A 72,089-nucleotide genomic window follows, 5' to 3' on the forward strand; every position below is an offset into this window, starting at 1 on the left:
TTCCAGCCGAAGGGTGTCACATGGCGCGCAGGCGGCGGGCGGCCGGCCCACAGCCCGACGCGCACGCCAGCTGGTTCCCGCCTTCGGGCTTCAAAACCCTTCCAAGATGGCGCATCTGATCAAAGCCGGCTCCTAGCTGCTGGATCTTCAAGATAGGAAGCTGCTCGAGCTTCTCGTCCTCCTTTCAGCCGCAAAGCCCAACCAGCTTCGGGACTACTGTTGCAGTAAATGACCACGGGTAGCCTAACCAGCTCCCCCTGATCTTCAAAAAATATCGGGCCGGTCAAGCCCTCAAACGTCCAAGGCACAGGGCCGCCTTCTCCTGGCCGGCTATCCCACTAGCCGGCTTCTGGAAGGCGGCAAGGCTCCGAAAGCTCTCGCGAAGAGGGCCGACTCCTAGAAGCCGGCCACCAGAAGGCCGGCTCCTAGCAGGCGGCCAAGATCGCACCCTCAAAGTCTGCACCCACATAACGGTGATGAGACAGGGCGTGGCTACAGTGAAGCCTGCCACCCCCGAATCCCGGAGCACACATGGTCACAGTGCGCCGTACGGGGCGGCCATCCCTCGTCCCGCGCAGCACTATTGCCATGTTGACCATGACGCCACCCACGACAGGCTGTCAGTATGGCCCGCAGGCGGCAGGCCCCTCCAGTCAGAGAGACATCAGAAGGCGGCCGAGCCTCCCCAAGCCGGCCTGGGCGGTAGCGGGCTCCCAATAGTCGGCTACCCCCCTCCCTCGAAGTTCGTGTACCATTAAGCCGAAGAGACGGGGTAAGGCTACAGTGAAAGCCCGCCAGGCGGCAGCACTATAGCCATGTTTACCCCGACAAAGCCCTCGTCATCAAGAGCGAGGCCACAGTAACCAGCCGCCGACAAGACCCCGGGCGGTGGGGCCAGCCTGTCGGTCAAGAGGCCGGCAGCCGGCGGGACCCACCAGTCGGCGGGCCCCAGCGGCCGGCGGAGAAGCCGGCGATTACAGACACTGACGGCCTAGACCCACGTCCAGGCGGATTATCATTGTACCACCAGGCGGTAGGCCTATATAAACCCCCCAGGGCACCCATGCAAAGGGTTGATCTCTTAGAGTTTGACACACGACATAGAGAGAAGAGGAGAGCTAGCCTTGCCCTTCTTCTTCCTCTAGCCAAACAGTTCAAGGAGCCTCTTGTAGCCACTTGTGTTGATCTAGTGATCATGCGGAGACCCTGCAGAGCAGGACTAGGGGTGTTATCTCCAAGGAGAGCCCCAAACCTGGGTAAGATTCGCCGACGTGCATGTCTTCGCCTTATCCCGTTTCCAGGCACCGGCGATGTCTTACTGGCTCCCACAATGATAAGCCACCCGTTGGCATATGTCGCACCTACCACCCGACACACCTTCCGCCAATGATGAACATCAGTGTACAGCGGTAGTACAAGGAGGGGCCTTGAGACATTCCAAACTCTATTTTTGTGCAGATCAACTAAAATTAAGCACCCCAGATTGCAGAAACACTTAAACATTAACAATGGGACTAGTTGATGAAACATATACTAACAAAGAGAAGCACTTTCTTTATCTACATTGGAAATGAAATGATAGAGAGGACACTCTCTCTATTTTAACTATATTATTACTTCACTTTATCAGTGGCACTAGGGTTGAGCAGGTTGCAAGCGAGGTGTACTGTGCGTCGCAAGGATGGAGGCCAGGGGTGCTTAGACTGGATGCTGAAGCTAGCTCTTTCAGTCCCTATCTTCCCCCCTGATGTTTCTGTGGTAGCATTTGGGTTGTAATCCAAACTTGGTCGAGCTGGTGCTGCGTCCCCCTACCTGCCTCGCTTATGTGGCAAACTTGTCTCCTGCTAGTACTCAGTCCGTTCTAGTAGTAGGTTCATAACTGCCCGTTTACACTAGATCTCGGATAATGGTTGGGTTTCTTTAATGAAATCGGAGGGAACCCCCTCTTTCAATATATAAAAAAATCAGTGGCACTAGCGGTGCCAAAATATTGCCTCAAATTAATAGTTCCACTAGATTAAGGTGCAAAATAATAACATTACTGCTTTATCATGGCAGTGCCAAAACAATAGCACAAGAGCAGACTCAACATGCAGGATCTTTGGCAAACGGTCGGACCAAAAAGGAACATACACTGGTGCACGTCGGTCCTAAACAAACGGTTTTTTACCCCTTTCCGTGATGGCATTTGGAACCGTCGCCAAGTGAGTGTGTGCGATAGGGTGTCCTTCCCACACGACCCAGAAATCATCAGGGATAGGCCCTCCTGGGACCCAGGCTGGGGCCGTGTGCGATCGGGCGAGGCATCGAAACCCAATCATTTCCGTAGGTATGTACATCTCACATGGTAATCCGAGAAAATCATTTCCGTAGGTATGTACATCCCACACGGTAATCCGAGAAAACCATTTCCGTAGGTATGTACATCCCACACGAAGAATCCCAGAAAACCATTTCCGTTCGTATGTATATCACAGACAGTCAATCCAAGGAATACGTTTCCGTTCTTATGTACATCCCACACAGTCAATCCAGGGAAAACGTTTCCGTTCGGATGTACATCCCACACGGTTTATGTATACGCTCGTGTGTGAAAGGTGTAACTATCACACACGCTCTGCCTTGGTTAACTGTTTTGCTTTCATTAACTACATCACACACGATTTGATGTAGAAAACTATGTGGCATTGGGCTATCCATCGCAAGCGCTTTTACTGCTAGAACCGTTTGCAAAGGTCCATGACCATCTGTTCTATTTTCATTTTTTCCTGTAATTTATTATTCTAATTCGAAATTTTGAAATACGAAACGTGCAATTCAAATTCTCAGCACAATGGTTCAACAACGAATCCATAAATAAAATTGCCAGTACAATATGTTCAGTAATTACAGGATTAGGCAGCAATTAACTATGATGAACCGCAGTATTTAAAGGCGGTAAAGGTGAAGAGACAAGTGTAAATCATTTTGACTGCCGACAGTGTTGAAGAAGCGGAATGCCCATAATGTGCCTTCCTGCATGCCATAGGCACGAACCACTTTTGTCCAACCCCTTGTGACGATCGCCCGCCCATCCTTCACCGCCTTCAGGAAGACTTCTAGAGCATTATCATGGTAGAATGAATTATATACTTTAACCTTAGTTGCCTCCACTCCGGTCATGTAGTTTGCAAGGTAATCATCAGTAAATAGCTTCGGAAACAACTGAAAAGAGAAAAATACCAGATAATGAGGTCTAATAGAGTAACTTGTTGTGGGCAGGGGGAAAAGACAACACATTACTTACCATCCTAAAGTTCACTATTGTCTTCGACAAAGTGTAAATAAAGAGCTTAATTCCAATCACCCGTTTCTTTCGCCTAACAATCTTTCTTAGTTTCCTCACTTGACGCTTGTTCATGAATATCTCATTGCCCCATACGCAAAAGGGATCGAAGCGTGGATCAGTACCCCTCATATATGTACCTACAAGCAACCAGTAAATGTTAGAAGCTAAATTGAGATTGCACAAATGATGTAAAATACAACTACCTATGTTCCTAAGTACAAGTATTTTTTTTGAGATTTTAATATGAACTACATACGGATGTACATAGAATTGTAGATATAGTTTAGATTAGAATCTAGATTCACTCACTTTGCTCCTTATGTAGTCTATATTGGAATCTCTAAAAATACTTATATTTAGGAATAGATGGTGTATAAGACTTGGGATGCAGCTACTAACCTCGACGGCAAACAACAGCATCGCCCATTGTAGACATGTGTAAGTACATCGAAAGCCAATGTTAAGTACAACAGGGTTAGCATCCACCAAAAAAAGCAAATGGGGCAGCATCTCTAGTATATCTTCATTGCGGAGAGTAGCATGGTAGCAAATGGATAGATTAAAAAATGGATACAACTGTTAATTGCAACAGGCTTAACAACATCCTAAGTCATGTTTTGTAAGTTTGTAGCCATTGAAATGAAACTATTTAAAAATGGATTAAACTGTTAATTGCAACAGGCTTAATAGACATTGAAACCGGTACTGATAAAAATGCAATTGGCATAGTCAAACATCACAAGGCAGGTGCTGCCAGAGCAGAGAATGGCCCAAATGTCTATAAAAAGGTAGGGAAAGTAGCAAAAACGTGTTAGGCATGTTTACTAGAACATGCTTAATACATTGACCATACAGAACATAGCCATTAATTGCAACTGGTATTGGTAAGATTGAACTGGTGAGTACATACTGGTAAGTCCTGAGAGGTAATTGCTGGGGCACTTCATCTTGGCCAGAGCTCGCCCAAAGTCAGCGACGGCGGAGGCGAGCTGTTCCTCCGGGTCGAAGCGTGGATCAGTGCAACTGACATGTGTACCTACAGGCAACCAGTAAATGTGTAGAAGTTAAACTGCAATTGCACAAATTATGTGAAATACTGTAAGACATGGGATGCAGCTCACCTCGACGGCAAACAAAAGCATCGGCCGGTATGACCCTGCGTAAGTGCATGGACAGGCATGTTAAGTGCTACAGGGTTAGCATCCACTAAAAATAGCAAATGGACAGCATCTCTAGTGATATCCTGAGTCATGTATTGTAAGTTTGTTGCTGGTATTGGTGAAATTGAGCTGGACACGGTAATATTTGAACATCACACAGTGTGTAGTATTGAAATAAACAAGGCGCAAACATGCTTAATACATCAACCGTACAAATCATAGCCGTTGCAAGTGGTATTGGTAAGATTTAGCTGGTCAGATCTTACCTGTTAAGTCCTGGGGGTAGTCCCTGGGGGACTTCATCTGGGCCAGAGCCTGCACCATGTCGGCGGCATCGGCGGAGGCGAGGTGTTCCTCCGGGTCAACACGCACAGCGGGCATCGCGCCATGGACCGCCATCAGCTCCTGGCGGAGGGGATTTGGAGGCATGAGGATGTTTCGCAGGCGCCATTTAAGCAATCCGGTCGGGGACGTGATAGAGATCGGTGGGTTACCTGACTGGATCCGAGCAGAACGTAGATGTGGTTGAAGTTGTGGTTGCGGCGGCGGCGGTTTCAGATGCCGGTAGGGGAAGGCGCGTGGGAGGGGGGATACTGAGGGGAAGGGGATGTGGTTGGACGAATAAATTCTAAAATCACACACCTAATGAAAATTTCGGTGCGAAATTTGAAACTTGGGCGGGGGAAACACACAACACAGATGAAGCGCGTAAAAATACTCGTGTGCGAGAAAAAAGAATGTTGGCAGATCCCGTCTCCAAAAAAATGTACATGTGTACTTGATTTTTTTCGGTCAATGGTACGCCTGGTTTATTAGGAAATATCGCACAGGTAACTGACTTATGGGTCATTAATGCAAAAAACGCAGACGGGTACGGCATAGAAACCGTGTGTTTTGTGATCTTCTAATGATTAACGCCAAAAAATGCACACGGGCACACATGCTAATCAACGCTCAAAGCCCTCAAAGGATGCTCTTACCGACATTGTACGTTAATACTACAAACTTAAAGTGCTACTGTTAATTTGCTCTAATACTACAAACTTAAACTACTTCTCACATGCTGCCATCAGGGCATGCTGGCCAGACGCCGACGTTCTCCTTCCCGGCCTTGTAGGCGGCAGCCCACCGTGCTTCGATCTCCGCCAAGCTCTCCTCACCATGGCGTGCGGCCCCTTTTTTCTTGCGGCGGCAGGACTCTCTTTTCTTGACAGCTCTGCCTTTTTTGCTCCTTCTGTGCGGCTTTGGCCGCCTCTAGATCCACCACCCATTCGGCCATGGCAGCCTCAAATTCTGCACATGTAACTGTCTGGCCGCCGGCGGCGATGAACTTGGCGCGACGAGATGCCATCGCTTCCTTACCATGTGTGTGGTTGCGGGCGGCGAGGAACGTGGCGCGGCGGGATGCCATCACTTCCTTACCAGTTACTGTGCGCCACGGTGCCATGGACGACGCCTGGAGAGAGCTCTGGGACGGAGGGGCCGGGCAGCCGTACAGTGCGGTGGTATTCAAGAGCTCAACCACAAACGACAACAGAAATTTGGCTTCCCTTCCAATTTTGTTCGTTCATTATTGCACACGGTTCATCTCCGTCGCTTCCGGAAACAGTGTGTGCCGAGCCTATTGTGTGTTGCGTTATGATTGGCCGGAACCCCAGCCACGCGGATCGCGCGTGTGCACTGTTGGATGTGCCGCGATCGAACGGCAATCCACGTCCCTCACATCACACCCGTGCACCTGTAGCTGGATTGGATTTATATGCGCTAAATGCCTAGAAAATGCACATAATCCCCTAAATATGGTAGATGAGCCCAGAAAAATGCCAAATTTGAACACGGTGATTTGCAGAGTGTATGTTCGTCGTAGAAAAAAACTCCAGGGCAAAGAACGAAGAAAATTTGGATTCCCCTTCAATCTTCAGGATTTCCCTTTCGAAAGCATGGAACTTCCTCGGTAATGGTTCGATTTATGAAAGGCGTGCATGACAACATAAGCCAAACCTTCTCAAATTTTTACAAAGGCATGGTGAGGTCATACCATGGCACCACGCCAGGCGTCAAGTTTTTTAAGCATTTTTTTCATTTTTTTCTATAGTTGAAAACCCAACAAACAGATATTTGTGGTTGACTATTGCCACACATTTCATCGAAATATCTGTCCATTCCATGTAAAAGGCATGAGAATTTACTAAATGGCACGAGCATGGTTTTCTAGGACGTTCTTGTGGGCCCTTTCATGCATCGATTGTTTGAGCTTGAATTTTATGCGCATTAATGCCTAGGAAATGCAAATAATCCCCTAAATATGGCAAATGAACCCCGAAAAGTGCCAAATTTGAACACGGTGATTTGCAGGTTGTATGCTCATCATAGAAAAAAACTCATGGACAAAGGAAATTTGGATCCCCCTTCAATCTTGGTGATTTCCCCCTCGAAATCATGAAACTTCCTCGGTGATGGTTCGATTTATGAAAGGCGCGCATCACGACATAAGGAAAACATTCTCCAATTTTTACCAGGGCATGGTGAGGCCGTACCATGGCACCACGCCAGGCGTCATGTTTTCCAACCATGTGTTTCATTTTTTGTATAGTTGTTAACCGAGTAAACGACGCGTTTATGGTTGACTATTGCCACACATTTCCTTGAAATATCCGCCCATTCCTTGTAAAAGGCATGAGAATGTGCTAAATAACACGAGCATGGTTTTCCAGACCGTTCTTGTGCACCTTTTCATGCACCGATTGTTCGAATTTGAATTGTGTCCATTAATGCCTAGAAAATGCACATAATCCCCTAAATATGGTAAATGAGCCCAGGAAAATGTAAAATTTGAACATGTTGCATTTGAGGCGGTATGTTGATCATTGGAAAAAACTGAATGACAAACTAGGACGGAAATTAGGATTCCCCTGCAATCTTGGGGATTTTCCCTCTCGAAATCATGGAACTTCCGCGGTGATGGTTCGATTTATGAAGGGCGTGCATGACCACATAAGCCAAACCTTCTCAAATTTTTACCAGGGCACGGTGAGGTCATACCATGGCACCATGCCAGGCGTCATGTTTTTTAAGCATTTATTTCATTTTTTTCTATAGTTGAAAACACAACAAACAGACATTTGTGGTTGACTATTGCCACACATTTCATCGAAATATCTATCCATTCCTTGTAAAAGGCATGAGAATTTACTAAATGGCACGAGCATGGTTTTCTAGGCTGTTCTTGTGGACCCTTTCATCCATCGATTGTTTGAACTTGAATTATGAGCATTAATGCCTAGGAAATGCACATACTCCCCTAAATATGGCAAATGAACCCGGAAAAGTGGCAAATTTGAGCACGGTGATTTGCAGGTTGTATGCTCGTCATAGAAAAAACGCGTGGACAAAGGACAAAGGAAATTTGGATCCCCCTTTAATCTTGGTGATTTCAACCTCGAAACCATGAAACTTCCTCGGTGATGGTTCGATTTATGAAAGGAGCGCATCACGACATACGGAAAACATTCTCCAATTTTTACCAGGGCATGGTGAGGCTATACCATGGCACCACGCCAAGCGTCATGTTTTCCAACCATGTGTTTCATTTTTCGTATGGTTGTTAACCGAGTAAACGACGCGTTTATGGTTGACTATTACCACACATTTCTTTGAAATATCTGCCCATTCCTTGTAAAAGGCATGAGAATGTGCTAAGTAACACGAGCATGGTTTTCCAGACCGTTCTTGTGCACCTTTTCATGCACCGATTGTTCGAATTTTAATTATGTCCATTTATGCCTAGAAAATGCACAAAATCCCCTAAATATGGTAAATGAGCCCGGGAAAATGTCAAATTTGAACACTTTGCATTTGAGCGGTATGTTGATCATTGGAAAAAAACTGAATGACAAACTAGGACGGAAATTAGGATTCCCCTTCAATCTTGGGGATTTTCCCTCTCGAAAGCATGGAACTTCCTCGGTGATGGTTCGATTTATGAAGGGCGTGCATGACGACATAAGCCAAACCTTCTCAAATTTTTACCAGGGCATGGTGAGGCCATACCATGGCACCATGCCAGGCGTCATGTTTTTAAGCATTTATTTCATTTTCTCTATAGTTGAAAACCCAACAAACAGAAATTTGTGGTTTACTATTGCCACACATTTCATTGAAATATCTGTCCATCCCTTGTAAAAGGCATGAGAATTTACTAAATAGCACGAGCATGGTTTTCTAGGCCGTTCTTGTGGACCCTTTCATGCATCGATTGTTTAAACTTGAATTATGCGCATTAATGCCTAGGAAATGCACATAATCCCCTAAATATGGCAAATGAACCCGGAAAACTGCCAAATTTGAACACGGTGATTTGCATGTTGTATGCTCATCATAGAAAAAAAACTCGTGGACAAAGGACAAAGGAAATTTGGATCCCCCTTCAATCTTGGTGATTTCCCCCTCGAAACCATGAAACTTCCTCGGATGATGGTTCGTTTTATGAAAGGCACGCATCATGACATAAGGAAAACATTCTCCAATTTTTACCAGGGCATGGTGAGGCCATACCATGGCACCACACCAGGCGTCATGTTTCCCAACCATGTGTTTCATTTTTTGTATAGCACGAGCATGGTTTTCCAGACCGTTCTTGTGCACCTTTTCATGCACCGATTGTTTGATTTTGAATTATGTGCATAATTAATGCCTAGAAAATGCACACAATCCCCTAAATATGGTAAATGAGTTCGGAAAAATGTCAAATTTGAACACGTTTCATTTGAGGCGATATGTTGATCGTTGGAAAAAAATTAAATGACAAACTAGGACGGAAATTTGGATTCCCCTTAAATCTTGCTGATTTCCCTCTCGAAATCATTGAACTTCCTCGGTGATGGTTCGATTTATGAAGGGCGTGCATGACGACATAAATCAAAACTTCTCAGCTTTTAACCTGGGCACGGTGAGGCCGTACCATGGCACCATGCCAGCCGTCATTTTTTTCAAGCACATATTTCATTGTTCTATAGTTGATAACCAAGTAAATGACGCGTTTGTGGTTGACTATTGCCACGCATTCCATTGAAATCTCTACCCATTCCTTGTAAAAGGCTTGAGAAATTACTAAATACCACGAGTATGGTTTTTCCAGACCGTTCTTGTGCACCCTTTCGTGCAACAATTGTTTGAATTTGAATTGCGTGCATTAATGCCTACAAAATGCACATAATCCCCTAAATATTATAAATGGACCCGGAAAAGTGTAAAATTTGAACACGGTGATTAGCAGGGTTTATGTTCATCATAGAAAAAAAACTCATGGATGAAGGACAAAGGAAATTTGGATTCCCATTCAATCTCGGTGATTTACTATCGCACACGATTCATCTTCGTCGCCTCTGCGAACCGTGTGTGTTCACTAACACATGCAAAAGGAAAAGAAAACCCTCACCCACTTCGCCCCCACTCACTCGCCGCGGACTCCTCCGCAACTCTGCACCCTAAGCTCGGCGGCTGTTGGCGGCGGGCGTAGGTCGCGCTCCAAACGGCACCGGATTTCGCCTCCACCGCCTATCTGCACCGACATTCTAGACTCTTGTCGGCTGGGGTTTTCTGCGGGATTGGGCCGGGGATTTTTCTCATGGAGAAGGTAATCAACTTAATTAGCGAAATATTCACTCATCTCTTATCGCAGTCCGTCCGACGCTGTTAATCAACCGGCGGAAACCGTCGTGGAATCATTTTTGTTCTAGCTGATTCGTGGGTGTTCATTCATGTGTGCACAGTACGAGCACAAATCGGGCAACTGTGGTCATGGCCAGTCGGAAACGAAGTTCTATCTCACCATTCCAGATGACTTTAGGGAGCGCTCGGTATGTTCAATCTCAACCTACCACGGTCGGCATGGCCTATTGTGAACATATACCGTCTGTTGCTACATTATCTATATATTTGCATCAAATCTTTGTTACATTATCTATTTTTAATTCCATATTTTTATACTTTGCTTGCATCTATATATGGATATGTTCTATCAGCTACTCCCATATTTGCATCTTGCTCGATTATTTCAATATATCTAATTTACGATCTTAATTTTCATTTCAAGTAGTACATCCCTTGCTTTGCAAGAACAGGAGTAGAAGGAAATCTTGGACATAAGCCAAACCTTCTCAAATTTTTAGCAGGGAATGGTGAGGTCATACCATGGCACCATGCCAGGCGTCATGTTTTTTAAGCATTTATTTAATTTTTTCTATAGTTGAAAACCCAACAAACAGACATTTGTGGTTGACTATTGCCACACATTTCATCGAAATATCTGTCCATTCCTTGTAAAAGGTATGAGAATTTACTAAATGGCACGAGCATGGTTTTCTAGGCCGTTCTTGTCGACCCTTTCATGCATCGATTGTTTGAACTTGAATTATGCGCATTAATGCCTAGGAAATGCACATAAACCCCTAAATATGGCAAATGAACCCAGAAAAGTGCCAAATTTGAACACGGTGATTTGCAGGTTGTATGCTCACCATAGAAAAAAAACTCGTGGACAAAGGACAAAGGAAATTTGGATCCCTCTTCAATCTTGGTGATTCCCCCTTGAAACCATGAAACTTCCTCGGATTATGGTTCGCTTTATGAAAGGCGCGCATCACGACATAAGGAAAACATTCTCCAATTTTTACCAGGGCATGGTCAGGCATACCATGGCACCACACCAGGCGTCATGTTTTCCAACCATGTGTTTCATTTTTTGTATAGCACGAGCATGGTTTTCCAGACCGTTCTTGTGCACCTTTTCATGCACTGATTGTTCGAATTTGAATTTTGTGCATAATTAATGCCTAGAAAATGCACACAATCCCCTATATATGGTAAATGAGTTCGGAAAAATGTCAAATTTGAACACGTTTCATTTGAGGCGGTATGTTGATCGTTGGAAAAAAATTGAATGACAAACTAGGACGGAAATTTGGATTCCCCTTCAATCTTGGTGATTTCCTCTCAAAAGCATTTATGAAGGGCGTGCATGACGACATAAATCGAACCTTCTCAGCTTTTAACCAGGGCACGGTGAGGCCATACCATGGCACCATGCCAGCCGTCATGTTTTTCAAGCACATATTTCATTGTTCTATAGTTGATAACCAAGTATATGACGCGTTTATGGTTGACTATTGCCACGCATTCCATTGAAATCTCTGCCCATTCCTTGTAAAAGGCTTGAGAAATTACTAAATACCACGAGTATGGTTTTTCCAGACCGTTCTTGTGCACCCTTTCATGCACCAATTGTTTGAATTTGAATTACATGCATTAATGCCTACAAAATGCACATAATCCCCTAAATATTGTAAATGAACCCGAAAAAGTGTCAAATTTGAACACGGTGATTAGCAGGGTTTATGTTCATCGTAGAAAAAAACTCATGGATGAAGGACAAAGGAAATTTGGATTCCCGTTCAATCTCGGTGATTTACTATCGCACACGATTCATCTCCGTCGCCTCTGCGAACCGTGTGTGTTCAGTCACACATGCAAAAGGAAAAGAAAACCCTCGCCCACTTCGTCCCCACTCACTAGCCGTGGACTCCTCCGCAACTCTGCACCCTAAGCTCGATGGCTGTTGGCGGCGGGAATAGGTCGCGCTCCAAACGGCACCAGATTTCGCCTCCACCGCCTATCTGAACTGACATTCTAGACTCTGGTCGACTGGGGTTTTCTGCGGGATTGGGCGGGTGATTTTTCTCATGGAGAAGGTAATCAACTTAATTAGCGAAATATTCACTCATCTCTTATCGCAGTCCGTCCGATTCTATTAATCAACCGGCAGAAATCGTCGTGGAATCATTTTTGTTCTAGCTGATTCGTGGGTGTTCATTCATGTGTGCACAGTGCAAGCACAAATCGGGCAACTGTGGTCGTGGCTAGTCAGAAACGAAGTTCTATCTCACCATTCCGGATGACTTCAGGGAGCGCTCGGTATGTTCAATCTCAACCTACCACGGTCGGCATGGCCTAAATTTGTGAACATATACCGTCTGTTGCTACATTATCTATATATTTGCATCAAATATTTGTTACATTATCTATTTTTAATTCCATATTTTTGTACTTTGCTTGCATCTATATATGGATATGTTCTATCAGTTACTCCCATATTTGCATCTTGCTCGGTTATTTCAATATATCTAATTTACGATCTTAATTTTCATTTCAAGCAGTACATCCCTTGCTTTGCAAGTACAGGAGTAGAAGGAAATCTGGGACATAAGCCAAACCTTCTCAAATTTTTACCAGCGCATGGTGAGGTCATACCATGGCACCATGCCAGGCGTCATGTTTTTTAAGCATTTATTTCATTTTTTCTACAGTTGAAAACCCAACGAACAGACATTTGTGGTTGACTATTGCCACACATTTCATCGGAATATCTGTCCATTCCTTGTAAAAGGCATGAGAATTTACTAAATGGCACGAGCATGATTTTCTAGGCCGTTCTTGTGGACCCTTACATGCATCGATTGTTTGAACTAGAATTATGTGCATTAATGCCTAGGAAATGCAAATAAACCCCTAAATATGGCAAATGAACCCGGAAAAGTGCCAAATTTGAACACGGTGATTTGCAGGTTGTATGCTCGTCATAGAAAAAAACTCGTGGGGAAAGGACAAAGGAAATTTCGATCAATCTTGGTGATTTCCCCCTCGAAACCATGAAACTTCCTCGGATGATGGTTCGTGTTATGAGAGGCGCACATCGCGACATAAGGAAAACATTCTCCAATTTTTACCATGGCACCACACCAGGCGTCATGTTTTCCAACCATGTGTTTCATTTTTTGTATAGCACGAGCATGGTTTTCTAGACCGTTCTTGTGCACCTTTTCATGCACCGATTGTTCGAATTTGAATTATGTGCATAATTAATGCCTAGAGAATGCACACAATCCCCTAAATATGGAAAATGAGTTCGGAAAAATGTCAAATTTGAACACGTTTCATTTGAGGTGGTATGTTGATTGTTGGAAAAAAATTGAATGACAAACTAGGACGAAAATTTGGATTCCCCTTCAATCTAGGTGATTTCCTTCTCAAAAGCATTGAACTTCCTCGGTGATGGTTCGATTTATGAAGGGCGTGCATGACGACGTAAATCAAACCTTCTCAGCTTTTAACCAGGGCACGGTGAGGCCATACCATGGCACCATGCCAGCCGTCATGTTTTTCAAGCACATATTTCATTGTTCTACAGTTGATAACCAAGTTAATGACGCGTTTGTGGTTGACTATTGCCACGCATTCCATTGAAATCTCTGCCCAGTCCTTGTAAAAGGCTCGAGAAATTACTAAATACCACGAGTATGGTTTTTCCAGACCGTTCTTGTGCACCCTTTCATGCACCAATTGTTTGAATTTGATTACGTGCATTAATGCCTACAAAATGCACATAATCCCCTAAATATTGTAAATGAACACGGAAAAGTGTAAAATTTGAACACGGTGATTAGCAGGGTTTATGTTCATCGTAGAAAAAAAACTCATGGATGAAGGACAAAGGAAATTTGGATTCCCATTCAATCTCGGTGATTTACTATCGCACATGATTCATCTCCGTCGCCTCTGCGAACCATGTGTGTTCACTCACACATGGAAAAGGAAAAGAAAACCCTCGCCCACTTCGTCCCCACTCACTCGCCGCGGACTCCTCCGCAACTCTGCACCCTAAGCTCGACGGCTGTTGGCGGCGGGCATAGGTCGCGCTCCAAACGGCACCGGATTTCGCCTCCACCGGCTATCTGCACCGACATTCTAGACTCTGGTCGACTCGGGTTTTCTGTGGGATTGGGCCGGGGATTTTTCTCATGGAGAAGGTAATCAACTTAATTAGCGAAATATTCACTCATCTCTTATCGCAGTCCGTCCGATTCTATTAATCAACCGGCAGAAATCGTCGTGGAATCATTTTTGTTCTAGCTGATTCGTGGGTGTTCATTCATGTGTGCACAGTGCAAGCACAAATCGGGCAACTGTGGTCGTGGCTAGTCAGAAACGAAGTTCTATCTCACCATTCCGGATGACTTCAGGGAGCGCTCGGTATGTTCAATCTCAACCTACCACGGTCGGCATGGCCTAAATTTGTGAACATATACCGTCTGTTGCTACATTATCTATATATTTGCATCAAATATTTGTTACATTATCTATTTTTAATTCCATATTTTTGTACTTTGCGTGCATCTATCTATGGATATGTTCTATCAGTTACTCCCATATTTGCATGTTGCTCGGTTATTTCAATATATCTAATTTACGATCTTAATTTTCATTTCAAGCAGTACATCCCTTGCTTTGCAAGAACAGGAGTAGAAGGAAATCTTGGACATAAGCCAAACCTTCTCAAATTTTTACCAGGGCATGGTGAGGTCATACCATGGCACCATGCCAGTCGTCATGTTTTTTAAGCATTTATTTAATTTTTTCTATAGTTGAAAACCCAACAAACAGACATTTGTGGTTGACTATTGCCACACATTTCATCAAAATATCTGTCCATTCCTTGTAAAAGGCATGAGAATTTACTAAATGGCACGAGCATGGTTTTCTAGGCCATTCTTGTGGATCCTTTCATGCATCGATTGTTTGAACTTGAATTATGCGCATTAATGCCTAGGAAATGCACATAATCCCCTAAATATGGCAAATGAACCCGGAAAAGTGCCAAATTTGAACACGGTGATTTGTAGGTTGTATGCTCGTCATAGAAAATAACTCATGGACAAAGGACAAAGGAAATTTGGATCCCCCTTTAATCTTGGTGATTTCCCCATCAAAACCATGAAACTTCCTCGGATGATGGTTCGTTTTATGAAAGGCGACATCACGACATAAGGAAAACATTCTCCAATTTTTACCATGGCACCACACCAGGCGTCATGTTTTCCAACCATGTGTTTCATTTTTTGTATAGCATGAGCATGGTCTTCGAGACCATTCTTGTGCACCTTTTCATGCACCGATTGTTTGAATTTGAATTATGTGCATAATTAATGCCTAGAAAATGCACACAATCCCCTAAATATGGTAAATGAGTTCGGAAAAATGTCAAATTTGAACACGTTCCATTTGAGGTGGTATATTGATCGTTGCAAAAAATTAATGACAAACTAGGACGGAAATTTGGATTCCACTCCAATCTTGGTGATTTCCCTCTCAAAAGCATTGAACTTAATCGGTGATGGTTCGATTTATGTAGGACGTGCATGACGACATAAATCAAACCTTCTCAGCTTTTAACCAGGGCACGGTGAGGCCATACCATGGCACCATGCCAGCCGTCATGTTTTTCAAGCACATATTTCATTGTTCTATAGTTGATAACCAAGTAAATGACGCGTTTGTGGTTGACTATTTCCACGCATTCCATTGAAATCTCTACCCATTCCTTGTAAAAGGCTTGAGAAATTACTAAATACCACGAGTATGGTTTTTCCAGATCGTTCTTGTGCACCCTTTCATGCACCAATTGTTTGAATTTGAATTACGTGCATTAATGCCTACAAAATGCACATAATCCCCTAAATATTTTAAATGAACCCGGAAAAGTGTCAAATTTGAACACGGTGATTAGCAGGGTTTATGTTCATCGTAGAAAAAAACTCATGGATGAAGGACAAAGGAAATTTGGATTCCCATTCAATCTCGGTGATTTACTATCGCACACGGTTCATCTCCGTCGCCTCTGCGAACCGTGTGTGTTCACTCACACATGCAAAAGGAAAATAAAACCCTCACCCACTTCGTCCCCACTCACTCGCCGTGGACTCCTCCGCAACTCTGCACCCTAAGCTCGACGGTTGTTGGCGGCGGGCATAGGTCGCGCTCCAATCGGCACCGGATTTTGCCTCCACCGGCTATCTGCACCGACATTCTAGACTCTGGTCGACTGGGGTTTTCTGCGGGATTGGGCTGGGGATTTTTCTCATGGAGAAGGTAATCAACTTAATTAGCGAAATATTCACTCATCTCTTATCGCAGTCCATCCGACGCTATTAATCAACCAGCAGGAATCGCCGTGGAATCATTTTTGTTCTAGCTGATTCGTGGGTGTTCATTCATGTGTGCAAAGTGCGAGCACTAATCGGGCAATTGTGGTCGTGGCAAGTCGGAAACGAAGTTCTATCTCACCATTCCGGATGACTTCAGGGAGCGCTCGGTATGTTCAATCTCAACCTACCACGGTCGGCATGGCCTAAATTTGTGAACATATACCGTCTGTTGCTACATTATCTATATATTTGCATCAAATCTTTGTTACATTATCTATTTTTAATTCCATATTTTTTTACTTTGCTTGCATCTATATATGGATATGTTCTAGCAGTTACTCCCATATTTGCATGTTGCTCGGTTATTTCAATATATCTATTTTATGATCTTAATTTTCATTTCAAGCAGTACATCCCTTGCTTTGTAAGAACAGGAGTAGAAGGAAATCTTGGACATAAGCCAAACCTTCTCAAATTTTTACCAGGGCATGGTGAGGTCATACCATGGCACCATGGCAGGCGTCATGTTTTTAAGCATTTATTTCATTTTTTCTATAGTTGAAAACCCAACAAACAGACATTTGTGGTTGACTATTGCCACACATTGCATCGAAATATCTGTCCATTCCTTGTAAAAGGCATGAGAATTTACGAAATGGCACGAGCATGGTTTTCTAGGCCGTTCTTGTGGACCCTTTCATGCATCGATTGTTTGAACTTGAATTATGCGCATTAATGCCTAGGAAATGCACATAATCCCCTAAATATGGCAAATGAACCCGGAAAAGTGCCAAATTTGAACACGGAGATTTGAAGGTTTGTAACATCCCAAAATCCTAAATTTTGGAAAGTTATAATAAATATATAGATTTGATTGATTGTTTTATTGATTGAGTGAAATTGAGTGAAATTCGAAACTTTTTGAAAGTTAAATGAGAGGGAATAAAAGGACTTTCCCAAACTTTTATTTTTGCTTCTATGATCTCCGTGAATTCAAATTCTTTTCACCACAAAACCCTGGAGAGAAGATGACATGACTTCTTCCATTTATTTAAATGACAAGGGGTGTTGAAAATATTTCAATTTCACTTGGGAAAATATTTCCAAATTCTGAAACTTTATGCAACTCAATGATTTTCACGAGAGAAGATAAAATGACTTCTTCAAATTTTATGAAATATGAGTTGGGAGTTTAAAAGGATCAAATTCAAAGTCCTTTTGGAAATTATTTCAATTTGGAGTTATTTGGGTTTTATTCAAATTATTTTTCTCCAAAAATAAAATATACGGAAAATAGGGTGACATGATTCCCTACAATAGAAAATTGGAGAGAAATTAATTTGAATCATTTTGGTATTTTTTAAAATGATTTTTAGTGGGTTTTATTGTATCAGTAGCATTGTTTGATTTATTCGAATTTATGTGGATTTTATTTGACGTTAAAAAATGTTCACGCTGTAGGAAATCTTTTTCTGAAACTTTTGATATATTATATGCCTATATAGTATTTTCATTTATTTTGTTTTTTGTTTTTAATTGTCTGTGTTAAAAAAAGTGTGTTTAAAAAAAAGACTTAGCCGACTGGGCCAACCCAGCACCAGCCAGGCCGCGGCCCAGCCAGCCCGGCAGCATCGCCCCCGTCCTCAGACTCCCGAGCACGCACGCGCCCGCCGCCGTGCCTGGTTTGGTTTCCGCCGCCGCCTCGCCGTGCCCCTTCCCCACGCATCGCGCTGCCTCCCCTCGTCCTATAAATCCGCCACCCCGGGCCCCGCCTTCCCTCCTCGCTACGCCCCGCCGCCGCGCACTCGCAGCCACCGCCGCCGCCGCCCTCTTCGCCACCGCCGGCGAGATCCGCCGCGCTCGGCGGCCGCCTCCACCGCCACCAGACGCGCCACTCCGCCCCGCCCCTCCCCGTCCACTCCGCCCTCGCCGCACGCCACCAGAGCCGCTGCTCCGGTCGAGCCTGAGCCGCCCGTCGCCGTCTTCTCCGACGCCGACGAACCAGGCCGCCGTCGTCGGGTTTTCTTCCGTTGAACCGGTATAAATCTCCCCGGTCCGATTTATTATTATTTTTTAGGTTTTCCTCGGTTTTTCTTTTAAAACCGGTTTTATATTTTAGTTAGGTTAATTAAGTGGACGTTCGTCCGTTAGTATTCGGTAGCGAACGATTTCGTTCTGTTGGGCTCTGTAGCGAACGTTCGTTCGATAGGATTTTTATTTTTATTTAAATTTTCGGCCAGGGACCCGTCCGTGAATATCTAATTTACAGATTAATCCCTGTTTTTCAAATGATCACTACTTTTCACTCGTTTATCCAAATCCAACGAAACCAACGCCCACTTCTTCGTTATGATCCCCTCTATCCAGTAATCCAACTCAAACATGTTTTTGAAAGTTTAAAAATTTGAATTAGACCAGATTTGAAATCAAACTTCGTTTGATCGTAACTTGAGTTTCGTAACTCCGATTTAGTTGATTCTTTTTGCAAATTGAAGCTCTTGACCTAAACTTTCTGATAAGGCCAAATTCACATAATTTTGGTACTGTTAGAAATTGTTTTGTGTTGCAAGAGTTATTTGCTTGGTTTTGATGTTTTCCGACTCGTCTTCTTCGATCTTTCTGATCTTTTGAGTGATTGCTTATGTGTGGTTACTATTGCTTGCTTACAATAGATTGACCGGAGTGTGACGAGTAGAACTATCAGGAGTTATGAGTGCGAGTCATCTTCATCGACAGTACAGGCAAGTTCACACTTTGATCATATCCCTTTAATACCCAGTTTTTATGCATTAGTTTCACCCTCAAACATTGCATGAGTAGGATTGATAACATGTGGGTATTGGGAAGTAGTTGATGAGGTAGGAACCTATTGCCCTGCATTCAAACCTCGGGAGTTACTATTACGTTATGCGTATATTGCCATGCCATGCTCGTAGACGTGGATTGGGTTTGAGTGAATCCATGACAGATGTGAGATTATTATTTAAAGGTTAACTTAAGGTGGCTACTTTAATTCACATCTGGGTGGATTGAGGCACCTGGAGAACCCAGTGTTGCCTGTATTTTTGGATATCCCGGAGTACCCGTGTGATCATCCTATGGACCGCCACCTAGACTCAAAGGGATCATAAGATTATTCATGCTAGAAACTTTCGTGTGCAGCCACAAGCCATTATGGGCTCTGGCATAGTTGAGTAAGTTGTGTGAGCTCTTGAAGAGGTGGACTAGCAGATGTAAGGGGATTGTAGGTGTAACGGTATGTCCGGAGTAGAGAGTAAATGCTTTTGAAAGACTGTGTCTCGATCATCCGTTTCTCAAACACCAAGTAGTGCGAGAAATCCAACGGAGGAGATCGAGTCTTGTGGGGAAAAGTGCGCAAACCTCTGCAGAGTGTACAAACTAATCATGATTAGCCGTGTCCCCGGTTATGGACATCTTGAGTATCTAGTTTATGGATTATCATGTGTATCTCATCATGTTACTTTAATTTAAATTTGATTGGGTTTAATCACGTTCTTAATTGGGATTGAGTTGGAGGTACCTTCTCAATGTTTAACAACCACCATGATAGTTAAATAAAATTTATTCCTTTGTTGTAGCGAAAAATTGGCTTTTCGCAAAAACATTATAACCATAGAGCTTTTCCACCAGCCAAATATGCATGTAGTGATAGCCTTTATTCATCATTGCTCTATGGTGTGAATTTGCCAGTACATTCAATGTACTAACCCTTTGTGGCTGCAACGTCTCATGTTGCAGGATCTTACGACGAGTAAGTGATACGTTAGGGTTACGATTTCTACACTCAACTTTGCCGTTGGTGTTGATGGGAATCCACAACCTTGTTACTTCCGCTATTTGGATTGAGGTAATAGTATTTACGTTACTTTATACATGTGATTTACCTCTGTTATAAATCCTCGAGTACTATGTGTGTCAGCATACCGATCCAGGGATGACACTTCAGCACAGAGACTTGACCGTCTGAGGTCGGGTCGCTACAAGGTTGTATGCTCGTCATAGAAAAAAACTCGTGGACAAAGGACAAAGGAAATTTGGATCCCCCTTCAATCTTGGTGATTTCCCCCTCGAAACCATGAAACTTCATCGAATGATGGTTCGTTTAATGAAAGGCGCGCATCACGACATAAGGAAAACATTCTCCAATTTTTACCAGGGCATGGTGAGGCCATACCATGGCACCACACCAGGCGTCATGTTTTCCAACCATGTGTTTCATTTTTTTGTATAGCACGAGCATGGTTTTCCAGACCGTTCTTGTGCACCTTTTCATGCACCGATTGTTCGAATTTGAATTGTGTGCATAATTAATTCCTAGAAAATGCACACAATTCCCTAAATATGGTAAATGAGTTTGGAAAAATGTCAAATTTGAACACGTTTCATTTGAGGCAGTATCTTTATCGTTGGAAAAAAATTGAATGACAAATTAGGACGGAAATTTGGATTCCCCTTCAATCTTGGTGATTTCCCTCTCGAAAGCATTGAACTTCCTCGGTGATGGTTTGATTTATGAAGGGTGTGCATGACAACATAAATCAAACCTTCTCAGCTTTTAACCAGGGCACGGTGAGGCCATACCATGGCACCATGCCAGCCGTCATGTTTTTCAAGAACATATTTCATTGTTCTATAGTTGATAATCAAGTAAATGACGCGTTTGTGGTTGACTATTGCCACGCATTCCATTGAAATCTCTGCCCATTCCTTGTAAAAGGCTTGAGAAATTACTAAATACCACGAGTATGGTTTTTCCAGACCATTCTTGTGCACCCTTTCATGCACCAATTGTTTGAATTTGAATTACGTGCATTAATGCCTACAAAATGCACATAATCCCCTAAATATTGTAAATGAACCCGGAAAAGTGTCAAATTTGAACACGGTGATTAGCAGGGTTTATGTTCATCGTAGAAAAAAACTCATGGATGAAGGACAAAGGAAATTTGGATTCCCATTCAATCTTGGTGATTTACTATCGCACACGATTCATCTCCGTCGCCTCTGCGAACCATGCGTGTTCACTCACACATGCAGTAGGAAAATAAAACCCTCGCCCACTTCGTCCCCACTCACTCGTCGCGGACTCCTCCGCAACTCTGCACCCTAAGATCGACGGATGTTGGCGGCGGGCGTAGGTCACGCTCCAAACGGCACCGGATTTCGCTTCCACCACCTATCTGCACCGACATTCTAGACTCTGGTCGACTGGGGTTTTCTGCGGGATTGGGCCGGGGATTTTTCTCATGGAGAAGGTAATCAACCGGCGGAAATCGCCGTGGAATCGTTTTTGTTCTAGCTGATTCGTGGGTGTACATTCATGTGTGCACAGTGCGAGCACAAATCGGGCAACTGTGGTCGTGGCCAGTCGGAAACGAAGTTCTATCTCACCATTCCAGATGACTTCAAGGAGCGCTCGAAATGTTCAATCTCAACCTACCATGGTCGGCATGGCCTAAATTTGTGAACTTATACCGTTTGTTGCTACAGTATCTATATATTTGCATCAAATCTTTGTTACATTATCTATTTTTAATTCCATATTTTGTACTTTGGTTGCATCTATATACGGATATGTTCTATCAGTTACTCTCATATTTGCATCTTGCTCGGTTATTTCAATATATCTAATTTACGATCTTAATTTTCATTTCAAGCAGTACATCCCTTGCTTTGGAAGAACGGGAGTAGAAGGAAATCTTGGGCTTTACTTTGTTGATGACTCCCAGGATGTCATATTGACAACGCAACATGGATTTACAATGACGGTTAGTGTAAAACTTGATAAAGATGGCCACTCCTATTTTAATGCGGACCTTTGGAGAAAAATGTCTAAGTGTTATGAACTGAAAGCTGGCAATAAAATTCTAGTGCGTGCACCACAGCCTGGTCTAATTAACATGGATGTTTACTTCCCCAACGTCATCAGTCAATCAAAGTCTGATTGAGGTTAGTGTCCTTTCAACTTTCTCCATGCTGTCATATTACTATTTAAGCAACCAATTAATCACTATTTAAGCAACCAATTGTGATATCATATTCTGACTCTGTTCCTAGGCAGTAACAAATTCTGTTTACCAATTTATGCGCACTATATATTCTTCTGCCATGTTCTGAATAAATAATACCTTTCCACCTTTTAAGCAGGATATGTTGGATGCATAGTGAATGATCTGTATGTTACTAAGCGTACCAAATTTCACTGGAAGGACTTGAAGCATGTCATAAACTTTGTTGATAATCTGACAGAGATAGCATAGGGTATGAACGCTGGATTTTGGATGGGATTAATTAGACCTATGGTGCACACACTGAACAAGACCAATTGTGTGCACAAAGTGCTGGTAAAAAGTCTTATTTTAATGTTGATGCTCATAAACTATATATATCTTCAACGATATGTTACAATTGTTTTTTATTCTACATGTCAACAGAAATTGCCCCCTGTAGCCATTCCTGGATCGATTTCCCGGCGTGGTCGAATTACACTTGTGCCTGCTAATAACGCCAAAGTGATTGCAAGGTACTGCATTTCCCGCAAAAATGGAACCATTCAAATTAACAAGTTCTCGTTTCTTGTGGAAATGCATCCATATTGGAAAATTGGAGACACTGTTCTACTCCTGCTCTACCAAGGCACAGGAGGGCTCTTCCTTTTCATTGAAGAGATGCCGAGTCACCGTGATCAAGCTGCTTCCAGTGGATAGTTGTGGTTGTTGGCCCTCAGCCTCTTAAAATGTGCTAGCTGTTACTATATATGTTATGTAGATATGGACCATATGGTTGTTGGCCCTTAGCCTCTTAAAATGTGATAGTTTTTACTATGTTAAGTATGTAGATATGGACCATATGGTTGTCAAAACCGTGTTACGAAGATCCTTCTTTTGTCGAATAGTGTAACCACTATATATATGTTACTTAAATGTTGTTACCCAAGTTCATAAATTTTCATGGAAAGTATTAGTATCATACACAGTTCATTGAGTTTAAGTGTGTGCCCGATGTCCACAAGGCATTTCCATATTAACTGTCCATATTGCAAATTCACACACATGTTCACATAAGGAAACGTATGTGTAACATACTAATCATCGCACACGAGTACTCGCAGACACATCGTGTGCGATCCTCCTAGCCACCGCAAGCAACTAGTTTGCATTTTTCAAAGTTTTTTGTACACACAGAATCACACATGAAGTAACTGTATTGACCGTCTGTGTTGTAATTTCTCATCGCAAACAGTTCATCCGAGTCGACCATTTGCCACGTATCACACACATCTTGTTTACACGACTCGTTTGTGTTCTTTTGGCTCATCGCAAACAGTTCATCCATGTGAACTGTATGCTGCATATCACACACATCTTGTTAAGTTGAACCTTTTGGTTGTGTTCCCTAATCGAAAACAGTTCGTCTGAGTTAACCATATGCCGTATATCGCACACACATTGATATGGCTGCCCTTTCTGTTGTTCTACCTCAACGCAAACAGTTCGAATGGATTAACCGTGTGTCCTGCATCGCACACACATTGTTATGGCTGCCCGTTTCTGTTGTTCTGCCTCATTGCAGATAGTTTGAATGGATTAACCGTATGCCCTACATTGCACACGCAACTAAAATCTTAACCGTGTTTGATGCATCCATCATCGCAAACGTTTTGCACCTTTTTCGACGGTTTTTTACACCACCGTTTGCGATTATTGCATCGCACACAGTTTCGGCAAAGGGTCTCTGATCGTAGTGTCGCGTTAGCAGTCTCCTACAGTAGTGATACCTCGTGATGGGAACCATATCTGCAGTCAACACCATCGTAGAAGGGATGACACCAGTCACCAACATGGATGATTCAATTCATGGGATCTTTTTGTGCAGTTCACCTAAAATGAAGCAATGTCCCATGAGCTAGCAACTTCTTCTTCATTAGTTGCAACAAAATTGAGCAACATCAAGGTTGGTTGTGAAGCTCGTGGAATGTTCAGCTATAATTTGGATATCATTTGTGCAGTTCAACTAAGATCAAGCGTGAAATGTATATCTCTGTTTGCACAAAAAGGTGGAAAGGAGGATGACTAACAAGTTATGAAACATGCATCAAATGAAAAGAAGCATGTTCCTTATCTGAATGGCGATCCTACAAGGACAGTAGAAATTTCTAAAGCATCGGCATTGCTAGATATTAGTGTGGGCATTAGGATTAACTATGACAACCGTTAAATATGACATTACTTTAATGGTGCCATTGCTTCATTTTACAAGCAACATTACATTAATAGCTGCTAAAGAATTGGTATTTGGGCACAGGAGAGTAGGCGGACCAGGACAGTTGCATTTCTAACAAAAAGAAGCAACTTATCTTAATGGGAAATTTAGCAGGACATGAAAAACAGTGCCATTGATTCATATTACTGGAGGTATTACATTGAAAACAACATTGGTTTAACGTGTCCTTACTTTTAACAGTGTGACTGCTACATTTTACCAGTGGCATTACATAAGAGGGGCTCGGGGCAACAAACATCAGGACAGGATATTTGGGTTGGTCCCATTTTTGTTTGGTATAGCCACCTTATACTGTGTGAGGCTAGGAAATCTAGTGCTGGACATACTCTGTTGACTTGTCCCCCAGTCCCCACTTTCCTTCCTTTTTCAACCAATAGATCAGTTTATATTGATTTTGTACTGCGTTTCCCTTTATTTCCCTATTAGACCAAGAGACCAGTTGGATAGCCAGTCTCTGCTACTTTTCGCCCCCATTATTTCCTCTTTCGACCAAGTCCTATATTCAGGTAACAAATCTTCCCCCACCCCCTTTATTCCCTGTTTGAACCAAGTAGTACTAGATTCGACTGCATGAACTAGTTTTACCTCTTAATAGTAAAAATTTAGGTGGCTTTCGAACAGCCGATCGATCCTATCTACGAGGGGGCCTGAGAAATAGTAAAAGATACAAATGCAGTTATGCAGCGACGTCAGGAGCTAGGGAAGTAGAGCACGGCCGGTTTCGAAGGAAGTTATACCTGAGGGTCGCCGGGATGTCGCTAGGTGGGCGGCGGGAGGCTGGATCTGCCCACACTATGGCAGCGAGGAAGAAGGGGTCGGAGGCCCTCACTAGCCGGCGCTGTGTGGGATAGAACGGCAAGGCAAGCTTATTGGGACGTGCCGGCAGTGGGTAAAAGCTATCGCCGAGGACGACCGCGTGAACATTGCACCTTTTCACCTTCCCCGGCGGAGAGGATCCGGCTGGATCTGTGACCAGCGGTGAGTAGAGAGAGTGTGGCCACCGCTGTCGTGTTTAGATCTGGAGAGGACGAGACAGTGTGAAGGGAGCAACACTAGCAAGCAAGCGCGGAGGCTCATGCCTATATAGTTGAGTAGTTTCCTTTTATCTACCGGAGCCGACTTGACCTCGTCAATGACTCTCGAGAAGTCTTCATGCACATGCCCCAGAGGAGCAGTTGTCGTCATTTTGATCTGAAGCTCCAGATTAACATATAACACGAAAAAATGCCACATGACAAGAAACCATAACCTCACTGCCCCAAGGAGACAACATGAATCCCGGCAGACAAACTAGACGAGGATCAAAGCTCAAATTAAAGATAAACTCGTAGAAAAGGGGTCCATCGATAGACGTCCTAATTAACATAGCCGGCTTGACCTAGATGGTAGCCAAGTAGTCTTCGTGCATGTGCCCCCAATGACCAGCGCCTTGGAGGAACTCAGTTGTCGCTGTTTAACCCTCGCAGTGATCCGAAGCACATGACACCTAATATTGCGAGATGACAAGAAACCTTTTTTTAGATTTCTCATCAGAACTACAGCCATGATAACACAACCTGCACGATATGTAGACGATGGCCAATCCAGCCGTCTGCTGGAGTCTGGTCACATGCATGGACGAACTGATCTTCCGTGTCATGCAGGGATCGTCCAGGCACCGACGTCTGTACAACATTGCTCTAGTACTATCGCTCTTCTCTCTCTTCTATTAACTCAGCCGACTCGCGGGGCTGGGGAGTGTACCTATGGTCGGTTCTCAATTGCGGTCCCACATGTGTGTGCAAACGCAATATGACGCACGTTCCATTCGGAGAGCGGCGTGCCAGACCGACCGACCATCTGGGGTGTGATGCGAACGCGACAGGCATGTTGTATACATGTGTACCACCGTTTTCTTGAGGCATTGCTCCATGGCGCAATCCATGGATACAAAATTATATTTAAATGTCGAGGGCAGAGCTTTTCCCGCGCGGTAGGCGAGGCAGTTCCGCCTAGTCGGTTCGACAGAGAGGCGAGAAGATGAGGGAGTAGGCTGCTACAAACGTAGGGCTGTGTGATTTGACGGCGAGTTACTGTTGGACAGGTGGGGCCCTGTGATTTGACTTACCATTATCATTTTAACTGCGGCGCTACGACCGGCGTGAGTCTCCTAATTCCTGACCACATCTCCATGGTATACAGGTGCCTCTCCCAATGCTCCACCATGTACAGGTGCTAAGCCTGCCACATAGGCATAAAGTCTGATGTGGCGAGTTAATTAAGAAGAGAGAGACTAGTTTGGTGACCCCAGGAAGAAATGGTGCTAAGCGAGTTTACCTAGGTGAAAAGACAATTTTGAGTCTATAGCTAATTAAATGAACCAAGCTTAGGCAGGCCATAGTGGGGGTAACACAACTAGTATCATGTACTTGGGACTCACGAACATGCTTACGTGGCAGATAATTAAAGAAGAGAGAGCGGGTCATAGTAACATAGGTAGATACCGTAACATAATAAATGTTATGCTACTATGTGTCATGCATGGCAATAAATGAGACCACCTATGATACTACTTTATGATACTATGCACTATGGATGTAGTATCATACACTAGTATCATATGCATGATACTAGTATATGTTACTCGCCACTATGACCAGCCTTAGCAACAAAAAACTAAGCACCTATGCATTGGGACTTGAGTTGCTAAGCCATTTAATGCCTTTAGCACCTCATCTAAGCACCATTTCATTGGAAGAGGTCACTCCTTGGCAAATGCAATAAATACTACGAAGAAAGAGATAGAGAGAAGTAAAAAAATACTCTTATAGCTAACCTTGTTGTATGAGTGACTAAGTGATGACTATGTATGACATGCCAACATCAGATAGCCTAACGCACCTGCACGGAGGAAGTAGTTTCATGCATATGAAGTAGGCAAAACAATGCTCATTTATAGCCGTCTGAAATCTCCAAGGGCGCGACCGCGCGAGTGAGGCGACGGTCGTGGTAGGCACGACCATGATACGGGCTGCTGACAGCCCTTGGATCTGAGATCGAACAGTCGCATGCTAAGTTGCTGAAACTTTGCAGAATAACCCTCGAGGATAGGATATTCACCCATAGGTCTAGAATCACGCCATGCAACCGTTCGATCTCACATCCAAGGGCTCTCGGAAGCCCGTATCATGGGAGCATGGAAAGCTTCATATCACCTGTAATTTTCCCGACGCTTGACGTGCAAACACGCAGATGCACGAAGCCATTTAATTGGGCGTCTAGTAGACATGACATCTAATTGGGCCCCCATAGTACTGTGCATGAATCCATTTACCCACCGGGCAAGCCACTACCCTGTCGTTCGTGCGCCCCACTCAGCATTTTTACAATCGGAAAACCGCTAGCAGTTCGCTCCTACTCGTCCCTGGCCGCCCTTTAACATTATGGCAGTTCGCTCCTAGTCGTCCCGTCCTTTCACATTACAGCAGTTCCACTAATCCTAACCCTCCTCCCAAATCCATGGCATCCCAAATCTCCATGATCGGCGGTGAGCATAAGGTTAGAACCATCACCGGCGATGAGTTCTACGTCATCTACACCCATTCTTCTGCAACGGTGAAAGGATGCCTTGCTCACTTCAGACGTATGTTCGAGAAGTCAAAGGGTGATGAGTGGGTCGCTAGGCTAGATGTTGAGTACACCACAGTCCTGGGAAAAGAGAAGAATCTAAAGGAGGAAGAGAAGAAGAAGCCCGCCGTGATCCAGGTTTCCGTGCATAACTTGTGCTTGGTCTACCACATATGCGATGCCGACGTTGAGTGCGAGGATTTTAAGAACTTCCTCGGGGGCGGCAAAGTCAAATTCATTTCTATAGACTTTACGAATGACAAAGAAGTCCTGGGTCGGATAGGCCTCGTTGTAGGCCAGCCCTTCAACCTCCAGAGGAATGTGCTAGTGTCCTCCCGTCAGCCTTCAATGCTGACCCTGGCAGCAGCCATGGTTGATCCTTCGTATGGTAAACTGACGAAACCTCCGCCCAAGTTTCATCGTGCATGGCAGTGGAATGTACTAGATAGAGACCACATCAATTACACTGCAATGGATGCCTACCTTTGTTTCAATATCTACAAGGGTTGGATGAAGAGCGAGAGCCAAGTGTGCGCTTCAAGCAAAGAAGTATTGGCCAAGAGGAAGAGAGACAAGGACGAAGTCGAGCACGTGGACGAGGAGTCCGAGTAAGGTGGCAGTGTAGTTGCGCATGGTGGTTGTAATGCAGTGTCTACCGGATTAGTTGCTTAGTTTAATTTCAGGGTGCTTAGTTTTATTTGAGGGGTGTGTTGTGCTAAGCCCCCAGCAGAACTATGTTATGTTCCTTCTCGTTACTTTAACTCTTCGGTAAGTACATACTAATATTTCTTATAGTTCATCTTGTAGTTGGCTGTACTATCACTCGTTTCTTCACATTATAATACATATAATATATATGGCCAACATCATATAGCCAGCAGTTTAGTTGTCAAAGAATTTCAGGGTGCTTAGTTTTATTTGAGGGGTGTGTTGTGCTGTACACCATTATTGTGACTCAAATCTCTTTTGCCATGTTATAATGACATAAATACCTATGGACCAACATGCCAGCTCTCCCTCTATCTCACTACAGTACAATAAAGTGTGGGGCCTACTTGATCCCAACAGTGTTCTTATTTTCCTGTAAAATTATTCGCTTGGTTACTCCTGACAAGAGGGGCCACACTTATGATTGTGAGATAGAGAGAATCGACATGTGGGTCTAGGCTTATTTTTGACATATAACATGGTCAACGGGTTTGACGTGAAAATAACATTGTCTAATGGCATTTTTGAGCAAACATCTAACGGAACGATGGCATTTTTGAGATATCTAATTGCATTTTTGAGCAAGCATCTCACGGATCGATGGCATTTTTTAGTAGTTGTAACTTCTAATGGCAAAACTGAGTAGTGAGACACAACTAGTGGCATAAATAATAAAAACCCAAGAATTAAATAGGTATGCTAATTTCTTTAATAGAATTTAGCACCCCATCTAAGCACGTACTAGCTTTTTTATAGTACTATATGCATAATTTGGCGACGAGCGCTCTCTATATGTACCACTTTTTTCTTTAATTTCATCTTGTTAGTTTTGCTCCATGGCGCAATCCATCAATACTACTACAGTACAAAAGTATACTTTTAAAAGGCTAGAGGGCGGGGTAGTCTCGCTTGGTCGGTTTCACAAGAGGCGAGGGCCTTTGTGATTTGACGGCTCATTACTGCTGGAAGGCAGGGCCTTGTGATTTGATTGCTCGTATAAATGTTGCCGACGACCTAAGGAGGGGCAAAGAACCGTGTGGTATACTCAAGTTTTCCACTTGAGTGCTAGTACGACGGAGGAGCATGAAACACGGCATCCCAGTGCGACATGGTGATAAAAATGATCTAATTTTCTAGTCATCGATCCCACGGCGCCGCTCATCGTTAGCATGTTCTATTCATGCCTCGCAGAGAACGTGACACGTGCGGCGAAACACCCCAAGAAAAAGAAGAAACACAGCAGCAAAAGAAGGAAGATTATCCCCTAAAAAAAGAAGGAAGACGCACACACAAGTCTGGGGCGTTGCTCTCTACTACATGAACTGTTGCTTGCCGCGGAGTCGTAGCTGCTTCTTCACCACCTCCATGACCTCCATCTCCTCGCGCATCTCCTCTGCCATCTTCTTCATTATGTCCATGACGCGGGATTTCTCGACGCGAGCCTTCATCATCTGTTCCATGGCCGCATTACGTACCTTGACAGCAGTCGGGTGCTCGATGCGGAGCTTCGCCAACTCCTTCTGTTCCATGATGAGGGCCCGCAACATCTTCGTCGAGGAACTACTCTTCTCATGCAGCTTCTTCCAGCCGGCGTTCTCCTCCTTCAGCAGGTCGAGCTCGTGGCGGAGCTTCACCTTGTCCTCCTGAAGTTGTAGGATTTCTCCGGTCGCCTTCTTATCCGACGCAATGCTCTTCTTCAGCAGCATCACCAAGCCGGCGGTCAACTCCCCCTGCTCATTGAGCTCAGCGGGCATGTCGTCGTGGCTCTCCTTCAGCAGCTCCACCAAGCCGTTGATGAACTCCTCCTGCTTATTGAGCTGATCGGGCATGTCGTCGAGGGATAACGACTCCAGTGCCGCCAGCTCAGCATGTTCGCCTCTGCAGCTAGGGTGCTCCTGGGAGCCCTCACGTGCTCGTGAGAGATCTTTTGAGGTCTCTGCGAGGAGGCGAGCCCTCTCTTTTTTTCCGCGGCCTTGGTCGCCGCTGCCTTGTTACGAGTAGTACTCGACCTAGAGCTCTGCACACCGGCCATGGCAAGGATAGACGAATAAGAAAGACTTATGAGGAGGAAGGCAGAGTAATTTTCGGCAAGGTAGTTCCCCTTTTTATAACCTAGTACTAGCACTAGTACTAAAACCTGCATAGTGGGAACACATTCAAGTTTGATACGTACTCCACTAGGTGTGAGCAGGTTTGCACTAATTATAGCATGGTAGTAGGAGTACTACTTTGGAATGTGATGGGAACAGGCTAAAGACTAATTGATGGTTTTGGTTTTGAGGCCCAAAACGGCTCCCGATAAGTTTAGTGGAACATAAATTTTAAGTACTACTGCTCAAATGCGGTCGCACAAGTCAGTGATGTAACTGGTTGTACATGTCAGACCAAGCAGATGTGTGTCCCTTCGGTGAGACGCGGGTCTGACCGACCGTCTGTTGGTGCGACCGACCATAAGTATTACGCGATGGAGACTTCTGGTTGTGGCTTCGGGTGATTGTCACGACCAAGCATTCAAAAACTAGTGATAAATCAATTAACATCTTTTTCCAAATGACCAGGTATTTTCACAGGAATACAATACATATGGATGGAGTGATTGCCAAGGTTGCAAACCAAGATGGCATTGCAAGTTCACTGCAGCACCAACCGAGTAGGTCACTGCATCGCTGGCGGGGAAGGAGGGCAGCTCACCTCGCCTATGATGCATGCCCAGCGGCACCGCCGTAGGTGGTCTTGGGATTTGGCTTCTCCTACCGCCCATTTGAATAATTGCACCGGCTGCTCATGCCATTCCGCAGGCATGCACGTTCTTTCCTCCGCAGTCGACTCCGTGAATATGATCTCTGCCATTAGCCCCAGCTCGAAATCAACGCGACGCTGCCAGATGCTGACATCCCTTGGCATCTCTCCCCTCAGATCGACTTGCACCTCCGCCTTGTGCTTCGCTAGGCGCAGCTCCTTCGAACTTGTCTCCAATCGATGTGGCGCTTCCTCGATCCGATTTGCCCTTACTGCCCACCACCTGTAACGCAGCCCTAGCATGTCCTCCGACTCCACCGATCTGTGGTTCCAGAGCAATGGATCCCCTCTGGAACACATGTGGGTTTCGCTCAAAGGAGGCAGTGCTGCGGGCCGCAGCGAGAGGGCAGCCCGCGGGATCCTGGGGTCTAAGGGATTATCCATGGCGGGATCCTCCATGGTGGGATCCGGTGGGCAAGGCGGGAAGGCGAGTTTAGGCGTAGGGAGAACCCTACGAGGCTAAGATAAAGATAGTACTACTCCACTCTGTCCATATTTAAATACAAAGGCCACCAACAGTAGCCCAGGCAAAAATTGATCATGCTGCCTGCGTCCTATTTTATTGGCCCCTTTTTTGTGCCACTTTTTATGACATGCATAAATATTATGTTACTTCAAAATATGGACAAAAATTGGCACAAAATACGAAGGAGACCAATGGAAGTAGCAACCCATGACTTAACTACTCGCATGCATGCAGTGGAGTAGTAATGTCTTTCTCAACTACTTCCTCACATCCACTCAATTTGCATGCGCTGTATTAATTGACCATCAATGAAGTGAAGGACTTTACACACGTCAAATTATCACATGGGGTGGATCTTCGTACAAAAATGCATCCCACCGTGTACCCGCGTGTGCGTGCGAGGGAATGAGTGTCTGCGTGCACATCCTGGCTTCGTGCATGTACTACTAATGTGCGTGAGAGAGAACGAGTACATTCTTCTGGAACCAGCAGCACGTCACTGTGATCAATCCACACAAGGAGGTCGCGACAATGCCTCTACATGTGCCACGTGGCTTGATGAACTAAAAAAAGGAGAGACACTATGTAGTGTGCCATTGGAATTCTAATTTACGTGTTTTGCACATGCTGGAAGTACTAGTAAGGTACACGTGCATTGCACGCATCAGATTGGGCAACCAAATTATGAATAAATACCACACTATAGCATGTAAGCTTTGAGTCATATATGCATGATGTACTACTTTGATAAATTAAGCGGGCGAGCGGCGGGAATCGAACCCGTATCTTCTCCTTACATTCGTTTAATTCTTATAGTTCATCTCATTCAAAATCAATTAGTTTTAATAAAAAAGTTAATCTATTTTATGATTCATGGAATTGTGTGTTGTAAAGCATAAAGTAAAAAACTAATAATGGCAATTCAACTAGAAAAAACTTTGGGCAGTTATGATACAGAAGATTCTAGAACAAAGGAGAAGCACTTGTGTTTTGAGGTTTGTGCATTATGCTTAAGTTCAACCATGGAGTCTTCTAGATTGTACATGTGGCAGAATCTGGTGGGGGCTGGAAGATGGTGCGAGGGGTGAGGGAGTCCTAGATAAGGGGTATCCGGACAGCCGGACTATATACTTTGGCCGGACTGTTGGACTATGAAGGTACAAGATTGAAGACTTCGTCCCGTGTCCGGATGGGACTCTCCTTTGCATGGAAGGCAAGCTTGGCGATTCGGATATGTAGGTCTCCTTCTCTGTAACCGACTCTGTGTAACCCTAGCCCCCTCCGGCGTCTATATAAACCGAAGGGTTTAGTCCGTAGGACCAGGATCATCATCAACAATCATACCATAGGTTAGCTTCTAGGGTTTAGCCTCTACGATCTCGTGGTAGATCAACTCTTGTAATACTCATATCATCAAGATCAATCAATCAGGAAGTAGGGTATTACCTCCATCGAGAGGGCCCGAACCTGGGTAAACATTGTGTCCCCCGCCTCCTGTTACCATTAGCCTTAGACGCACAGTTCGGGACCCCCTACCCGAGATCCGCCGGTTTTGACACCCACATTGGTGCTTTCATTGAGAGTTCCACTGTGTCACCGCGATAGGGCTTGATGGCTCCTTCAATCATCTTCAACGATGCGATCCAGGGTGAGGTTTTCCTCCCCGGACAGATCTTCGTATTTGGCGGCTTCGCACTGCGGGCCAACTCGCTTGGCCATCTGGAGCAAATTGATAGCTACGCCCCTGGTCATCAGATCGGGTTTGGAAGCTTGAACTATACGGCCGACATCCGTGGAGACTTGATCTTCGACGGATTCGAGCCCATGGCAGGTGTGCCGAACAGTCACGATGAGCATGACTTAGATCTGCCATCGGACGGTGCCCCGGCTCTAAATCTGGAGCAGATTGTGTCATCCGAGGACGGGTGGATGGACCCCGCCACGGAGGCTACACACTCAGCGGCGATAGAGCTGAACACAGGCTTCGCCTCCAATGAGGCCTGTGTCATCAGATCCTCGGACTCGTTTCTGGCCATAGGCTCCGAACCACGTGCATCCGTGCCTATAGAATCTGATTGGGCACCGGTCATGGAGTTTACCTCCGCGGATATCTTTCAGCACTCTCCCTTGGGCGACGTGCTAAATTCATTGAGATCTCTCTCCTTGTCAGAAAACTCGCGGCCGAACTATGTCCGGCTCGAGTGGGAAGCGCACGACGAAGAAATTCGTTCCCCACCCACCACCCACTTAATAGCCCCTGTCGACGACTTAACCGACACGCTTGATTTCGACTCCGAAGACATCGACGGTATGGACGACGATGATGGAGAAGAACAGGAACCGCCGCCCATAGGGCGCTGGACAGCCACCTCATCATATGATATATACATGGTGGATACACCCAGAGAAAACGAAGGCGAGGAACGGAAGGATGCAACGGAGGATAATCCCCTTGATAAGCAACCAAAGCGGCGGCATCGGCGCCGCTCCAAATCCTACAACAGTAAAAACAGCGATAATAGCGCAAGAGGAAATAATACCCCGGACGACCCCATGGACCCAGCGATGGAGCAGGATGAGCCAGGGGACACCGAACATAATCCGGGGCCGCTGTCCGACCATAGCGACGGCGAAGATAAAACCAATAAACCTGTCTCCGGAGAGGAGAACAGTCCGGACGACGATGCATTCATCATCCCGGAAAAGCAATTGGAACAAGAAGACCTTTGCGAAGTGCTTATAGCCACCGCAAGGAGCTTGAAGAAGCAGAAGCAAAGGCTTAAGGCCGTGCAGGATACGCTCAACCGCAGATGGAACAAAGTGCTCGACACTGAAGAAAAATATGGCGGCGATCGCCGCACCAAGAGCTACCCAAGACGCAAGCTCCTGCCCGAATTCGACGACGAGGTTATAAAGCCCATATCGCCGAAGAGTAATATGGCCGACCGGCCGGACCAACCACCCCGTGGCCGAGATAAAGCAGGTAATAATGCCTCACACATGTCAGCACACGATTTACGTGAGCATCTGGACAAAAAAGCCGGTATGGCCAGGTCCATCTATGGATCTAGGAAGCGTGCCCCGACACAGAATCAGGGCCGCCCAAACGATTATATTGATCGAATAACAGCTCGGAATCAAAACCGAACACCAAAACCGTCAGAAGCATCCAAATACAGGGGTGCCGCACACCCCCTGTGCTTCACCGATGAGGTGCTGGATCATGAATTTCCAGAGGGATTCAAACCCGTAAACATAGAAGCATACGATGGAACGACAGACCCTAGGGTCTGGATTGAGGACTTTATCCTTCACATCCACATGGCTCGCGGAGATGATCTCCACGCCATTAAATATCTGCCCCTCAAGTTGAAAGGTCCAGCTCGGCACTGGTTGAAAAGCCTCCCCGAAAACTCAATTGGAAGTTGGGAAGAACTTGAGGATGCTTTCAGGGCTAATTTCCAGGGGACCTATGTCCGACCTCCGGATGCAGACGATCTAAGTCACATAATTCAACAACCCGGAGAGTCAGCCTGAAAGCTTTGGAACAAATTTCTCACTAAGAAGAATCAAATCGTCGATTGTCCGGACACCGAAGCCCTAGCAGCTTTCAAGCACAGCGTCCGGGACGAATGGCTCGCCAGACACCTCGGCCAAGAAAAGCCGAGGACAATGGCAGCCCTCACAAGCCTTATGACCCGCTTTTGCACGGGCGAGGACAGTTGGTTGGCCCACAGTGGTACGAACGACCCAGGCACATCCGAAGTCAGGGACGGCAACGGAAAGCCACGGCGCCATAAAAATAAGCGTCGAAATAACGAAGACAGCCCAGACAATACGGCGGTCAACGCCGGATTCAGGGGCTCTCGACCCGGTCAACGGAAGAAGCCATTCAAAGGCAGCAGAGATGGACCGTCCAGCCTAAACAGAATTCTAGACAAATTATGTCAGATTCATGGCACCCCCGAAAGACCTGCAAATCATACCAACAGAGAATGCTGGGTCTTCAAGCAGGCCGGAAAATTAAACGCCGAACACAAGGGGAAGGAGACGCCAAGTGAAGACGAGGATGAGCCTCGCCAGCCGAACACCGGGGGGCAGAAGAAATTTCCACCAGAGGTCAAAACAGTAAACATGATTTGCGCTGTAGAGCATGTCGCCCCCAAATTCAACCCATGGTCGGCCTGCCCGATCTCTTTCGATCGCAGGGATCATCTGACTAGTATCCGGCATAAAAGTTCGGCTGCCTTGGTACTCGACCCACTAATCAACGGATGCCATCTCACCCGAGTCCTTATGGATGGCGGCAGTAGTCTTAGTCTGATATATCAGGACACTGTCTGCAAAATGGGGATAGACCCATCAAGAATTAGCTAAAGTAGTACTACCTTTAAGGGAGTAATTCCAGGCGCAGAGGCTCGCTATGCGGGCTCTCTAACATTAGAGGTTGTGTTCGGTTCTCCCGACAACTTTCGAAGCAAAGAACTAACATTCGACATAGCTCCATTCCGAAGCGGCTACCATGCACTACTCGGAAGAGCGGCCTTCGCTCGTTTTAATGCAGTTCTGCATTACGCTTATCTTAAGCTCAAGATGTCCGGTCCACGTGGCGTCATCTCAATTAGCGGAAATATAGAGCATTCTCGGCGTGCGGAAGAATATGCGGCGGCTCTAACAGCCAGACCAACCCCCCAACCTGAATAAATGATCGGTCGTCAAGACCACGGACGCGGCTAGACGTGTTCGGTGCACCACTAGTTGTAGCAGCCCAGATAAACCTGAGCTTGGTTGGCGGACACGCCCCACATGTCGTGCTAGGGGCTTCCCGCACGTATAAAGGCTCAAAATCCGGCTAGATCCTATTAGTAAATTAATAGATTGCATTTTTATGGTTCATTAAGAATAACCAATTTTTTGCACGATTACCAGATTCTCTCACCTGGGAACGGAGACAAAGGTGCAGACGTGCAGCAGGGCCCCGGTCAAAGGTTTCTTTTTAGATTAAGACCCTGTGTAAACCTTTTTTAACGTCTCTTCTTGATTCGCACCCTCCGGATACTTTACACAACCGAGGGGGATAACGGTGTTATTGGCATTTTGTCATGCCCAGATTAATGCATGTACCTGGAAATTTAGGGCTCATTATCGAGGGCGTTATTCAGCCCAGAATATGTCATAAAGTCCGAATACCTTAGAGAGTGTTCGGCGTCGCGAGTTTGGCCTTATATGCATCAGCTCCGAATCATGTCTTTGGTCAAATGTTGGGTTTGCCCGGCTCCCGTGTTTTGATACCTTACGTTCCGCTCTATCGGCTAAGGTGCCACCGGGAGAACTACTGCGATTGTGCCCCGGTTCATCTGGGCGAGCACCTCAGTAGAGAAAGCCGAAAACTGACTGTCATGATAAAGCGAGAGACTGGTCAACCACTCGATGACTCATCAGAATCTTCGGGATTCCTCCGTATTAATGAAGGACCGTTTCCCGGTCATGTACGTACGCGCACCGTATTCAGATGAACGCGGAAGTACCAGGGGCTATATAGTAGCCCCACCGTCAAACTCCTATGGCTAAGTGAAAGTGTTAAAGCAATATAGTCCGATTGCCTTGTTTGCAGCACTATCACCTCCTCAAACGGACCAAGACGTTGGATTAAGTGTGATTATGCGCTTTACCGAACACCCCCGCATTATATGCGTGGGGGCTGAAGCCGACGACTGCAATCTTTCAGGTTATATACATACATAAACGGCCGCACAGGAGGCACTTAATACTTTACGGGCAAAAGTATAAAAATAGCCTTTATAATCAAAATAGCATTGTTTTTACAATAAAGATACATGTCATTAGAACATGGTACTTTTGACCATTGAGCCTCTATTAAGCGGGCACCTTCTAGGACTTCTTCAAAATAGTGCTCGGGCGAGTCCTGGCCTCCGGCCGGACCCCTGGTTGCAATGACAGTGGCCTCCATGCCTGCCCAGTATATCTTAACACGGGCAAGAGCCATCCGCGCACCTCTATGCACGCCGACCTCTTTATAGCGTCGATATGCGGCACAGCGCGAAGAAATCGTTGCACTAAACCAAAATAACTTCCCGGACTTGGTTCCTTCGGCCAAAGATGATCCATGACAGACCTCATGGCAAGCCCGGACAACCTATGGAGCTCGGCCCACTCGGCCATTTGTTCATTTAACAGCAGCGGACGCTTTGGAGCACTGAACTACGACCAGAACAACTTTTCCGCCTCATGATCCTCTTGATCTTTGAAATACTCAGTCGCATCAGCAGCACTCTTTGTTAAGTCCAGGTATGCGTCTGCAGAACTCCATGACTTGTCCAGAAGGGCATACTTCGGATCGCCGAACTTCGTCCGCAATAGGAAGGGCTTCCCAGCCGTGATATCTCCGGCTTGGCGAAGCTCCTCCCGCGCCACTCTGATTCCAGAGCGCGCTTCTTTGGCTGCTTCTAAGGCCTTCTTCTAGTCAGCCGCTTTAGTCTGGTGCTCCCTCTCGAGGAGCTAATAGCGGCTGGTGGCATTTTGCAGCTCAAGAGCCATATTGGCTATCTTCTCTTCGCTCTGGCGACGAGCAGCCTGTTCGGCTTTCAACTCTTCGGCTGCCTTCAGGGCAGCCGCATCACTACTTTTGGCTTGCTCCTTGGCTCGGGCAAGTTCCGCCCGCAGGGTCTCCACGGCAGCAGCTCCATCTGCAATCAAAGCATATTATAGATACTAGCATAATGCTCCTCTTAATATTCGCTGACCATCCAAAAATACATACCCTATGCCTCGTCAAGCCGCTTGTTCACAAGCACGATGGCGGCGTCCGCCACGTCAAGCTACCGCTTTAGTTCAGCAAGATTAGCAGTCCGGTCAGCCGACGGACCCTCAGCCGCCTGCACATGATAGCAGCGCGGTCATTACCTGGGACTATGATCCTCTGTTCGCCGCTGGTCGACAACCAGAGTCTCAGGGGCTACTATCTATACAGAGCACACCTATCGTGTGCGGTACAGTCAAAAAAATATATCACTTTGCGTACCTCGAAGCCTCTCAGCAGGCTTGTAAAAGCTTCATTTAACCCACTCTTAGCGGATGAAATCCTCTCAATCACCGTACCCATTAAGGTACGATGCACCTCTGAGATAGCAGCTTGCTCCAAAAAAAACCGTCAATGTGTCTGGTTGGGCACCGGACAATCCCGGGCTCTTTCTGTTGCTCTCCTTGGGAGCCGGATACTCCGGACTTCGGGCGGCCGAAGAGTTACCTTCTGGCCTTTGCGGATCGGGAGAAATCCTCCGCGACGACACCTCAGGGTTGTCCGTCGCGCGATGCGGGGAGGCAAGGGAGGGCGTCTCGCTCTCCATCATCTCCGGAAGAAGATCCCCCGAAGACGAACTCTGTTGAGAAGGGCTAGGAGCCGGACTGCAAAACACGCGTCCTGGGCGTTATTCTCAGAGAAGAAGAAGATATATTTGTCAAAGTGCCTTTGTTCACTTACGGCTCGGTTGATGGTTGGCCCCCTTGCGGGCGCTGTGCGGCAAGACTGCCCTCCGGGCCGGGGCCCCCTGGCGACGGTTTCTTCCCTCATTTGGAAGCCTCCGTTTCCAAGTCTTCAGGGGCGCCCCTTTTCTTTCCATGGGAGAGGGGATTTTTGATTCACCTCTCCGATCACCCTCCTTTGCGGAGGTACTAATTCCCCCGGTTTGGATGTGTAATGCATGAAGCCCGCTCTCGACTTCTTTGCGCCTCCCTTCATCTTCTCCTGATGGCACTTGGTAGGGTGCGTGCTCCAGCATCCTGGCTAGAACAGGATTCGGCAAGCCTTCAGGAAGAGGTGCCGAACACCTAATCCTCTCCGCCTTCCTTATCCATTCCTGGCCGAGGGTGGTTTATCAAAATAATGTCATAATAGACATAATAACGGTGTGTTCGGTTGCAGAATTACTTACTTGGGTATCTGGACGGTTGCAGTTCAGACTCGCATCCTCGGTGGTGTCCGGACACTTTATTTGTGGTCCGAAGAACAATTGATACATCCCTTCGAGCGTCATGCCGAAGAAGTGTTGAATAGTTCGTGGTCCTTCCGGGTTGAACTCCCACATACGGAGAGGGCAACGCTTGCACGGCGGGACCCGTCGAACCAGCATTACTTGCATTACCTGGACGAGACTGACGTCCCTCCTGAGGAGATCTCGGATGCGGCTTTGCAATGTCAGCACGTCATTGATTGGCCCCCAGTCCAGCCCTTTGTTGACCCATGACGCCAGTTGAGGCGGAGGGCCTGGGCGAAAGGCTTGGCGGCCACCCACTTTGTACCCCGGGGGGCTGTGATATAAAACCACTCCCGCTGCCATAAATCGGATACCTCCGGGAAGGAACATTTCGGCCATGGGGCGTCGGCACCTTTGCTTATTATAGCGCCTCCGCACTCTGTGTGTCGCCCCTCGATCATCTTCGGCTTCACATTGAAGGTCTTGAGCCATAAGCCGAAGTGCGGGGTAGTGCGGAGGAAGGCCTCACACACGACGATAAACGACGAGATGTGAAGGATGGAATCCGGAGCTAGATCATGGAAATCTAGCCCGTAGTAAAACATGAGCCCTCTTACGAAGGGATCAAGACTAAAGGCAAGCCCTCGAAGGAAGTGGGAAACAAATACGACACTCTCGCAGGGTTCGGGAGTGGGAATAACCTGCCCTTGAGCAGGTAGCCAGTGGGAGATTTCGGCGGTCAGATACCTAGCCTCCCTATGCTTTTTGATATCATCCTCTGTCACAAAAGAGGCCATCCACCGGCCTTGAAGGTTGGATCCGGACATGATTGAAGGTCCAAAGCGCTTAGCCTGAGCTTTGGGTGTTGGAACTCGAGGTAAGGGAAGGGAAGGATCGGGTGTGGAAAGAAAAGGACAGGTCTGGACCTCTTTATAAAGGGGGTGAATATCAAGCGTCCTCCGCGTGACCGTTCGGAACTTGCCTAAAACCGTGGATTTATATCAGTAACGCGATTGGGTTACCCACGCCCGTATTGATGAGAATCCCGCGATAAGGGGGACACGATCTCTGCTTCGGCAAGACGTGCCAATAAAACCGCCTCGTAATACGTGTTATGGCAGGCAAGGAGAAAACGGTTCGAATAATGACCGGGTCGCGGCGTGATGTCACGCTATGAAAAGTTGCCAGCAGATTAGATTTGTGAAATATATTCTCTCTACGGTGTTATGTGGAATTTGTTTTGCAGAGCCGGACACGATCCTCGTGTTCACAATCTTCTATGGAGTATTCGGAGAAGGAACCCGCCTTGCAATGCCGAAGACAATCTGCGCGCCGGACTCATCGTCATTGAAGCCTGGTTCAGGGGCTACTGAGGGAGTCCTGGATAAGGGGGTATCCGGATAGCCGGACTATATACTTTGGCCGGACTGTTGGACTATGAAGGTACAAGATTGAAGACTTCGTCCCATGTCCGGATGGGACTCTCCTTTGCGTGGAAGGCAAGCTTGGCGATTCGGATATGTAGATCTCCTTCTCTGTAACCGACTTTGTGTAACCCTAGCCCCCTCCGGTGTCTATATAAACCGGAGGGTTTAGTCCGTAGGACCAGGATCATCATCAACAATCATACCATAGGCTAGCTTCTAGGGTTTAGCCTCTACGATCTCGTGGTAGATCAACTCTTGTAATACTCATATCATCAAGATCAATCAAGCAGGAAGTAGGGTATTACCTCCATCGAGAGGGCCCGAACCTGGGTAAACATTGTGTCCCCCGCCTCCTGTTACCATTAGCCTTAGACGCACAGTTCGGGACCCCCTACCCGAGATCCGCCGGTTTTGACACCGACAAGGGGCCAAGTGGAGGGAGACTATGAAGGAGTGCACAAGTGCGAGATCGATATTTAAAGAGAGGGGGCGAGAACATGCGCGGTTGCGCGCAGTGGCGGAGCCATGAAAAATAAATGAGCTAGGGGGCCAAGCATTGTTAATCCTTTACGAGGAGGGCCAATTCATCAACTTAAACCATTTTACCAGCAATTGATGTACTAATCACATTCATATTAGCCTCAATATATAGTGATGTTAGGGGGGCAGGGCCCTTGCTGCCCCCTATCTTCGCCACTGTGCGCACGTCTGAGAGATGAAGCGGAAGGCATGGATGATGAGAGGGGGATGTTGGATATATAATTAATGTGGGTGTATTAGCTATGTAATCCTATATAGAGAGGTATAGATTGATCGATGTGTACGTGGGAAAGAGGGTGAGACCTCACTAGATATATAGATCATTCGGTTTGTGTGGAAAACTGGGAAAGACCTAGCTATATATATACACACACATAGAGGAACATCAATTGTTGCACATGCACGTGAGAGATATAGAATGCCCTAAATGATGGAGAGGGGGAGGTGTGTGTGTGTGCGCGCGCATGCATGGGAGACCGACCTGAAGAAAAATATTGCACATGTGCGATGGATAATGTCGAGAGGTAGTGTGTGTGCATGCATGCACGAGAGAAAGTTAGTGGTACAATTATAAAGAGAAGACGACTGTGTGGGTGTAAAAGACTAGGTGAGGTCATAATCAATGTAAAGTTGAATTCAAATATTTGAATAAGAGATCATGACGTTGAAAAACATGCATGCATGAATATAACTGAGATATGCGCGGTGTGGTTTGGAAACGAGCATGCTATACTGTATACACATTGAACAAGGTCAGACTGATTTGAATTTGAGACACCGATGGCAGACATCGTTTGGCCACATTGCATCTGTGCATGGACACACTATTCTAACTGGAGATGATGGGTGGCTTTCGCGTCACATATCTATATCTATACCCCTGTATTTTTATTATATATAGTGTGCGAATAACTTTGAAAGATGGTCGTTGGATGAAGACAACCCGACGTTGTAGAGATGGCAAATCCGAGCACTACTGGCCGTTGGATATCATCTACATTCCACCAGATTTTGCCACGTGTACAATCTAGAAGACTCCATGATTGAACTTAAGCATAATGCACAAACCTCAAAACACAAGCACTTCTCCTTTGTTCTAAAATCTTCAGTATCATAATTGCCCAAAAATATTTCTACATGAATTGCCATTATTTGTTTTTACTTTATGCTTTACAACGCGCAATTCCATGAATCTTAAAATAGATTAGCCTTCTATAAAAACTAAATGATTTTGAATGAGATGAACTATAAGATTTAAACAAACATCTACATCATGCATATATTGTGGTATTTATTTATAATTTGGTTGCCAAATCGCATGCGTGCAATGCACGTGTACCTTACTAGTCTAAATGGTGTTTGTGTGTGTGTTGTGCGTGTTAAACACATTGTACGTAGTATCATACATGGTTTAGATTCCGAACATCTAGCTAGAGCATACATGTACTATGATTTGAATTCAACATAAAATGGATACATATATTTGAATTTGAGATCTTATGTACATGTAGTCCATATTTATATAGGAATTTACCAATCCTATATTCATCTCATGTGTTGTGAAGGTAATATTTAGATGGTTGTATAACTAACCCGAGTACAATCCCATTCAAACAGGGAAAATGTACTCAAATTTAGTCCATATGCTAGACAAGATGAATTTTTTTTTATTGTTGAGGGAAGTGCAAATTGATTTGGTACTGTACATGTTATGTTTGTTGTCCCGATTTTTTTAGTTTTTTATTGTTGTTGTATTTTAATGCATTTCTAGTAATATAGTAAAACGGGACATGGCTCTCTCTAGTGATGAGGTGCGAATTGTCTTTTTATGTGTACACGTTAAGCTTGTTCTCCCAAAATTTCAAGCCGCGCCTTGTTGTGCCGAAATTTCAAGCTAGCATCTCTGTCTATCGTGCGCCGAAACTCCCGCCTCTTCAACCCGCGCCTTGTTACCCCAAAATATTTTAGATATATCTTTGTCTCTTGTGCTCCGAAAACTCCCTCCATCTCAACCCGCGCCTTGCTATCCCAAAATTACAACGCGCGCGAAAACTCCCACCTCCTACGAGATCCCGACACGCGAAATGCCCATGATACCCCTAAACCGAAAGAACCGCCTAGCTCAAATTAGTGGGGGTACTTTCGTAACTTACCCCACATTTCGGACAAGCGCGTCCCTAAGCCATGGTTCCCCCTCCCATCCCATCCGCCCACCCATTCATACACCAAGGCCATGGAAACCCGCGAAGCCCCACACCCTCCTCCGTCCGCCACCTAGCCGGAGCCTCTTCCCCGATGACGTCGTCCACAGCAACACCTCGACGTCCCTCATCCACCACACCTGATGAGGATCTGTTGTCAATCTCGTCGTCCTGCCGGTTCAGCCACCCCGTCCTCCACCTCCAAGGAGCTGCCCCGACGTTCCCCTCGTCTTTCGCGCCACCTCCATTCCCACACCTCCGTCTTCACCTGCACCACCGGAAGAGCAGCATCATCACCGATTCCTCGGATGAAGCTGAGGCCTAATCGGCGCCACCAAAGAGGTTCTACACTAATCACCGCATTTTTTCGTAATTCCATCTCACGGTGTTGCCGGCGCTCGGTCCCGAGCCGACATGGCACGGCTCCATCCACGGCGGTGTCGCCGGCCACTTCCTCCACGGCATCGCTCCCTCGGTGGCCAAGTCCACATCAGTAGGAGCTGCTGCTGCTTGGGCTCTCGCTCGCGCTACTGCTCTACTCTTGCTCTGGTCCCCTGCCTGGTCTACTCTTGCTCTTGCTCGCGCTGCTGCTCTCGCTCTTGCTCTTGCTTGCGCTGCTGCTCTACTCTTGCGCGTGTTGCTGCTGCACGAGCTACAGATTCTACTCTCCCTTGAGCCCATGCAGCTGCTACCCGAGATGCTGCTACACGACCAGCTGCCCCGGCTCTCGCACGCGCTGCTGCTCCGGGCGTTGCTGCTACTGCTTTTCTGCTACTAGTGTCTTCCGTTTCGACAATAAAATTCAGTTTCGACAGCGAAATTTAGTTTCGACAGTTAAATTCAGTTTCGATAGTTAAATTCAGTTTCGACAGTTAAGTTCAGAGATGAGATGCTAATGTATTTTACATCTAGCACTTTGTGGTTATGTACTTTATGTCATCTATTGGAGATGCTATTAGAATTCCACTCAGGTTAACGTTGTCTCTCTTGTCCTGCTTCAGCCTCGCCGTCGTACAACTCACCGGAGCTGCTCCAACGACGAAACCCTCCATCACAGCTGAGCAGTACCCCGGGCTCCATCTCCAGACGCCTAAGATCTTCTTCCCCTCCTCCGACATCCAAATCAGCCGAAGCATCCTCACCGACCAACCCAATCACGCTGAGATCGACATGGCTTCACCAAAGAGGTTGTACACTTGTTGCATCTCTTTTTACTCTACATGTTATATATATTGTCCACTGAGCACACGTAGTAACGTGAAATACGATTAGTTTCTCCTACTATATGACAAGCAGTGAGGTACCAGGCAACTTAGCTATCCGTGATGGACTCTCTTGAACGCCATCATTATTTATCTCTGCGCATTTGAGTTGTGCATTTGTAGATGGGCCTGGGAGTTGAGCTAGTAGGGCAGTGGCCTGGGTCCAAAGAAGTAGAAGTAGCACAAAAACATTTTTCGAGTGTAGGCTTTTCCCTGCTCAAGCCTGCCTACTAGAATCGCAAGTGCTTGAAAGGAAAAGTGAAGGAAAAACATAGGAATTGGAAAGTTTCCTATGGTACTACTATTCATGCATTTGGTTCAAAGGAATGGAGCGCAGGAAAACTATAGAATTTGTTCCTTTAGTGTCTCCCTGAAAGAAAAAACCGTAGGAATTTTAGTATCCACTTGTCCTCCTTTTCAAATTCCTATTCATGAAGCACAAGACTAAGAGATGGTAGCATAACAGCATTATAACCGTACATTTTCTTGTGGTTTGACTTAATCTCACCATGCTTCTTTGAATCCTGTGATCTTCCAATTCTTGTGAACCAAACACCCAGATTGGCAGAAATCCTGTGTTTTTAAATTCTCTATTTTGCAAGTGCATTCCTATCCTATTCCTGTGTATTTCCTATCCCTGCATTGTTAGAATCCTCAAATTCAAACCCCTTACACAATTACTTCTGTTACAGATATGTGTCAAAGAAAACCATGTGTGGTTTGTCCCGCTCCTGCTGCGTTGTGTTCCACCCCAGCTCAGCTGCTCCAACGATGGAAGGGTTCACCACAGCAGGGATCTGCCCTTCAGACTGTCTTTCGCCGCCTCAGATCTTCTTCCTCGCTGCCGGCAGCCACGACAACTGCATTACCATCATCAACTGAGAAAATGGCCTTCAGGACTACATGGGTCCGCAAGAGAGGTCGCACTCTTTCATGTCTGCTTACGTTATGCATGGCTTAATATGATGACATGCTACTTCATCATCCTGTTCACCTATTAGACTCCGAGTCGGGTCCAAACTAATGCTCAAAATTGAGTTTTTAAATGGTTGTGGGGTACATATTGGGGCAGCAATCAATACTACCTCTCTACTATCTGGTTAATCTTGGGTGTCTACTATCAGTTTCATGTTGGGTGGAAACAAACATTAAAGGAGCCATTATCTGTATTTTTTTAACTAAAGCTATTATCTGCCTGCTATCATTGGTTTTGGGTCTATCCACAGTTTTCTACCATCACTCTAGATTTGTGCATGCGCTCCTTACATAATCTCACTATGTTTTATTCCTATGCATGTCAGTTATTGTACACAATGGAACTGAACATGTAGACCAAAAGAGACGAGCCTTGTGTGGAAATAAAATTGCATGCAGACGTCGCTCCATGGTGGGCGCAAAGGCAGCCCCCCTCCACCCATTTCGGATTGTAATCAAGAGGAAGATAATTGTTCTGAGGAGGATTCAGAAGGAGAAGACCACTCCTATTTACCCCCTGAGGTCTTGGCTCTAACTTGACATGTTGATGTTGGTAATATCATTCATATGGTGCCTTCCATTGCTTACTTTATACATCAAATATGTCATATGCTTAGTTTAGACATGCTTTGTCTGAATGTCATGTGTTTAGTTTCTTTATCATATATGTGAATCATGCAACGCCATCTTGTTTAGCCAAGCATCATATATGTGAATTTTGCAATTCCACCCTGGTTAGCCCATCATCTTATATGTGAATTATATCATGCCATCATTTTTATTACGTATTAAATTTGTCAACAATTTTAGTACATTCAATTACTCTTCCTGTGCATCAGCCATTCGACACGGTCATGGAAAAATCTGGAGTGGAAACATGGTCTTCAGAGCAGACAATGCTATCTGACGAAGCGCATGTCTTGCTGGTATGGATAGCTCCTCGAACGAGGATTCAGAGACAGATGACCAGTCCTATCCCCCCCCCCCCGAGGTGCATGCTCTAACTTGGCAGGGTTATATTGCTCATATCATGCATATGGTGTCTTGCATTGGCATGTCATTTGCTTAGTTTAGACATGCTTTGTGTGAATGCCACCTGTTTAGTGTCTAATTACCATGTATGTGAATTTTGCAATGCCATCTTGTTGCAAGACATTATATATGTGAAATAGACAATGTTGTCTTCTTGCAAGGCATTATGTATGTGAATTATGCAATGCCATGTTGTTTAGCCAAGCGCCATATGTGTGAATTATATCATGTCGTCCTTTTTTTGTATTACTCATTGCATTTGTCGACAATGTTTGTATATTCAACTGCTCTTCCTGTGCATCAGCTTTGAATTGGTGATGGAGAAATCTGGAGTGAAAACAAGGTCTTCAGAGCAGACAATGGTACCTGCTGAACTAGATATCTTGCTGGTTACAGATAGCTCCTCAGAGGAGGATTCAGAGGCAGATGACCAGTCCTATTATCCCCCTGAGGTGTATGCTCAAACTTGGCAGGGTTATATTACTCATATCATGCATATGTTGTCTTGCAATGCTTAGTTTTTACATCATATACACAATATTGAATGTCATCTCCTTAGTTGACACATCATATATGCGATTGCCCTTTGCTCACTTTCTTAGTATATAAATCATATATTTGAATTATATCATGCCATGATGTTTACATAGACAGCATGTATCTGAATTATGGCATGCCAACCCATTTCCTAAAGACATAATATAGTTATATCATCTCATCCTGTTTACATAGTCATCATACTTTGAATTATGTCATTCTATCCGTGAATTATATCATGCCATCATGTTTCCATCGACGGCATGTTTGTGAATTATGGCATGCCAACCACTTTAATAGACACATAGTATAGTTATATCATGTCATCCTGTTTGCATAATCATCATATTTTGAAGTATGTCATTCTATCCTGTTTAGTTAGCCATCATAGATGTGAAATTGTGTCATGCTATCCTGTTTAATTAGCCATCATATATGTGAAATTATGGCATGCTATTCTGTTTGGTTAGACAACATAAATGTGAGTTATTTCATGCCCTATTTTCTTCCCTACTATCCATTGCACCTGTCTATCTTACAATGTCTGTACGTTCAATTACTTTTCTTGTTTATCAGCCATTTGAATTGGAGGAGGTGATGGCAGTATCTGTGGGAGTAAAAACACAGTCTTCAGAAAAGATCGTGCTACCTGTTGATGCAGACAGAATCACGGTTGTACTTGCCCAAGAACCATCCCTACCACACATAACCCAGACTCACGCAGATTGTACCCCTACCCAGTTGGACAGAGAACCAACTACACCCCTTCTAACCCCAACCCCAGCAGATAGTAACCCAGTTCCAGTTGACACAGCACCGTCTCCACCACAGAGCACCCAAACACGAGCAGTCAGTAAGGCAACCGTAGTGCCCAAAGCACGAGGACCACCACTACGAACCCCAAGTCAACGCTTAAAGCAGAAGAAGAATTATTCTCAGGTCAAGTTCCGTAGCTACGGTTCATACTCCTTTGCTCTTGCATCACTGTATTTACTCATACCAACTAATTTCAAATTTGAAGGATGCAATTGAAATTCCAATGGCGCAACAGGTATGTTTTAAACCTGTTTCTTTAACGCGTTTGCTGTTGTAACTTGCTCTATGTTGATTTCAATTTCAATTGAATAAATATTTATGTTCTCATGCCATGCACATTACAAGTGTTGTTATTGCTGTGTAGTTTCCCACACTTATATTCTGTCTATGCTGCTTTGTCTTAAATAGATATGATTTGAACTGTCTCTACCTTGATTAGGCAACATAAACTAGAATGATATAGACCATACAGTGACCATACTACATAGATATATGTTTGTTTCATGTTGTTATCCTGTCCACCTTACTACTGAACTGGTTTACCAAAATGAGTTTCATATTCAACATGGTAAACCTGTGATGTGTCTGTTTGTTTCTCTTTTAGAATGCGGATAAAATATTGGAGAAGAGTACCCTGTTATGCAATGGTAAAGGAAGTAATGCATATAAGGTTCAAGATTGTGAGACATCCATGTTGGTATCCAAGAAAGCTGATAAAAACTATATTGAAGACACTAAGACAAACCCAAAGTCCTGTCTTGATGTAGTGTTCGAGTTACTTTCCACTACTGCTGGCACCAGCTCTTCGAACTCGCTGTCTGAATCAGTTTGGCTTCTTGAGTCTCAACTTCAAGTTGAAAGACATCGATCAGATGTTCTGCGACAGGAAGCCGAAGTACTGAGGAAGTCCCTGCAGAATTCAGATGCATACTTTCTGGTGCAACAGCAAGCGCTCGAGGATTTAAGCGCCAAACAAGAGAAAGTTAATAAGCTTGCTAAGCATCTTGCCAGCATTATGGGTACCCAGGATATTGTTTCTTGAGCTCTTCTGAAGTGGTTTCAGTTCTGGACTTGTTTTGCTGCGGCATTTATTTGCACTGGTCACCAACTTTGACAACCAGTGTATGTGATATGATGCTTTGTTCCCTATATTTTCACTGGTGGCGAACTTTGATGCCCGGTGGATGTAATATGTGTAATAGTCGTGATAGCCTAGCATAAGTTGCTTGCTTATTTATTTCCTTGTTGTCTTGTTTATTTGTTTCCTTGTAGTCAGTGCAGTTCTTTTTCCGCGGTTTGCTAGTGGCCGCAATGACATATTTTTTAAAACTAGGCCACAATAACAATGGGCTACATATCTACTGTAGTGACCCTGGGCCTCCTACGGGCCATAGAAACAATGGGCCTTCTATGGGGTGTAGCATCAATGGGCCTTCTAGGGGCCGTATGATCGATTGGCCAAACATGGGCCAATAACGGACCGCTTTATGGGCCGTAAACGGGCTAGAGTTGGAATCGTCCGTTCATGGGCCGACCATAATGGGCCATCGTTAATCGGCCGTATTTGATGACGCTATGAAAACGGCCCAACGGATTAACGGTCCACAAATGGGTCGACTGTAACCACGGGCTGAATTTGGCCCACAACTAGAAAAGGCCAGTAACGGGCCATAAGTAACCAAATGCTGGAAATGAGCCCAAGAATAAATGGGCCCCGAGAAGGCCGAAAGATAACACGGGCTGGGTATAAAGGAATACACTATTCATTACGGGCTAGTTTAACCACGGGCCGTTAATGGGCCAAGAGTTACAAAGGGCCTCATATGGGCCGAAAGACGTCATGGGCCATACATGGGCCAGAAGTTACAACGGGCTGGAATCATATTGGACGGCCCAGATGATGCTACTGGGCCTAATTCGGATAGGCCGTAACGGGCCCTGAGTTAGTGGGTTGTAAATGGGCTATATGCGAACAGGCCATTAACAGGCTTTCCGTGGGCCTGCCCGCTACCTTTTGACCAAGTCAAACGGGCTGGCCTTTTCACAGGAACGAGCCTCTATTGGGCCGTGCCACGTGTCGACGTATCATAGGCGCCTTTGGTCCAATGAGTGGATGGCATCTGTCCCAACGGTGAGCCGACACGAGTTTCCTGCAGCCAATGATGATTTTACACGTGGAAAATCCCCATTGGTCCGGGCTGTTAACGGGTTATCGGATCCAAACCGGAACCCGATAGCTTAACGGAGACCCATTACGGTGGATGCCACATGTCGGTTACCCTTGACAAAAGCACTTCCATGACGCACCATTTATCGTCATGGAAGTGGACACCAAAACAAATTCTGATTCATAATACTCAATCCAACACAACGAACCTCACAGAGTGCCCCAAGATTTCTACCGGAGAAACAAAGACGAAAACTTGCATCAACCCCTATGCATGGATTACCCTAATGTCACCTCGGGAATCTGCGAGTTGAGTGCCAAAACACGTATCAAGTGAATCAATATAATACACCATTGTCACAACAGGTATTCATTGCAAGACATATATCAAGTGTTCTCAAATCCATAAAAGTATTCAATCCGATAAAACGAAATCTCAAAAGGAAAACTCAATTCATCACAACAAGATAGAGGGGGATAAACACCATATGATCCTACAATATTAACAAAGCCCGTGATACATCCAGATCGTGCCATCAAGAACACGAGAGAGAGAGAGAGAGAAAGAGAGAAAGAGACAGATTAAACACATAGCTATTGGTACAAACCCTCAGCCCCGAGGGTGGACTACTCCGTCCTCACCATGGAGACCATAGGGATGATGAAGATGGCCTCCGGTGATGATTTCCCCCTCCGATAGGGTGCTGGAACGGGGTCTAGATTGGTTTTTCGTGGCTACAGAGGCTTGCGGCGGCGGAACTTCTGATCTAGGGTTATTTCTGATGGTTTCTCTATTTATAGGATTTTTTGGCGTTGGAATCACGCGAAGATGGGCCTCGAGGTGAGCACAACCCACCGGGGCACACTTGGGCCCCCTGGCGCGCCCCAGTGTCTTGTGCCCTACTCCTTCACCTTCTTGTCCTTCCACAAAGTTTCGGGGATCTTTTTTGTTCCAAAAAATTGACAAAAAGTTTCAGCTCATTTGGAGAACTTTTATTTCTGCACAAAAAATAACACCACGGTAGTTCTACTGAAAACAGCGTCAGTCCGGGTTAGTTTCATGCAAATCATACCAAATCCATACAAAATTGTTGTAAACATGGCATGAATACTTCATAAAGTATAGATACGTTGGAGACGTATCAGCATCCCCAAGCTTAATTCCTACTCGTCCTCGAGTAGGTAAATGATAAAAGAAATAATTTATCAAGTGTGAATGCTTGCATAGTGCATAAGTTTGATCAATGATAATTTCAATCACTTTTCCTAGCATCATAACAGCAACTCGTTCTCATAAAACTCGTCATGACAAAGTAGCAACAAATTCACATGTTAAGGTTCAAACAATGAATTCTCTTCAAACTCAACAACCTATATTCTAAGTCACCAAACAATCGCAATTCAACTTATTCAACAGAGTCTAAGTAAGAGCTCCACATACTCAATCATCATATAGTCTTCCATGATTGCTAGTACTCAAAGCATATTCTTATAACAAATGGCATCCATCGAACACAGAGAAAGATAGGGGCTTAATGTTTCGCCTCCCAACTCATTTATCATAGAGATAATTGTCAACAATAATAAATCACGATCAAATATATTTGACTGGCAATATGTGCCTAGATCTTTCCCCACCACATGATGCTTGCCAACTAGAGGATAATTGAGGTTGAAATGAGAATTCATACTATTGACTCTTGCATAAAAGTAAATACTGAAAAGTAAAAGATAGGCCCTTCGCAGAGGGAAGCAGAGGTTGTCATCCGCATTTTATTTGGATGCCCAAGCTCTTAATGCAAAGGAACGTCACGTTATATTGCCCTTATGATAGCAACCTTTATTATGCAGTATGTTGATTTTATTACTTTGCCATCACAAGTCCGTACAATGCTCAATTTTCCCTTACAATAAAAGATCAAACATATTTAGGAGCAATTTTTATTGCTTTATGCACCGATGACAACTTATTTGAGGGATCTTATTCAATCCATAGGTAGGTATGGTGGACACTCATGGAAATAAACTGGGTTTAAGGTGTTTTTGGATGCACAAATAGTATCTCTACTTAGTACGGATTTTTGGCTAGCAAAAGATCCTAGGCAAACACCACATGTTGGAGGATCCATGACAATATAACTTCTATGCAAATATACACAACCATAACTTGGTATGTTGTCTTCCGTGTCCAACTTCAACTAATTTGCTCAAGTTTGAAAATAATTAATGGGTATTCACAATCATAGAATATGTCCAAGATAATATATTTGCATGTGAATGTTCTCTTCCTTATACTAATCATTCATGAATTGCTTGTATGACCAATATTGTGATTTTCAAACTTCAAAAGATTTCACTTTCTAAACCCAATGTGAAGCAACCACTAGGCATGATATGAACATATAATTTCAGCTTCATTACATTCAATTTATTCAACAATTTACTCATAGGATATAAGTGAAGCATGAGAGTAAATGACAAACTACTCCAAAAAGATATAAGTGAAGATCATGCGAGTAGTTAAGTAAATGGGTAACTAATTGAGGACTCTCTCTTATTTAAAACTTTCAGATCTAAGTATTTTATTAAAACAGCAAGAAAAGCAAAATAAAATGACATTCCAACAATAGCACACATCATGTGAAGAAGCAAAAACTTAGGATCAACCGATACTAACCGATAATTGTTGATGAATAAAGGTGGGATGCCTACCGGGGCATCCCCAAGCTTAGATGCTTGAGACTTCTTGAAATATTATCTTGGGATGCCTCGGGCATCCCCAAGCTTGAGCTTTTTTGTCTCCATAATTCCTTTTATATCAAGGTTTCCCTAAATCTTAAAAACTTCATCCACACAAAACTCAACAAGAACTCGTGAGATAAATTAGTATAAATCAATGCAATAACCTTATCATTATATACTATAGCAAATCACTGAAATTATTATTCAACATTGCATACTAAATGCCTCTGCATATTTAATACTCCTATCCTCAAATAGAATCACTAAACAAGCAAACATATGTAAACAATGCAAACATAACAGCAATCTGTCAAAACAGTAGAGTCTATAAAGAATGCAAGAATATCAAAACTTTTTTAACTCCAAAAATTCTGAAAATTTACCATACTATATAAAATTTATCAAAGCTTATTGTGCAAAATATTTCAACATTTTATCACATTCTTCCTTTTATAGAGAAATTTTGCAACAGCGATAAACTTTCTGTTTTCAAACAGCAACATGTAGACTTGCAAAATAAGCATAGTAAAGGCTATCATTGCCACTTTTATTGAAATAAAAGATGAAAAACATTATTCTATATAACAGAAAGCAAATCCTAGTAAAATAAATGATGCACCAAGCAGAACTTATAGCATGTGATGAATGAAAATATAGCTCCAAGTGAGCTTACTGATAATGTTGGAGACGAGAGAGGGGATGCCTTCCGGGCCATCCCCAAGCGTAGTTGCTTGGATATTCCTTGGATATTAACTTGTGCCTTGGGAATCCCCAAAGCTTAGGGTCTTGTCACTCCTTATTCTCCTCATATCGAAGTCTCACCCAAAACTTGAAAACTTCAATCACACAAAACATAACGGAACTCATGAGACATGTTAGTATGATAAAGAGCAAACCATTCACTTTGGTACTGTCAAAGACAAGATTCATAATTGTTCTCACACAATTCCTACTGTACCCTATCATTTATACAATTTATATTGAGCAATATAAGCCATAGAAACTAGAAAACAAGCAAACTATGCATTGAAAACAGAATCTGATTAACGGGATCACATCATTAGAGAATGATGGGATTGACTTGACCCATTCCATTAGCTTAGCACTTGATCGTTTAGTATGTTGCTATTGCTTTCTTCATGACTTATACATGTTCCTATGACTATGAGATTATGCAACTCCCGAATACTGGAGGAACACTTTGTGTGCTACCAAACGTCACAACGTAACTGGGTGATTGTAAAGGTGCTCTACAGGTGTCTCTGATGGTACTTGTCGAGTTGGCATAGATCAAGATTAGGATTTGTCACTCCGATTGTCGGAGAGGTATCTCTAGGCCCTCTTGGTAATGCAGATCACTATAAGCCTTGCAAACAATGTAACTAATGAGTTAGTTGCTAGATGATGCATTACGGAACGAGTAAAGAGACTTGCCGGTAACGAGATTGAACTAGGTATTGAGATACCGACGATCAAATCTCGGGCAAGTAACATACCAATGACAAAGGGAACAACGTATGTTGTTATGCGGTTTGACCGATAAAGATCTTTGTAGAATATGTAGGAACCAATATGAGCATCCAGGTTCGGCTATTGGTTATTGACCGGAGAAGAGTCTCGGTCATGTCTACATAGTTCTCGAACCCGTAGGGTCCGCACGCTTAAAGTTCGGTGATGATCGGTATTATGAGTTTATGTGTTTTGATGTACTGAAGGTAGTTCGGAGTCCCAGATATGATCACGGACATGACGAGGAGTCTCGAAATGGTTGAGACATAGAGATCGATATATTGGACGACTATATTCAGAAACCGGAAGTGTTCCGGGTGATTTCGGAGAAAACCGAAGTGCCGGAGGGGTTACCGGAACCCCCCCGGGGAAGTATTGGGCCTTAGTGGGCCTTAGGGGAGAGAGGGGGCAGCATCCCAGGAGGTGGCGCCCCCCCCCAAGGGGAGTCCGAATTGGACTAGGGGAGGGGGTGCGGCCCCTCTTTCCCTCTCCCTCTCCCTCTCCCTCTCCTTCCTTCCCCTTCCTCCTCCTAGTTGGACTAGGAAAGGGAGGAGTCCTACTCCTACTAGGAGGAGGACTCCTCCCCCTCCTTGGCGCGCCCCAAGGCCGGCCGGCCTCCCCCTTGCTCCTTTATATACGGGGGCTGGGGGCACCCTAGAACACACAACAGACATTGTTCTTAGTCGTGTGCGGTACCCCCCTCCACCATAATCCACCTCGGTCATATCGTTGCAGTGCTTAGGCGAAGCCCTGCGCCGGTAACTTCATCATCACCGTCATCACGCCGTCGTGCTGACGAAGCTCTCCCTCGACACTCTGCTGGATCGTGAGTTCGTGGGACGTCACCGAGCCGAACATGTGCGGATCGCAGAGGTGCCGTATCTTCGGTGCTAGGATCGGTCGATCATGAAGACGTACGACTACATCAACCGCGTTGTCATAACGCATCCTCCTACGGTCTACGAGGGTACGTAGACAACACTCTCCCCTCTCGTTGTTATGCATCACCATGATCTTGCGTGTGCGTATGAATTTTTTTGAAATTACTACGTTCCCCAACAGTGGTATCAAAGCCAGGTTTATGCGTAGATGTTATATGCACAAGTAGAACACATGTGAGTTGTGAGCGATAATAGTCATACTGCTTACAACCATGTCATACTTTGATTCGGCGGTATTGTTGGATGAAGCGACCCGGACCGACATTACGCGTACGCTTACGCGAGACTGGTTCTACCGACGTGCTTCGCACACAGGTGGCTGGCGGGTGTCAGTTTCTCCAACTTTAGTTGAATTGAGTGTGGCTACACCCAGTCCTTGTGAAGGTTAAAACAGCACATACTTGACGAAAAATCGTTGTGGTTTTGATGCGTAGGTAAGAACGGTTCTTGCTCAGCCCGTAGCAGCCACGTAAAACTTGCAACAACAAAGTAGAGTACGTCTAACTTGTTTTTGCAGGGCATGATGTGATATGGTCAAGACATGATGCTAAAAAAATTGTATGAGATGATCATGTTTTGTAACGGAGTTATTGGCAACTGGCAGGAGCCATATGGTTGTCGCTTTATTATATGAAATGCAATCGCCATGTAATTGCTTTACTTTATCACTAAGCGGTAGCGATAGTCGTAGAAGCAATAGTTGGCGAGACGACAATGATGCTACGATGGAGATCAAGGTGTCGCGCCGGTGACGATGGTGATCATGACGGGCCTTGGAGATGGAGATCAAAGGCACAAGATGATGATGGCCATATCATATCACTTATATTGATTGCATGTGATGTTTATCCTTTATGCATCTTATTTTGCTTAGTTCAGCGGTAGCATTATAAGATGATCTCTCACTCAATTTCAAGGTACAAGTGTTCTCCCTGAGTATGCACCGTTGCGAAAGTTTGTCGTGCCGAGACACCACGTGATGATCGAGTGTGATAAGCTCTACGTGCACATACAACGGGTGCAAGCCAGTTTTGCACGTGTAGAATACTCGGGTTAAACTTGACGATCCTAGCATATGCAGATATGGCCTCGGAACACTGAGACCGAAAGGTCGAGCGTGAATCATATAGTAGATATGATCAACATAGTGATGTTCACCATTGAAAACTACTCCATCTCACGTGATGATCGGACATGGTTTAGTTGATTTGGATCACATGATCACTTAGATGATTAGAGGGATGTCTATCTAAGTGGGAGTTCTTAAGTAATTTGATTAATTTAACTTTAATTTATCATGAACTTAGTACCTGATAGTATTTTGCATGTCTATGTTTTTTTACAGTAAACGACAGTGGGAGAGGCTCCCACTGACTTTTGCACCATGTTGTTGTAGATAGATGGCCCGTGTTGTTGTTCCGTTGAATTTTAATGCATTCCTAGAGAAAGCTAAGTTGAAAGATGATGGTAGCAACTACACGGACTGGGTCCGTAACTTGAGGATTATCCCCATTATTGCACAGAAGAATTACGTCCTGGAAGCACCGCTAGGTGCCAAACCCGCTGTAGGAGCAACGCCGGATGTTATGAACGTCTGGCAGAGCAAAGCTGATGACTACTCGATAGTTCAGTGTGCCATGCTTTACGGCTTAGAACCGGGACTTCAACGACGTTTTGAACGTCTTGGAGCATATGAGATGTTCCAGGAGTTGAAGTTAATATTTCAAGCAAATGCCCGAATTGAGAGATATGAAGTCTCCAATAAGTTCTACAGCTCCAAGATGGAGGAGAATAGTTTTATCAGTGAGCATATACTCAAAATGTCTGGGTATAACAATCACTTGATTCAACTGGGAGTTAATCTTCCTGATGATAGTGTCATTGATAGAATTCTTCAATCACTGCCACCAAGCTATAAGAGCTTCATGATGAACTATAACATGCAAGGGATGGATAAGACAATTCCCGAGCTCTTCACAATGCTAAAGGCTGCGGAGGTAGAAATCAAGAAGGAGCGTCAAGTGTTGATGGTCAACAAGACCACCAGTTTCAAGAACAAGGGTAAAGGGAAGAAGGGGAACTTCAAGAAGAACGGCAAGCAAGTTGCTACTCAAGTGAAGAAGCCCAAGTCTGGACCTAAGCCTGAGACTGAGTGCTTCTATTGCAAAGGGACTGGTCACTGGAAGCGGAACTGACCCAAGTATTTGGCGGATAAGAAGGATGGCAAGGTGAACAAAGGTATATGTGATATACATGTTATTGATGTGTACCTTACTAATGCTCGCAGTAGTGCATGGGTATTTGATACTGGTTCTGTTGCTAATATTTGCAACTCGAAACACGGACTATGGATTAAGTGAAGATTGGCTAAGGACGAGGTGACAATGCGCGTGGGAAATGGTTCCAAAGTCGATGTGATCGCGGTCGGCACGCTACCTCTACATCGACCTTCGGGGTTAGTTCTAGACCTGAATAATTGTTATTTGGTGACAGCGTTGAGCATGAACATTATATCTGGATCTTGTTTGATGCGAGACGGTTATTCATTTAAATCAGAGAATAATGGTTGTTCTATTTATATGAGTAATATCTTTTATGGTCATGCACCCTTGAAGAGTGGTCTATTTATATTGAATCTCGATAGTAGTGATACACATATTCATAATATTGAAGCCAAAAGATGCAGAGTTGATAATGATAGTGCAACTTATTTGTGGCACTGCCGTTTAGGTCATATTGGTGTAAAGCGCATGAAGAAACTCCATTCTGATGGACTTTTGGAATCACTTGATTATGAATCACTTGGTACTTGCGAACCATGCCTCATGGGCAAGATGACTAAAACGTCGTTCTCCGGAACAATGGAGCGAGCAACAGATTTGTTGGAAATCATACATACTGATGTATGTGGTCCGATGAATGTTGAGGCTCGCGGCGGGTATCGTTATTTTCTCATCTTCACAGATGATTTAAGCAGATATGGGTATATCTACTTGATGAAACATAAGTCTGAAACATTTGAAAAGTTCAAAGAATTTCAGAGTGAAGTTGAAAATCATCGTAACAACAAAATAAAGTTTCTACGATCTGATCATTGAGGAGAATATTTGAGTTACGAGTTTGGTATTCATTTGAAACAATGCGGAATAGTTTTGCAACTCACACCACCCGGAACACCACAGCGTAATGGTGTGTCCGAAAGTCGTAATCATACTCTACTAGATATGGTGCGATCTATGATGTCTCTTACTGATTTACCGCTATCGTTTTGGGAGTATGCTTTAGAGACAGCTGCATTCATGTTAAATAGGGCACCATCTAAATCCGTTGAGACGACACCTTATGAACTGTGGTTTGGCAAGAAACCAAAGTTGTCGTTTCTTAAAGTTTGGGGCTGCGATGCTTATGTGAAAAAGCTTCAACCTGATAAGCTCGAACCCAAATCGGAGAAATGTGTCTTCATAGGATACCCAAAGGAGACTGTTGGGTACACCTTCTATCACAGAACCGAAGGCAAGACATTCGTTGCTAAGAATGGATCCTTTCTAGAGAAGGAGTTTCCCTCGAAAGAAGTGAGTGGGAGGAAAGTAGAACTTGATGAGGTAACAGTACCTGCTCCCTTATTGGAAAGTAGTTCATCACATAAATCTGTTCCTGTGACTCCTACACCAATTAGTGAGGAAGATAATGATAATGATCATGTAACTTCAGATCAAGTTACTACCAAACCTCGTAGGTCAACCAGAGTAAGATCCGCACCAGTGTGGTATGGTAATCCTGTTCTAGAGGTCATGTTACTTGACCATGATGAACCTACGAACTATGAGGAAGCGATGATGAGCCCAGATTCTGCGAAATGGCTTGAGGCCATGAAATCTGAGATGGGATCCATGTATGAGAACAAAGTGTGGACTTTGGTTGACTTGCCCGATGATCAGCAAGCCATCGAGAATAAATGGATCTTCAAGAAGAAGACTGACGCTGACGGTAATGTTACTGTCTACAAAGCTCGACTTGTTGCGAAAGGTTTTCGACAAGTTCAAGGAGTTGACTACGATGAGACCTTCTCACCCGTAGCGATGCTTAAGTCCGTCCGAATCATGTTAGCAATTGTCGCATTTTATGATTATGAAATTTGGCAAATGGATGTAAAGACTGCATTCCTGAATGGATTTCTGGAAGAAGAGTTGTATATGATGCAACTTGAAGGTTTTATCGATCCAAAGGATGCTAACAAAGTGTGCAAGCTCTAGCGATCCATTTATGGACTGGTGCAAGCATCTCAGAGTTGGAATAAACGTTTTGATAGTGTGATCAAAGCATATGGTTTTATACAGACTTTTGGAGAAGCCTGTATTTACAAGAAAGTGAGTGGGAGCTCTGTAGCATTTCTAATATTATATGTGGATGACATGTTGTTGATTGGAAATTATATAGAATTTCTGGATAGCATAAAAGGATACATGAATAAGAGTTTTTCAATGAAAGACCTCGGTGAAGCTGCTTATATATTGGGCATCAAGATCTATAGAGATAGATCAAGACACTTAATTGGACTTTCAGAAAGCACATACATTGATAAAGTTTTGAAGAAGTTCAAAATGGATCAAGCAAAGAAAGTGTTCTTGCCTGTGTTACAAGGTGTAAAGTTGAGTCAGACTCAATGCCCGACCACTGCAGAAGATAGAGAGAAAATGAAAGGTGTTCCCTATGCTTCAGCCATAGGTTCTATCATGTATGCAATGCTGTGTACCAGACCTGATGTGTGCCTTGCTATTAGTTTAGCAGGGAGGTACCAAAGTAATCCAGGAGTGGATCACTGGACAGCGGTCAAGAACATCCTGAAATACCTGAAAAGGACTAAGGATATGTTTCTCGTTTATGGAGGTGACAAAGAGCTCGTCGTAAATGGACTAAGGATACGTATTTATATTGAACGGCGGAGCTGTCAGTTGGTGCGGTTCTAAGCAAAGCGTCATGGCGGGATCTACGTGTGAAGCGGAGTACATAGCTGCTTCGGAAGCAGCAAATGAAGGAGTCTGGATGAAGGAGTTCATATCCGATCTAGGTGTCATACCTAGTGCATCGGGTCCAATGAAAATCTTTTGTGACAATACTGGTGCAATTGCCTTGGCAAAGGAATCCAGATTTCACAAGAGAACCAAGCACATCAAGAGACGCTTCAATTCCATCCATGATCAAGTCAAGGAGGGAGACGTAGAAATTTGCAAGATACATACGGATCTGAATGTTGCAGACCCGTTGACTAAGCCTCTCTCACGAGCAAAACATCATCAGCACCAAGACTCCATGGGTGTTAGAATCATTACTATGTAATCTAGATTATTGACTCTAGTGCAAGTGGGAGACTGAAGGAAATATGCCCTAGAGGCAATAATAAAGTTGTTATTTATATTTCCTTATATCATGATAAATGTTTATTATTCATGCTAGAATTGTATTAACCGGAAACTTAGTACATGTGTGAATATATAGACAAACAGAGTGTCACTAGTATGCCTCTACTTGACTAGCTCGTTGAATCAAAGATGGTTAACTTTCCTAGCCATAGACATGAGTTGTCATTTGATTAACAGGATCACATCATTAGAGAATGATGTGATTGACTTGACCCATTCCATTAGCTTAGCACTTGATCGTTTAGTATGTTGCTATTGCTTTCTTCATGACTTATACTTGTTCCTATGACTATGAGATTATGCAACTCCCGAATACCGAAGGAACACTTTGTGTGCTACCAAACATCACAACGTAACTGGGTGATTATAAAGATGCACTACAGGTGTCTCTGATGGTACTTGTTGAGTTGGAATAGATCCAGATTAGGATTTGTCACTCCGATTGTCGGAGAGGTATCTCCGGGGCCTCTCAGTAATGCACATCACTATAAGCCTTGCAAGCAATGTAACTAATGAGTTAGTTGCGGGATGATTCATCACAGAACGAGTAAAGAGACTTGCCAGTAATGAGATTGAACTAGGTATTGAGATACCGACGATCAAATCTCGGGCAAGTAACATACCGATGACAAAGGGAACAATGTATGTTGTTATGCAGTTTGACCGATAAAGATCTTCGTAGAATATGTAGGAACCAATATGAGCATCCAGGTTCCGCTATTGGTTATTGACCGGAGATGAGTCTCAGTCATGTCTACATAGTTCTCGAACCCGTAGGGTTCGCACGCTTAAAGTTCGGTGACGATCGGTATTATGAGTTTATGTGTTTTGATGTACCGAAGGTAGTTCAGAGTCCCGGATATGATCACGGACATGACGAGGAGTCTCGAAATGGTCGAGACATAAAGATCGATATATTGGACAACTATATTCGGACACCGGAAGTGTTCCGGGTGATTTTGGAGAAAACCGGAGTGCCAGAGGGGTTACCGGAACCCCCCGGGGAAGTATTGGGCCTTAGTGGGCCTTAGGGGAGAGAGAGGGCAGCAGCCCAGGAGGTGGCGCCCCACCCCCCAAAGGGGAGTCCGAATTGGACTAGGGGAGGGGGTCGCGGCCCCTCTTTCCCTCTCCCTCTCCTTCCTTCCCCCTTCCTCCTCCTAGTTGGACTAGGAAAGGGAGGAGTCCTACTCCTACTAGGAGGCCTCCCCCTCCTTGGCGCGCCCAAGGCCGGCCGGCCTCCCCCTTGCTTCTTTATATACGGGGGCAGGGGGCACCCTAGAACACACAACAGACATTGTTCTTAGCCGTGTGCGGTGCCCCCCTCCACCATAATCCACCTCGGTCATATCATTGCAGTGCTTAGGCAAAGCCCTGCGCCGGTAAATTCATCATCACCGTCATCACGCCGTCGTGCTGACGAAGGTCTCCCTCAACACTCTGCTGGATCGTGAGTTCGTGGGACGTCACCGAGCCGAACGTGTGCAGATCGCGGAGGTGTCGTATCTTTAGTGCTAGGACCGGTCGATCGTGAAGACATACGACTACATCAACCGCGTTGTCATAACGCTTCCACTTACGGTCTACGAGGGTAAATAGACAACACTCTCCCCTCTCGTTGCTATGCATCACCATGGTCTTGCGTGTGCGTAGGAATTTTTTTTGAAATTACTACGTTCCCCAACACAACATGCGATGAAGAATCACTCCAAAGTTCCTATCTAGCGGAGAACATAAGAGAGTTCGTACTAAAATAGCACCAAGTTATTCTTTCTGGTCGATCTATCAAGAGTTCTTACTAAAATAACACCAAAACAAATTCAGGTTAAATAGTCAATCCAACACAAAGAACCTCAAAGACTGCCCCAAGATTTCTACTGGAGAAACAAAGACGAGAACATGCATCAACCCCTATGCATAGATTACCCCAATGTCACCTCAGGGATCAGCGAGTTGAGTGACAAAACACATATCAAGTGAATCAATATAATACTCCATTGTCACCACGGGTATTCATATGCAAGACATATATCAAGTGTTCTCAAATCCATAAAAGTATTCAATCCGATAAAATGAAATCTCAATCCATCACAACAAGATGGAGAGAGAGAAACACCATATGATCCAACTATATTAACAAAGCCCGCGATACATCAAGAACATGAGAGAGAGAGAGAGAGATTAAACACATAGCTACTGGTACAAACCCTCAGCCCCGAGGGCGGACTACTCCCTCCTCATCATGGAGACCATAGGGATGATGAAGATGGCCTCCGGTGATGATTTCCCCCTCCAACAGGGTGCCCGAACGGTGTATGGATTGGTTTTTTTTGCTACAGAGGCTTGCGGCGGCGGAACTTCTGATCTAGGGTTATTTCTGATTGTTTCTCTATTTATAGGATTTTTTGGCGTTGGAATCACGCGAAGATGGGCCTCGAGGTGAGCACAACCCACCGGGGCGCACCTAGGCCCCCTGGCGCACCCTGGTGTCTTGTGCCCTACTCCTTCACCTTCTCGTCCTTCCACGAAGCTTCGGGGATCTCTTTTGTTCCAAAAAAATCGTCAAAAAGTTTTAGCTCATTTGGAGAACTTTTATTTCTGCACAAAAGACAACACCACGGTAGTTCTGCTGAAAACATCGTCAGTCCGGGTTAGTTCCATGCAAATGATACCAAAACCATATAAAATTGTTGTAAACATGGCATGAATACTTCATAAATTATCAACGTATCACGCCGTGGGGGCGATCTTGGGTTGTGTGCCGACTAAACTGTGTCTGCCCTTACTGACCTGTTGTGAATCCTGTTGTGCAACTGGGAAACGGCTGAATTCTGTTCCTCAGCTGCTCTAAGCAACGCTCGGATTTGCCGAAGACATTCTCCCGCTTCGAATCGAGATGGCTGGATGGAATATGTGATCCGCGCAGCAGCTGCAACATTCTGAATCGGAGTGCGGAATACCTGATACTCGTTTTGCGATCCACGCGGAAAGAGTTGTCGCTGCCGTTGACTGGGATTTGGGGGCGGCCTGCGAGCGCGGTCTTCGAGTGACTTCTGGAGATCCTCCAGGCGTGTGCGTTCAGCCAGAGTGGCTACACGTGCGGTTTCCAAAGCCCGAGCCTCGGTGGTCTCCCCAATGATGGGGGTCTGAAGGGCCTGCTCGTTCTTGCGCTGCAGTTCTTCTCTTTGTTCCGCAGTGAGGGCCTGCGGGTAGTACTCGTCATTGGTGTGCGACCGACCACCGCTTTCGCCCCCGCCGCTGGGAAACCCGGGTGGGCTACACTAGGAGCCAATCACAAGGACTTCCGCTGGTGGATCATTGCTTTCGCACTTGGAAAGCGTATCCAAGTGACCCGGTGATAGATCGAGCAAGTCATAAAGGGACTCGTCGGGCTCGATTGCCGCGATCTGAGGAGTGGATGACTGACGAGCCACCGCGTGCTTCACCCATCGCTGGAGCCGTGAGCGACTGGATCGCTTGTGACGGCGAGCGGTGGGGAGGGAAGACGCCACCGAAGCCGACTGATACTGGGTCGACGGCTGTCGCAGGAGGACGCCGCAGGAGCTTGCACGAAAGTGCACCGCCCCGCGAATAGGGAGCGCCTCTACATCAAGGGGGCTTCCTGGAGCCAGGCTGAATCATCGGCGATGAAACTGAGTGCGCCGAGATGGATCTCGCGATCCAGGCACAGTCTGCCGCCGGAAACCATGTCGAGGAAGTTCGAAGAACGCGACCTCGCCGGAAGTCGCTTAGACGCCTGCCCCACGGTGGGCGCCAACTGTCATGGGAATAGGTCTGGCAGTAGAGATTGGGGGTACGTAAGAGAGGGCGGAGCCTAGCTACGGCGAGAGTGTACACTCGGATTTGCGAGTTCAGACCCCTCTCGGAGGAGGTAATAGCCCTACGTCTCGGTGCTGTGGGAGCTTTGTTGTGTGGAGTGTTGAGTTACAGGGGGTGCGAACCCTTGTGCAAGAGGAGAGGGGCGGCTTATATAGAGTCTGTTGGCCCCTCGTCGCCCTCAGTTACGCAAGGGTTCAATGAGAGAGTAAAAGGTGAGAGCGTTACTTGAAACGCTCGTATTTAATGATCTTTATAGCGACGGATTGATCGTCTGACCGTTGCCATCCTGGAGTGACTCTAAGTCTTCTGTTCTTCGAGTGAAACCAGGTACTCCGAGTGAATAATGGCGGTCGAGTGGGAGTGTGGCAACCAAGTGGATCTTCTGTCGAGTGACTTGCACGCTGCAGTCATTCTAGTCGGTATCCTTTTTCTAACTTTGTAGGTCTTGGATTCTTTGTGTAGTGTCCTTGGGTAGGGCATGTAGGTCAGGCCTAGGACCCTATCCTAGATACATGTCATCGTCAGCTGCTATTGCACCCACACATGATAGTCCTATTATCTTTGGGAAACACTTGCCCTCATATGCAAGAGAGCCACAAAACACTTTTTCCACCGCCGCAACCTTCTATACCCGTTAGATCCCATCTTGGGGCCTTTTCTGGCGCTCCACCGGAGGGGGGGTCAATCACGGAGGGCCTCTACATCAATACCATGGCCTCTCCGATGATGTGTGAGTAGTTTACCACAGACCTTCGGGTCCATAGTTATTAGCTAGATGGCTTCTTCTCTCTCTTTGGATCTCAATACAAAGTTCTCCTCGATTCTCTTGGAGATCTATTCGATGTAATACTTTTTTGCGGTGTGTTTGTCGAGATTCGATGAATTGTGGGTTTATGATCAAGATTATCTATGAACAATATTTGATTCTTCTCTGAATTCTTATCTGCATGATTTGATATCTTTGCAAGTCTCTTCGAATTATTGGTTTAGTTTGGCCTACTAGATTGATCTTTCTTGCAATGGGAGAAGTCCATAGCTTTGGGTTCAATCTTGCGGTGTCCTTTCCCAGTAACAGCAGGGGCAGCAAGGCACGTATTGTATTGTTGCCATCGAGGATAAAAAGATGGGGTTTATATCATATTGCTTGAGTTTATTCCTCTACACATGTCATCTTGCCTAAAGCGTTACTCTGTTCTTATGAACTTAATACTCTAGATGCATGATGGATAGCGGTCGATGTGTGGAGTAATAGTAGTAGATGCAGAATCGTTTCGGTCTACTTGTCACGGACATGATGCCTATATACATGATCATGCCTAGATATTCTCATAACTAAGCGCTTTTCTATCAATTGCTCGACAGTAATTTGTTCACCCACCGTAGAACATGCTATCTTGAGAGAAGCCACTAGTGAAACCTATGGCCCCGGGGTCTATTTTCCATCATATTAATCTCCCGTCAACTAGCTATTTCTGTCACTGTTTATTTTTGCAATCTTCACTTTTCAATCTATACAACAAAAATGCCAAAAATATTTATCTTATTATCTTTATCAGATCTCACTTTTGCAAGTGGCCATGAAGGGATTAACAACCCCTTTATCGCGTTGGTTGCAAGGTTCTTAATTGTTTGTGCAGGTACTAGGGATTTGCGTGTAGTCTCCTACTGGATTGATACCTTGGTTCTAAAAAACTGAGGGAAATACTTACGCTACTTTGCTGCATCACCCTTTCCTCTTCAAGGGAAACCAACGCATGCTCAAGAGGTAGCAAGAAGGATTTCTGGTGCCGTTGCCGGGGAGGTTTACGCCAAGTCAAGTCAAGATTTGATCTTCCGCCAATGTGCGGATTTCTGGCGCCGTTGCCTGGGAGATCTACGCACAAGTCAAGACATACCAAGTACCCATCACAAATTCTTATCCCTCGCATTACATTATTTGCCATTTGCCTCTCGTTTTCCTCTCCCCCACTTCACCCTTGCCATTTTATTCGCCCTCTTCCGTTTGCTTCTTTTTGCTTGCTTCTTGTTTGCTTGTGTGTTGGATTGATTGTTTGTCACGATGGCTCAAGACAATACTAAATTGTGTGACTTTCCCAATACCAACAACAATGATTTTATTAGCACTCCGATTGCTCCTATTACTGATGTTGAATCTTGTGAAACTAATGCTGCTTTGTTGAATCTTGTCATGAAAGATCAATTTTCTGGCCTTCCTAGTGAAGATGCCGCTACCCATCTATACAACTTTGTTGATTTGTGCGATATGCAAAAGAAGAAAGATGTGGACAATGATATTGTTAAATTGAAGCTATTTCCGTTTTCGCTTAGAGATCGTGCTAAAACTGGGTTTTCTTCTTTGCCTAAAAATAGTATTGATTCATGGAATAAGTGCAAAGATGCTTTTATCTCTAAGTATTTTCCTCCCGCTAAGATCATCTCTCTTAGAAACGATATCATGAATTTTAAGCAACTTGATCATGAGCACGTTGCACAAGCTTGGGAGAGGATGAAATTAATGATACGTAATTGCCCTACACATGTTTTGAATTTATGAATGATTATACAAAAAAATTATGCTGGATTGAATTTTGCTTCTAGAAATCTTTTAGATTCGGCCGTGGGAGGCACTTTTATGGAAATCACTTTAGGAGAAGCTACTAAACTCCTAGATAATATTATGGTTAATTATTCTCAATGGCACACCGAAAGATCTACTAGTAAAAAGGTTCATGTGATTGAAGAGATTAATGTTCTGAGTGGAAAGATGGATGAACTTATGAAATTGTTTGCTAATAAGAGTGTTTCTTCTGATCCTAATGATATGCCTTTGTCCACTTTGATTGAGAATAATAATGAATCTATGGATGTGAATTTTGTTGGTAGGAACAATTTTGGTAACAATGCGTATAGAGGAGACTTTAATTCTAGGCCGTTCCCTAGTAATTCCTCTAATAATTATGGTAATTCCTACAACAACTCTTATGGAAATTTTAATAAGATGCCCTCTGATTTTGAGACTAGTGTTAAAGAATTTATGAATTGGCAAAAGAATTTCAATCCTTTGCTTGAAGAAAAATTGCCTAAGATTGATGAGTTGGCTAGGGACGTGGATTGAATTTCTCTTGATGTTGATTCTTTGAAACTTAGATCTATCCCACCTAAGCATGATATCAATGAGTCTCTCAAAGCCATGAGAATTTCCATTGATGAGTGTAAAGAAAGAACCGCTAGCATGCGTGCTAAAAAGGATTGCTTTGTGAAAGCGTGTTCTTCTAGTTTTCATGATAATAATGATGAAGATATAAGTGATTGATGTGTCTCCAATTAAATCTTTGTTTTCTAATATGAATCTTGATAATGATGGGACTAGAGATGGGTCAACTTTAGTTAAAGGGCGTCCCAATGATTCGGAGTTTTTAGATCTTGATGCAAAAATTGGTAAAAGTGGGATTGAAGAGGTCAAAACTTTAGATAGCAATGAACCCACTATTTTGGATTTCAAGGAATTTAATTATGACAATTGTTCTTTGATAGATTTTATTTCCTTGTTGCAATCCGTGTTAAATTCTCCTCATGCCTATAGTCAAAATAAAGCTTTTACCAAACATATCTTTGATGCTTTAATGCAATCCTATGAAGAAAAAACTTGAATTAGAAGTTTCTTTTTTTGGAAAAGGAGGATGACCCCCGGCCTCTGCATCTGGGAGATGCATGCGGCCATTTTATTGATTATTCTCGAGGACCTTACAAAGTAGAACAACAATATGCCTGAATCCGCCATCTTGGCAACATCTGCCGCTACTCCTATCCAAATGATGAAGGGGTGCAAGCTGTTGGGGAATGTAGTAATTTCAAAAAAAATCATACGCACACGCAAGATCATGGTGATGCATAGCAACGAGAGGGGAGAGTGTTGTCTACGTACCCTCGTAGACCGTAAGCGGAAGCGTTATATGAACGCGGTTGATGTAGTCGTACGTCTTCACGATCCGACCGATCCAAGTACCGAAAGCACGGCACCTCCGAGTTCTGCACACGTTCGGCTTGGTGACGTCCTCGCCTTCTCGATCCAGCAAGAGGGGTGAAGTAGTAGATGAGTTCCGGCAGCACGACGGCGTGGTGATGGTGTTGGTGAAGAACAATCTTCGCAGGTCTTCGCCTAAGCACTATGAAAACTATGACGGAGGATAAACTAGAGGAGACGGGGTTGCCGGCACACGGCTTAGTGTTTCTTGATGTGTCTTGGGTGCTAGCCCTACCCCTCTATTTATATGTTGAGCCTTGGGGTCGAAACTTGGAGTAAAAGCCTCCACAAAGTCGGTTTCACCCGAAAGGCAAGAGTCCTTCTCAGACTCCAGGGCCAGACGCCAGGGTTCCCGGCGTCTGGACCCAGACGCCAGGGACCCTGGCGTCTGGCCCCTGGACTCCGCAAAACTTCCTTTTGCGCTTTCCAAAAACCTCGTGGGCTTTCCCCTTTGGCCCAGATAAAGTGTTCTTGTGCCCAAACATTTCGGGAAACATCCGGAACCCCTTCCGATGGATTCCGGAACCTTTCTGAAGATCAAACACTACTATCCACATATCAATCTTTACTTCCTGACCATTCCGGAGTTCCTCGTCATATCCGTGATCTCATCCAAAACTCCGAACAACATTCGGTCACCAACATACATAACTCATAGTACTATATCGTCAACGAACGTTAAGCGTGCGGACCCTACGGGTTCGAGAACTATGTAGACATGACCGAGACACCTCTCTAGTCAATAACCAATAGCGGGACCTGGATGCCCCATATTGGCTCCTACATATTCTACGAAGATCTTTATCGGTCAGACCGCATAACAACATACGTTGTTCCCTTTGTCATCGGTATGTTACTTGCCCGAGATTCGATCGTCGGTATCTTAATACCTAGTTCAATCTCATTACCGGCAAGTCTCTTTGCTTGTTCTATAATACATCATCCCGCAACTAACTCATTAGTTGCAATGCTTGCAAGGCTTATAGTGATGTGCATTACCGAGTGGGCCCAGAGATACCTCTCCGACAATCGGAGTGACAAATCCTAATCTCGAAATACGCCAACCCAACAAGTACCTTCGGAGACACCTATAGAGCACCTTTATAATCACCCAGCTACGTTTAGACGTTTGGTAGCACACAAAGTGTTCCTCGGGTAAACGGGAGTTGCATAATCTCATAGTCATAGGAACATGTATAAGTCATGAAGAAAGCAATAGCAACATACTAAACGATCGAGTGCTAAGCTAACGGAATGGGTCAAGTCAATCACATCATTCTCCTAATGATGTGATCCCGTTAATCAAATGACAACTCATGTCAATGGCTAGGAAACATAACCATCTTTGATTAACGAGCTAGTCAAGTAGAGGCATACTAGTGACACTCTGTTTGTCGATGTATTCACACAAGTATTATGTTTCCGGTTAATACAATTCTAGCATGAATAATAAACATTTATCATGATATAAGGAAATAAATAATAACTTTATTATTGCCTCTAGGGCATATTTCCTTCAGTCTCCCACTTGCACTAGAGTCAATAATCTAGATTACACAGTAATGATTCTAACACCCATGGAGCCTTGGTGCTGATCATGTTTTGCTCGTGGAAGAGGCTTAGTCAACGGGTCTGCAACATACAGATCCGTATGTATCTTGCAAATTTCTATGTCTCCCACCTGGACTAGATCCCGGATGGAGTTGAAGCGTCTCTTGATGTGCTTGGTTCTCTTGTGAAATCTGGAGTCCTTCGCCAAGGCAATTGCACCAGTATTGTCACAAAAGATTTTCATTGGACCCGATGCACTAGGTATGACACCTAGATCGGATATGAACTCCTTCATCCAGACTCCTTCATTTGCTGCTCCCGAAGCAGCTATGTACTCCGCTTCACACGTAGATCCCGCCACGACGCTTTGTTTAGAACTGCACCAACTGACAGCTCCACTGTTCAATGTAAACACGTATCCGGTTTGCGATTTAGAATTGTCCGGATCAGTGTCAAAGCTTGCATCAACGTAACCATTTACGACTAGCTCTTTGTCACCTCCATAAACGAGAAACATATCCTTAGTCCTTTTCAGGTATTTCAGGATGTTCTTGACCGCTGTCCAGTGATCCACTCCTGGATTACTTTGGTACCTCCCTGCTAAACTTATAGCAAGGCACACATCAGGTCTGGTACACAGCATTGCATACATGATAGAGCCTATGGCTGAAGCATAGGGAACATCTTTCATTTTCTCTCTATCTT

Source organism: Aegilops tauschii, chromosome 5 (genome assembly GCF_002575655.3).
Source record: "Aegilops tauschii subsp. strangulata cultivar AL8/78 chromosome 5, Aet v6.0, whole genome shotgun sequence".
NCBI lineage: Eukaryota > Viridiplantae > Streptophyta > Magnoliopsida > Poales > Poaceae > Aegilops > Aegilops tauschii.